Source organism: Pelmatolapia mariae, linkage group LG17, assembly GCF_036321145.2.
Source record: "Pelmatolapia mariae isolate MD_Pm_ZW linkage group LG17, Pm_UMD_F_2, whole genome shotgun sequence".
Classification (NCBI taxonomy): domain Eukaryota; kingdom Metazoa; phylum Chordata; class Actinopteri; order Cichliformes; family Cichlidae; genus Pelmatolapia; species Pelmatolapia mariae.
Genome location: NC_086242.1, coordinates 8199834 through 8271922, shown reverse-complemented (window position 1 = coordinate 8271922; position 72089 = coordinate 8199834). Strand labels below are relative to the sequence as shown.

Sequence of the window (72089 nt, the reverse complement as noted above, 5' to 3'; positions counted from 1 at the left end):
TGTGGATGCTGATTTTATTAAAGCAAACAGGAATGGTGGATAACATTATATTGGAATTAGTGAAGCAAGAGTGATAGACAGAGTTATATGTGAGCCCTACTTGCCCCCTCCCTTGCATACCACCTCAGGAGTGAATTGGTAAGTAAAGTGAAACCACACCCATAGTGCCAGCTAACATGGCAATAAATCCACTCAAAACTTTAAACAAAGAAACAAACTAATAGTATTCAAAAGTATATATTTTCACCCCCACAGACAGTATGAATGAATGGGAAATCTCTGATACCCAGTGTGATACTGTAATATCACAGGACATATGAAGATAGGATAAAAACATTTTTTTGTATAAACATACCATTTGATCAAGTAAAAAGCAAGCTCATACTAAACAGCTTTTTATTGCCTTTATGCAAATTCACTCTGTTCAATGGAGACTCATATAATGTAGCTTTAAAACAGGCTTTAACCAAAATCCAGCATAGCCCCCGCCCACCCTGTGGTTTAACTAGAACATCACAGGGAAGTTTCTCATAAACGCAGATCAATTACTTTGAGTGGGACTTGTCTCATTTCCTGTGTTCATTTTCCACAGCTTCACAGGGACTGTTGAACAAGAGGGCACCATCTGTGCACCTTTGCCCAAACAAAAAAAAAGAAAAAGATGAAGAAGAAAAACATGTTCTCTTCGTGTTTGAGATAATCTCATGGAGGCTCTTGTTCTATTGGAAATCCTCTTGCCACGGAAATCAATTTACTTTCATCAGGTTTAATGACACTTGGTTAGGACCCCCATTTTCACATAGGCTGTTCAGGGAGCTATTTGTCCAGAATGAAGTAACTTGGAAAAACACTTCAGTAGCTCATCCAGTGATGCATATGGTCAATAGACTTAGCTGAAAGGATCAAAAGAAGTTCACACACCAGTTATTATTGGGCTTGACAGAGAAGGACATTAATGGGCATGCTCCCATTAGGCCAAATTTGTAGAACATCTGGGTATCTCATTGTCTAAGCCTGCAAAAGCTTTTTGGCATACACTCCAGTTTCATTCTAATAAATGAGTTGCCAACTTTTTCAGCTCTCTTACTATTTCTATTAACTCTACAACCTAGCAAAACAGCTAGATAAATGTAACCAGCTAGTAAAACACAAGAACATAATGCTAACACTGTTATACAATTTACATCATGTTATTTATTGCAGGTTGGTAGCTAAGAGGCTTACATTGCTTATTACACAAAATTGTAAAATAACTTGAAATACTGAGTGATGTAACTATAGGTTAATGTTGGACTTTGGTTGTGTATATATACATTGACTGGACAGTTCGTTAGGTGTACCTGCCGCTCGTTAATGCAAATATCTAATCGGTGAATCACACGGCAGCAACTCAGTGCATTTAGGCCCACAGACATGGTCAAGACGAATTGATGAAGTTCACACTAAACATCAGAATGGGGAAGAAAGGTGAGTTAAGTGACTTTGAACATGGTTGTTGGTGCCAGACAGACTGATCTGAATATTTTAGAAACTGCTGGAAAAAATAAAAACAAATATCCAGCGTGTGGCAGTTTTCTGGTCAAAACTGGACTTGATGTCAGAGAAAGTTGGTTAAAATGCTTTGAGCTGATAGAAAGGCAACAGTAACAAATAGCCAGCAAGTGTGCTGCATCAGCAGAAAATCGCATAAGGTGCTACTTCTGACAGGTATGAAGCAAAAGCTATAATTTGCACGGGTTCACCAAAATTGAACAACCAACGACTGGAAAAACTTGGTTGCGTGGTTGGATTTATGACTATTGGTGGTTTAAATGCTGTGGGAAATATTTTTTTGGCACACTTCAAGCCCCTTAGTACAAACTGAGCATCATTTAAATGCCACAGCCTACCTGAATTTTGCTGCTGACCATGTCCCTCTGTGACCACAGTGTACCCATCTTCTGATGGCTGCCTCCAGCAGGATAACATGTAATGTCACAAAGCCCAAATCATGTCATTCTTGAACATGACAATGGTTTCATTGCACTCAAATGGCATCCTTAGTCAACAGACCTAAATCCAGTAGAGCCCCTTTGGGATGTGGTTAAACAAAATATTCACATCATGGATGTGCAGCTGACAAACCTGCTGCATGCACATAGTGCTATCATGGCAATATGGCCAAAACCTCTGAGGAATGTTTTCACCACCTTGTTGAATCTATGTTACAAAGAATTTTGAAGATAAAAGGGGGTCCAAGCCAGTACTAGCATGGTGTACCTGGAAAAAATTATCAGGTGAGTTTATACTGTAATAATTAGTGAAAGACATATATAGTGAGTCATATAACATATAGTCATATATCATTAAACAGTCTGGAGAAATCGTTGTTATACCTGAAGTCATCATTTGAAAACAGGGTGTTTCATATATGAAGTGCCTTGAATGCTCGCATATCCCCTTGATCGATAGGCTGGATGGATAAGCAATGTGGTGTTTGGGAGAGTAAGAGTTCAATTTGTATGCCTTCAAACGACAGGTCCGTTTTATTTAAAAGTAATTTAATATACTTTTAATATATGTTTTAATTAATGTGTTACATGTGTATTTTTGTTGTTATTAATTGTTTAGGCTTGAAAATGCTTATTTTACCGCAAAAATAATTAAAATTAAAAAAATTAAAATACTACTAATAAAAAAATATAGGCTGCAAAAACTTGCAGTATAATGAACTTCCTGTGATATAAATGTACAGATAAATCTGCCATGTAGTGAGTCCAGGAAAGGTGGCCACACAGTTAATGGCTTGTGTTTATGCGTACTTCTCGTGTATATATTTAGGATACATTTCAAACAATATAATTATTTAAGTTTAAAAGCATAAAAACTGTTGCTACAGAAGCTCATCCAAGATCTTGGATTGCCAGCAATGACTGGTCTGATGTTTGTGGAAGTAATTGTGTCCCTTACTACAGTTGACAATGTAATTGGCTGGCTGGCTCTGTGTAAAGCTCAGCATGTTGCAGTGTTGCTCCACAGGATAAAGCAGCTACACTTTAAGTAGCCAGCTCTGCAGGCACAGAGACCATATATCCATTATAATTAAAGGGAATGTGAAGCATCAAATCAGCTGGCAGTCCAAAACAGAAAGTCCCACTTCACATATGAATAGCTGTGGTCAAGTGACCCAAAGATGATGAATATTTCTGACCTTCGTGTAAAGATGAAGGTTCAGTTTCCAACAGTGTATTTGTATTTTGTCTTATGAAAAGATGAGATTTATGAATTAGTATGGTTAATTAGCACAAGAGTAATTCTATGTATAGTTTATTACACCATTTAAAAAGTTTTTGGTAAAAAAGGTGTTTCTTTTTATGCATGTCCTCTCTCTACTCAAGGGAGCATTAAACCCCCCAAGCGGAGCACAGCTGGTATTCCCAGCACAGCACTCTGAACCACTAAGCCCATCAAGATGCCTGCAGTAAACCAGTAATAACTGAGCAAGATAAGGAGCAGTCAGGCAGATCAATAGCTGAGCACATCACTGTCTAATCAAAGCCTTCACCCCACAGGAGAGACTGAAACAGAATACCTTAGTCTCTCAGGATAAACCAGGATTTAGAATTGCTGGGTTATGAAACCAGCTGCAACCACCTGCCATTGTCATTGCTAAGACAGAAAAGTCCTTGAATGAGACTTTTTCAAATAATTATGCTCATATTACAGATTTGTTTACACTATTATGAGGACATTTGAATAAAACTAAAAAGACAAGAAATTAGGTGGTAGGTATTCATAGTTTTGCTTATGTTTTTGGAGCAAATCGCTCTGTAAAATGCAGATTGCATTTTCGCCCAAGAGTCAGGATTTGATAAAAAGCAGCTTGTCTTGAGCGTACAATATTTTTTAATGTCTCACTCAGAGAGGCTGGTCTCAGAAAAATATATGAAATGTTTTCTTACCACAGCATTATGTAGCCGTGGAGGTAATATTGAGCACATAAACATCTCATTTCAGTTTGAAAATGAGATGTTTTTCTCATTGTATTTTATTAAAACACTGTATTTCTAAATCACAGTGTTTTAATAAACTGAATCAAATGAAAAATTTGAAACTACTAATAAATAAACAAACAGTCCAAAATTTCAAAGTCTCCTGTGCAAAAGCCAATGAATCCATTTTCTACCTACTATATCTGGGTATGGGTCGCAGAGTGCTGCCATCGCTCTCTCCCAAGCCACACGAGAGGCGTAATCTCTCAAGTGTGAACTGGCTCTGCTCTGGGTTAGACCAATCCATTAATTGTCACCTTTTTGTTGTTGACAGGTTTGCATGAGTGTGATCCCAGGAGCTATGTTGTCTTGCCTCTGGTAAACTAGTCCTGTGTAATACCAACTGAAATTCAGGTGATCCTCTATTCAGCCAGCAACTTTGTACCAAGCCCCATCTTGGAGCCAGCCTTTGGGGAGTTTTGCAGGGAAGTTTGTGGCTACTCTTATCTTTCACCACAGGACAAAGGTAGTAGTCCAAAACCTTATGAGTTGGATGACAGCCGAATGCAGTAATAGTGTTAGATAATGAAAGAAATCATATATATTAAATAAATTACTAATAACATATAAGAGTAGTATCTGCCTCTTGCCCAGTGACAATTGGGATAGTCTCCAGCCCCCCACTAAATTCAATAAGCAGAAGTGAATGGATGGATGGATGGATGGACTAAAACAGGAGACTCAAGACTCCAGGATTAAAGTCTGCTACACCATCATAGCCTTTTCCTCCTAAAGAGGAACATATCTGTCCTTTATGTCTACTTCATATGAAGCAGGGCTTTTATGTGGGTTTCTCGAAAGAATTGCTAAGTGATTTTTTTCCCATAGTTCCAGCAGATTACTTGAATATGAAATGTGCAACCACCAAATAGAGAATGGCATGAACCCAGGTGGGGTTCAGAGGAAGAACGTGGGATTCTTTACGTGAAGTGCTTTATGGGAATGATGAACCAGAAGGGAATCGTGTAATGCAGCATTCTCCAAAACACACAAACCTGCTGTGCCACACCTAGCAAACCCAAGAAATCCCTGTGAGGCTTTTATTTATGCATCATCTGCTTCTTTGTCCACCATCCCGCAGAAAAGAAGTTACACACTTTCTGTTTCCTGCCACCCTGCCTTCGGTTCCAATTACCTCAAGTGTTAAATCTGCACTGGGGCTGGGCCTTTGAATATTTTATGCCACTCATTAAGCACAAGTTGAGCCATTTTTCCTGTGAGTCTTCCAGCTGGGTGTGAGTTTTCTTTCAAAAGTAACAGCTCTGTGGCTGCAAAGTCTTTGAATGTAGAGGCTTTTAAAAGACTGCGGTGACAAAGTAAAGCAAAAGCCAATCTGATGAAACTGTACATTGGGATACTGTTGTACTACTGATACTAATGTAAGGCAACTTAAAAGAACAGGTCTAACACTGTGTGAGAAAAACAAGCCTGTCTGATATTGATCTCAGTGTTTTTTTACTACCTAGTGAACTTTATTTATGCTGCATTCAAGCCTAAAAATGTACAAAAAAGTGAATGCAGCAAAAACAACTGCTTTCTCCAAACAATCCCACAATGCAGTGAAGTTCATACAAAAACTTTGTAGTGTCAGGATTAAAGAAATCTCAATTTATTCTTCACTACTGAGTGTTTGTTGCCTTGGAGCACTGTATTTAATATAGATGTGAAGGCTTCCATGTCTTGAAACCCACCTCAGTAATAACACACCGATTCCTGTTTGAGTAAATGTATCAGGCAGACCTTGAAAGCATCAAGACCTGGGCCTGTAAATATTTGAAAGGATTCTGATGATTGCGATTTGTGTTCGTTACAGAAGTTGCAGAAGAATACAGTCAGCTGTCCTTCTTCATGGGGAAAAGACGGCGAAAAATATCCATTTGTTAATTAGAAGTCTGAATGAGCCATTAGCGCATAACTGGGGCCATGAATACAAGTTTAATGAATGGAAAATTATCAGTCATTACCCCACTCTAATCAGTCATTTATTCCATGATAAGACACAACTCTTGATTGTGCCGCGTATTATAATGTATGGTAGACTTTTTTTGATTTTGTTGGCATGACAAACAAAGCTGATTGATCAAACCGTCATCTGTAGGTCACGCATACCACACCGCGCAAAGATTTAAACTGAGTTCACGTTGTTAATTGTTTTTCTCTGTTATGTGCTTGGCATACTAATATAGTGAGATATTAATGTGACCGTAAACTACAGTCTTGTACTGTTTGCCCTATAGCGATTTCACTGGAACAACTGGGTGCTAACTGCTGAAATTACCACACAGCAGCACAATTAATCAACCTTTCGGCTACAAACACCTTAATTACTTGAAACAGCATGTGTAAATGAAACACATGTGTCCAACTGTCCTATTATTGTTGTAGTGATAATTACTTTAACTATGGATGTATTATTATCTCTTCTCTTAACACTCTCTTATCAGGGACCAGCAAAAAGCTACAGCTTATTATCCATGACAATGGATGAAAGTAGAGACAATTCACAGTAAAACAAAATCAGAAATTATTTAATTTCACATTTTTAATAGATGTTTTTATTAGTGGTAGTATATAGATATTATTAAAGGTACTAGTTGTGCTAGCAATTGCAAAAACAGAGTAGCGTAACTGTTTGCTTCATTCTTTCTCACCCACATTTTCCCATTGTTCCCCACCTTCTCTCTGCCCTCCACCTTATGCACCTGTTTCCTGCTCAAGAATAGAGTGGATCACTACTAATAGGAAGGTCATTGGTTCAATCTCCAGCTCTTTCAGTTTACTAGTATTAGTATTAAAGAGACCTTAGGCAATCTTAAAGTGCCCCCAATACGTGTATATGTGGATACGAAAGAAAAACACATTATAAACACTGTGTAAATGTGTAAAAAAACAGAAAATGACCTAGTAATTTTCTGCCAGTACATTATCCACTTTTTTAAAGAAAGCTTATGGGCATCTCAGTGAATGGTAAATGATATCGCTCAACAAGTGATTCAAAATATGGAAAAACATCTTTAAAAATTGCTTGATTTTAAAAATGGTACATTAATTTAGAGTGTATACAACAACAACTCACAAAAATGTTTATTTTTATAACAGTTTTTTGATTATTTTATTTTGTGCATGATATCCGGTTAATGTTGTGTCTTGAAGTATGCTTTCACTCCCAAGATAATCTTTTTCTTTATTATAATAGAGCATCAACTGGGAATTTTCTGTTTTATTCCTGTTATTGTTACACTATAATCACACACAAGGACCCACACACAGTGAGCATCCAAACACATGCATAATGTGCCACCCATCTCCTGTCACAGTGTCTAAACCAGCATCACAGCAAAGAACACCTGACTTTGTTCTAGTTTCTCTCACTCGCTGCTCCTTCAAAGGCATCGTTAGATTAAAGAGAGGCAGGATGCTGCGCTTTTTCATGAGCTACGCTGCAGCAGCAGGCCCACTCTGCTCACTTCACCCGCTGGAATTTGAATGAGACAGATGAGAAGACTGAAGGAAGACGAATCAGGATGGAATACATGTGGGTGTGTTTGTGTTCAGGGCGCAACTTATTACTGCTACCCCAGCGTCTCGAACAAACAATACTCTAACTTCAGCAATGTTCCAACAATATTCAGGTTTTCCTATAGCACCTTTGGACAGTGAAGCCCACGTTTAATCAGGCAAAACAATAGATGAAACCTTTTGTTTAAACCCTTTTATGTACATGTTTCTATTTGAATTATTGAAAATTAATGAATATCATATCATATCTGTTAATTAAGAAATTAACAGATATGATATGATATACATTAAAAAACAAAAACAAATAAAAAGCATGATTTAAAATGGAAAAAAAAGGAACAGTTGATAAAATCAGTAGTTAAAATTTAAGTTTTGAAATTTAAGCTTAAAAGCAAAACAGTGTGGATTTGGTGCTTTATTCAAATGCAGCTGAGAACAGGTGAGTCTTCAACCTGGATTTAAATAAACTGAGTGTTTCAGCTGATCTGAGGCTTTCTGGGAGTTTGTTCCAGATATATGGAGCATAAAAGCTGAATGCAGCTTCTCCATGTCTGGTTCTGACTCTGGGAATTGATAAAAAACAGGATCCAGATGACCTGAGGGATCTGGAAGGTTCACTGGTCAGGAGGTCACTGATGACCAGCATCAGAACTTTAAAGTCTATCCTCTGACGGACAGGCAACCAGTATAAAGACCTCAGAGCTGGACTGATGTGGTCCACTTTTTTGGTCTTAGTGAGGACTCGAGCAGCAGAGTTCTGAATGAGCTGTAGTTGTCTGACTGATTTTTTAGGTAGACCTGTAAAGATGCTGTTACAGTAATCAAGCCTACTAAAGATGAATGCATGGACTAGTTTTTCCAGGTCCTGTTGAGACATCAGATCTCCTTGAAATATTCTTGAGGTGATAGTAAGCTGACTTTGTTATTGTCTTAATGTGTTTTTCTAAGTTTAGGTCTGCATCCATCACTACACCCAAACTTCTCGCCTGGTTGGTGGTTTTTAGGTGTATAGATTGAAGTTCTCTGGTGACCTGTAATCGTTTTTCTTTGGCTCCAAAGACTATTACTTCAGTTTTGGTTTTGTTTAGCTGGAGAAAATTGTGGCACAACCAGTCATTAATTTCCTCAATGCATTTACCAAGAGCCTGTACAGGGCCTTGGTCTCCTGGTGAATTTGTGATATATATTTGTGTGTCATCTGCATAGCTGTGATAGTTTATTTTGTTGTTCTTTATAATCTGTGCCAGTGGGAGCATGTAGATGTTAAACAGAAGAGGTCCCAAGATGGAACCTTGGGGAACTCCACATGTGATACTTGTCTGCTCAGATGTGAAGTTACCTATTGATACAAAGTATTTCCTGTTTTCTAAGTATGTTTTGAACCAGTTTAGTACAGTTCCTGAAAGACCTGCCCAGTTCTCCAGTCTTTTGAGTAATATGTTGTGATCAACTGTATCAAATGCTGCACTGAGATCCAGTAAAACTAAGATTGACATTTTTACACTGTCTGTATTCAGACATATGTCATTAAACACTTTGGTCAGAGCAGTTTCAGTGCTGTGGTTCTGTGTAAAACCTGACTGGAAAGCATCATAGCAGTTATTCTGTGTAAAGAAGTAATTGAGCTGTTGAGAAACTGCTTTTTCAATGATCTTACTTAAAAATGGGAGATTTGAGATTGGCCTGTAGTTGTTCATTTGTCTTGTCAAGATTGTCCTTTTTTAGTATAGGTTTAATTACAGCAGTTTTTAGTAGTTCTGGAAACACACCTGACATTAAAGAAAAGTTGACGATCTGTAACAGGTCTGACTCCAAAGTCTTTGAGACCTTTTGAAAAAACTTGTTGGCAGGACATCTAAACAGCAAGAGGAGGAGTTCAGTTGACCTAAGATGTCCTCCAGGTCTGTGAGGGACCAAGCAGCCAAGGCAAAGAGGACACAGGCAAAAAAAATATCTTCAAAAAGGGGTTTCTTTATTTTAACCCTCAAAAAGTTAAAAAATGACAGAATTCAAAAACATAATTAGCAGGCCCATAAAAGAGGTCAACTGAATATAACTCTACAAAAAGTAATTTCCAGAAACTTAAACAAACAAAGTGGACACAACTTAACTCACAAATTGACTTAATTACAAAGCCACATGAGGGTAGCTTTTATAGTGGTTTGGCCAAACCATTTACACACAATAGGGGGGAAAACAAAAACACACTAATATTAACTAAGCACAGAATAACCTAAGTAAACCTAAAACACCCCTGTTCCTGATAAGCACATGGTCTGTCCTGCTGAGCAGGCATTTTATTCTCAGAGTCCTCAGCCACGTCTTTTGCCCAGACCAGGAAACAGCCACCGCCCAAAACCAGGTAACTCAAAGAAAGAGAAACATAATTAATATAACAAAACATTTTTAGAAAAACCACACAATGCTACTATGTGCGTGTCTCATAATGTCAGTGTTAGGTTTAACCAAATGATTAATGAATTATATTAATGAAGAAAACTGCAAAACAAACTAATAAAGTGAACAAATGGACTGATTTACCCATGTGTGGCTGATGCCATCACAAGGTCTTTGCTGTTAATAGGGTGAAACTGTTTCATGGTGTTTAAACTGTTTTTCGGTGGACACAGTACATATCCTGAATCTGCTGTTGATGTACCAATTGCTTGTCTAATCTTTTGGATTTTGTCTGTGAAGAGTTTGGCAAAGTCATTGCAGGCCATAGTTGAATGAAGTTCAGCTGCTACTGACACAGGAGGGTTTGTTAGCCTGTCAACTGTAGCAAATAAGACCCGAGCATTACCTGGAGGTTTGTTTTTCTCCATCTGCGCTCAGCTTTCCAACACTCGCTTTTTTCATTTTTCACCAGTGTGGAGTTTCTCCATGGAGACTTCTTCCTTCCAGAGATAATCTTCACCTTAATGGGAGCAATAGTGTCCATAACATTTAACATTTTAGCATTGAAGCTTCAATGCTAAAATGTAAAGGCTAGAGAGAGAAAACTATTCTGACACTGTCTTGGTTGGTTTTTATGTCATAACCTGTTCTGACCAGCCACCCACATGGTGATATGACCCTTTGAAAGTTACCCAACATTTTGTTGTTGAAGCTTTTTCCTGTGAACTGTCAGAATACACAAAAGATCCTGGATACCAGGTTATTCTGTTACTCTGTTATAGGCATTTAATCAGTGCAGTTTTGCTGTTAAAACTAAGGTGTATTTAATGATCTTCATGCTCAGAAAGCTGGTGAAAGAAAAAATGTGTTGAAGAAAAACAAGATATGAGATTTAGATTGTGACCCTTGCAATCAAACTGCAATCAAACATTTGTGATAATTGGCAATGAGTGTTTCACATGACTGAGGAATTTTGGCTCATTCTTTTTTGCAGAATTGTTTTAATTCAGGCACATTGGAGGGTTTTCAGCTATGTCAGTTTAAAGTTATGCCAAAGCATCTCAATCAGACTTCAGTCTGGATTTTGACTAGGCCACTCCAAAATTGTGTTCTTTTTTGAGCCATTCGGTTCAGAGGTGTACTTGCTGGTGTGTTTCGGATTGTCCTGCTGCATAAGGGACTTCAAGCTTCGGGGCACGAACTAATGCTCCGATGTTTCTGGTAGAGAGCAGAATTCATCGTTCCATAAATTAAGAGAATTTCGAAGCAGGCCCAAACCATCACACTACTTTTTGTGTGATGTTCTTTTTATGAAATGCTGTTTTAGTTTTACGCCTGATATAGCAGGACTCAAACCTTCCAAAAAAGTCCAACTTTTATCTTCAGTCAGTGCACAGAATATTTCCCCAAAAGTCTTGGAGATCATAAAAATGTTTCTTTTGCAATTTTCTTTGTCTTTTCCCATGGATGCGATTTTTGCCCAGTCTATTACTTATTGTTGAATCATGAACTCTGACCTTAACTGAGGTAAGTGAGGCCTGCAGTTCCTTAGATGTTATTCTGGGTTCTTTTATTGACCTCCTGAATGAGTCGTCGATGCATTCTTGGAGTAATTTTGGCCACTACTAGGAAGGTTCACCACTGTTCCACGTTTTCTCCATTTGTGGATAATGGCTCTCAGCGTGGCTCACTGGAGTCCTAAAACCTTAGAAATGACTTTGTAACCCTTTCCATACTGGTATATGTCAGTGACTGTGTTTCTCATTGTGCTTGAGTTTCTGCATAGAGCCAGGTAAGATTGCATAAATGGATAATTTGGATAATAATAAATGAAATACTCGGGTTATGTTTGTCTGTATATTTGGACTGGTATTAAAGCAGTGCTGACATTCAAATCTAATTGTAGCAAGAAAGTTGTTTAAGGCATAAGTTGAAATTCTTGGAGATATGCTTAAATGCTAAGGGCTGAATGTGGGATTTACCCTCATTATCCGAATCTGTATATGATCTGACTTTGTGCCGATTGTGTTGGACAGCCAGATATTGATCAGCAGTGACCTGAATGTGATTCATCCAGCTTTCCTCAGTGTCTGCATGCCTGTGCATTTAAAATAAAGTCTTCAAACTTTAGAAGTGTTTACTTCTGAAGAGGGGATTTTCTGTGATAACAGCTTGTTTATGAAACACTGAAGAAAAGGCAAAGCTTGTTATTCTCTTATCTCTAGAGCCTGAAGCTTGTGTGCAACTTTAGTTTCAAGGCTTAGTATTAAGCTATGTATTTTTGGTCATGCTATTGTGCTTCATACATGTATGGAAATCCAAGCCTGTTCATGCCTAGCCCACCAAACACCACTGGTGTGTAATAGATCAACATTCAAATACATTGTATTATCTTTGCTTTGCACACTGGGATTAATCATTTATAATACTAGGCTGACTGCAGCGAATTATTCCTCAGTTCCTGTGCCACTTCTGTCACACAGATAAAACTGGCTGGATATTATATGAGGAGATGGGGAGCTGTGAGAAAAGTAGGTGCAGTGCTTACCTGATTTAATGTTATGCATAAAGGCCCTGGTGATGGGGATGTCACTCGGATGTCTCTCATTAATTCCTCAGTTCAGTGGGCTGTGGACACACACAGTAGACTGACAGGGAATGAGGAGACTTCACCGGTGTCTCTTTAATGCTTTGAAATGGGAGTATAGTTTAGCTTTGATGCCTCCTATCACTAAATGGACATGCACCCCCATCACACACACACCCATCCCTTGCACCAATATCCCACCCCCCACAATGTGAGTCAGTCATCCTGGTATGAATACATGAATACTGTAAACTGTAGCGACAGGCTAAATTACTATGCATGCAATGAAGACACCAAAGGAAAAAAAAAAATCAAAATGCTTTATGAATTTCTGTGAACATGGAGATCATGAGTCTTGGTAAAGCCTTGAGGCAGGTGTGGTGTTTTTCCATGTGCTGCATTTATTCACCTTGTATGAATTCACTGAGCAATCATTTCTTTATGATCTTTCACAAAGATTTGAGCATGTAGCCGATTGCACAGTATCGATCAGTCGCTTCACTTTCCACCAGCTACAGCGCATTCCTTTATTATGAGTCTCAGATAAACAGCACGCCCGCCTCCTCTCATGCTTCCTGATGCACATCCGTGCACATCAAATGTGTTGTCTCTCTGCAGGAGACAATGCAGTCTGCAAAGAGTACACTTTTATAAGAATCTCTCTCAAATCCAAACATGTAAACTTCTGTCCTCGGCATGCATAATGCATGGTTTGTTTGAAGAAGACATTCAAAGCGAATCACTAAAAATGGTGTTCTGGGTTCTTTGACACGTAGGAGATAGTAGAAACACCCTATGATTGATATGAGTTTTGTCGAGTATTCTGATTTTAGGAACTAATATTTATGTTACATAGGGCCACTCTTGAGCATGCCACTGAATAGGTTTAGTGGAAGGATATGTAAGGATATATTCTGACTGAAAAAGTGCTTATTACCTGTCAGCTCGTTGAGGCTCAGTGGTGGGATGAGCTCAGAGCTTATGAGCTATGTTTACTATCTGAATATAGAACAACTGGTATCCTCAGAGCTATAGTCATGTTTCATTATGAACAATTATGTTAGAAAAACATAGGCTTTAAAGGCTGTGTGATATAATTTACTTAATGCAAATTCGCTCCAGTATACACTCACCAGAAAACTTTTACCTTCAGAACTCCTTAATTCACAGCAGCATAACACACTTGCGAGATATTTGCTGGCTGCAGATCCATGATATGAATCAACGTATTCTACCACATCCTAAAGGGACTCAATGACATGGACAAGAAACCAGTTTGAGACAATTTGAGCTGACGTGGTGTGTTATCCTGCTGGAAGCAACCATCAGAATATGGTCATAAAGGGATCGATATGGTCAGCAAAAACACTCAGGTTGGGTGTGACATTTAAACAATATTCAGTAAGTACAAAATGGAATTTAAAAGTGCCGAGATCATATTTCCCACACCATTACACCACCACTGTGAGCTGTAAATACAAGGGAGGATGGATCCATGCTTTCATGTTTATATCACATTCTCGTCCTACTATCTGAATGAGTCTGTATAAATTGTAGCCTCAGTTTACTTTTCTTAGCTGACAGGAGTAGCATGTGGTATTAGGAAGAATCTCAACGATCAGAAAACCCGCTGTAAGCAAGCACTTGGCAACAGTGGGAAAGAATAACTTTTAACAAGAAAAAACTTCTGGCAGAAACAGGATCAGGAAGTGGCAGTCATCCATCACCACCAGGTGGATGTGAGGGGAAAGAGAAGAGAGCAGGAAAAGAGAATAGGACAAATAACAATATATAGTAGAGAGAGCGAGTTTTTAATAAGTGCTAATGATAAGTGAAGAAGAAATGCTCAATTCATCATGGGAAGTCTCCAGCAGATTGAGCCTATTGCAGGATAACTAAGAATGTGACTGGCTTATTAGATATTTGGGTAGATATGCAGTTGAACAGGAGGTGATTACTGACTGAAAAAATATCTTTCTACAGATTTTTTTTTTCTTATTGTTCTTTTATTACAAATATCACCATCAACAAATACTGAACTCAAGGCCTCGTCAATTAACTTTACAGTGAAAACAGCAGACTGAGTTGAAAGGCCGCAAATATTATACATTTTCATTGACAGTGCCTTGAAAAGTGTTGCTTTTTCAAGGCTAGCTGCTCCAAAACATTTTAGACAGACTATAAAAATGAATTTACAATAAATACAAACAACAGTAAACAATATAAATAAGAGTCTGTTTAACATGTTTAACACAATTCACGCGATTATGTTTCGAAGGGAGGGTTAAAGGTCAGCGATTCCTTTTGCCCCAAAATTCAAATACTTGACAGGTCAGTTTGTTCTGTAAGTTGAGGTAAAGCTGTATCAAAAAAGCCCTCCCAGCTCATGAACAAAATGAGCTTTTGAGATGGCAAAATTGAGTCTTTCAGTGCCTTAAATTCAGTGCTGCTTATCAGACAAGTCTGACTCAAGTGACTTTATCAACACAATAAAAGCAGTGGTTTTAGATGTGGAGTCGTAGTCCTTTAGCAATGTAATGAGGTCTCTCTCACGGCGGGCTACAATACAATCAATTAGTGTCACTTCTGACATCAACGATTTGGTGGTAATAAACATAATTAAGAAATTAGAATAAAATGCTTACAGTACTTTGACATTCAGTGTAAAAATTTCTTTACAAAAAGCTGTGTGAAAAATATCGTATTTCCCCCATTATAAAAAAAACAACCAAACACCTCAATCGAGGCAAGTGAAGTCGCTTCATGTGCAATGAAACAAAAGAAACGAGAGTAATGGAGACACACAGTACATGGTATACACAAGGTTAATGTGTTGGTCCCTCAGTCTGTTACGTGAATCTGTTTGAACCAACGCGCTACCAGAAGCAGGGAGCATTACCAAAATGCCAGCGTAAAAAACAGTTTGTATGGCCGAGGTCTTGCAATTGATTGTTGAACTATTCAAACATTCTTAAAGTGTTAGTTCCAGAGTTGCTTTGGGAATGCTACAGACGTCTTCGGCGTTAACGTATTTGATTTAATCTCAGAAATGTACACTTAAAAAAAGAAAAAAAGAAAAAACAAGCAGTAGTTCCTCGATTGCTGTCTACCTGACTTAATATCTTGTGTTAAACAGTTGTGACAGAAAGAAAGGCATTATGGACTTTGGAGCCCTCTGGGACTCTGGCCCCATGGCTCATCAGCTCCTGAATAGTCATCCAGTTATCCAGGATCTTTTTATTTCGTTTTTTCATCATCTTTTTGTGACTGAGCTCCAAGATATTGATCTCCTTCCTGCCTTCAGCTCCACTCACTGGTCCCTCCTTTAAACACTCCAGGCGGCTCTTTTGCATAAACTCCCTCCTCTTTCTTTGCTCCCTGGCTCGTGCCAGGTGCTGCTTCCTCTCCTCTTTGCTCCAGTAGCGGCCCATCTTCATCTCACTCATGGCGTCATCATCTGTGGTCATGCCTCCACTCCTCTCCTCTCTGATCCTTAGCGCCCTCTCCCTCAGTATGCGATCACGAGCAGGCCTCCGGGCAACGTATCGCGTCCCGTCAGCTCGAACTTTGACCTTCCACTCTAGTCGTGGTTCCCCAGGGCGTCCGTTACGGTGCACGGGATCTCGGCAGACACTGAGGAGACTCAGCTGGCTCTGAGAATACTCCATGGATGAATGCTGCTGTAGCAGCTGCATGTAACTCTGCAACAAAGAAAAGAGGGTTAACAACAAGGTGTTCTTCAAAATGCGCTTTACTCAAAGCCACAGCAGCATCAGGTTCACATGCATTATACCTGAAGTTGCTTAGATCCTCCCTGGCCATGATAAGGGGTCGTGTGATATGAAGAAGCGTAAGGAAGCCCTCTCCTTGACTCTCTGGTCCTCCCTTTCTTCTCACACCTCTCATCATCTGCAGGCAGAGCAGGGTCTGACTCAGACCTGGAAGGGTTGCTCTGATCAGGGCTGCTTGAGATTACAGGACCTGGATCTGCTTGTCTGCTACGACTAGATGTGCCCTGGGGCTTGGGGATAGGAATAGGGCTTGAGGGTGTGGAAGAAGCCAGTCTGAGGTTTTTCTGGTTGGTAATGCTGATGTGTCTCTGCAGAGAGTGGTCAGGAGATCTCTCCATACCCAGTGGTGTTGAGCGTGCACTTTCTGCTGTGTTGTAGGCACTGGAGCTATCCTTCTCGCGCATCTTATCGGCTTCCAACCTCTCTGGGTGTTCGTGAATGTCAGCCAGCCTGCCGTGCCGCTTGTGTCCATCTTTGGTGCTCCTTCCTGGTGAACAGGGCGACGGCTGTGAGTGCTCCTGCTGATGGGACTGGCGAAGCTGATGGGCCTGCATAATGCTCTGGCATTCGAGCTCAATGCTGCGCAGTTCCTCGTTTAGCATCCTCAACTCCTGCTCCACTCCTCCCCTTCCCCGTATGTCATCTACGCAATCGCCATCCTCTCCCCCTTGTTCAGTAAGGCTACACTCTATACTGTGTCGAATTGAGTACACCCCACACTCACCCCCGTTTCGAATCTGACACTTGAGCTCCAAGAGTTGCTGGAAGCGATTCTCCAAACCTAAGATCCCACCTCCGCTATTGCGAACACTCCCTACCCCTTCGTGGCCTTGGCCTGTGGACAGTGTTCTCGTGCTCTGGTTTTCCCGTGGGACAACAGCTCCTCGCTTGGTGTGGGGATGCTCTGCCCGCCACCGCTCCCTTAGGCAATGAGCTGGGCTCCTTCTTTGGAGTTTAGCCAGCAGTGGTTGGTGCTCCGGACTGTCCGTACTGCGTCCAAACCCACTGTCTTGATTGTTGGAAGAACATGTAGCTGTATCTGTTGTCATCCCTTCTTCAGCTTGATGCTGGAGTATTAAAAGAGAAACAGTTGTATTACTTAATGAATGTTTCAATCATTTGTAAGACCATAAATTCTTTGTTGTCAATGATTTACGGTGGTCCCTCTCTATAACGCGGTTGACTTTTCGCGGCCTTGCAGATTTTTTTGGTGCAATTTTGCATGCTTTTATTTTTTGTTTGTTTCCTTACAGCGCATTGTGTTCTGCGTCCTGATTGGCTATAGACCATTGTCAATCAATCTTGTGTCGTGTCTCCTGTACAGTACAGAATGTGTTCAGCTTGTCAAATTTACATAAATCTTCGATCGCTAGCAGTGTGACTGAAGTGCTATACTGTATGTTTGTAAGTTTTCTCCCCAACAAACACAACACTGTCGATGAAACGTTTTGGACCATCAAAGGCAACCGCGGGTGCTTTTGGTTTCTACAATACTGGACTTATTTTTCTACAAAGGTTTGAACTGTGAGAGTGTTTAAACAAGAGAGAAAAGTGTGAAAATGTTCATGCCTGTCTGAGAAAAGTGTATAAACTGTGTAGTGAGGGGTTTTACAGCCTTAAAACATCTGTAATAATTGTAAAAAATAAAGTTGGCTACTTCGCGGATTTCACCTATCGCAGGTTATTTTTAGAATGTAACTACTGCGATAAACGAGGGACCACTGTAGTTTCACAAAGTATTAATAAGTAAAAATTCAGTATAGGCTTCTACTAAGTACAGGAGAAAAGGTATTAAAAGGTAAGGTATTTCTAAAAAAATAAAACATGTACTTGGCTGCTTTATCTTTGGACATAAACAAAGATTAAAAAACTAACACCATTAAGGTTTCAAAGAACTACATGAAGTTAAGCTAGGTGGTGCATAAGGATTTAAAAGCCTGGAGATAGCTAAACTGCTGTTTTAGGATAGTATAGGCACAGCAGCAAGGGCAATGTCTGAATTGCTTTCAAAAATACATGTTGAGGGTCAGTCAGGTCAAGTACAGCAGGTGGTGAAAATAACTAGTCAAGAACGTCCATACCTCACTTTCTCGGTCAAACAGGTCCTCGTGCTTTAGTTCATGTCATGATGCTATAAAACTTTAGCTTAACCCTCATCTACCTAAATATGTAACATACATTAATTTACAGTGAGAAGCAAAATCATAATAATATTAATAATGATGATGATAGCAAAACATATTTCATCTTAAAGCATCATTAGTTATGTAATTAATATAGAGAAAACATTTTATTATTATCATTTGTTCAAAATTACAATTAATTTGCATATTTTCTAAAAAATATTTTATTAATACTTCATACAACTTGCTGCTTTTTCAAGTAAAATCTGTATTATTACTTAATAGTTTATTTACCATCCATTTGCCCTGGTATTTCTTCGTTTTTGATATTTTTCAGTAAACATTTTTTGTGTGTTGTCTGGTTCATTTTGACCCCAATATAAAATCACTGAAATAGACGCACAACACAGCCCAGACATCTGATCTCTCCAGCATTTCCTGGGTCTGTCTTGGGGCCTTCGCGCCTCCTCCCCTCCTTAGCCTAGAACAACGCCAAAACAGTCTCTCTTCACCACTGCACTTTTGATGGACACTTTGTCCGTTGGTTGCTTCACTTAGCGTACCCTCTTACCTCATCTCCCTTGTCAAAGCCATGTTCCTTCTGCTTCCTCCTCTCCTTGAGGATCTCCTCTATGAGCTCCTGTTGCTCATCGTCCAGCCATCCAGCCTCCTCATCCAACTGAAATCACAACATCTTGTCAGAAACCTCCCTCTTTCTCTTTGGCTTTGAATGAAAGTGTTTGTGTGTCAGCAGGAACTCCAATCACACTGACAGGAATGGAACGGGAGGCAGGTGCTTTTATTTGACATGACACAGCCTGTCAAGATAGGGCAGGAAGGCTGCGTAGGTGTGTATGTGTGTTTACCTGGATTTCTGGCCTTGTCACCAGTAGTGTGATGCTCCTTGCTTCTTCACTTGACAACAGGGCAACAGCCTTCTCTCTGTCTTGTACTTCACAGCCATTTATCTGTACATCAAGATGAGAATAGATGGTTCTGTCAGTGAGAAAGAACTGATACACAAAAGTCTGCTTATCTTACAAAAGAAATTAAATGCTTTTTCTCCATATACCTACAACAAATAAAATGAATTCAAATGTTTTAGCAAGCCACCTTGACCACACTGTCTTTTAATCTTTATCCCCCTTTATACCCTTTTCTTCCTCCATTCCTCTCCACGTCTTCGCTGCTGCACTCTTAGCAAAGAGACTCACTCGAGAGTGCATAGTCCGACCTCACAAGAGTCTGCTCTCACCAAACCATCCAGACATACAATTAACTGTTCTTTGACAGGTGGCGTTCATCTTTTCCTCACTAGAGTAATGGGCCTGTCAGAAGAAGATAATAGGGCCAGGAGTACAGCAGGCCTTGCTCCCCACAATCATTCATAGTACTGTGAAACAGAAACAGTGTAGAGAGAATGGAGTGCTGAATGCAATAAATATGGAGGAGGAGTAATGTTGGTATACTGTTGTTCAGACTAGAAGCAAGTTGAGATGTTGCTTACCGAGGTCATCAATAATAAGACGACTTATCTGATTTATGCAATATGAATAAATAACTCCTTTGTGTGAATGTCATAGGCTACACATTCAGGGTGTCCACCAGAAAAATGAGATCCAGGCTGCTGTGGTGGGATCTAACACTGCACTTGCTGGCTGTAACACGATCCACCTGTCATTTTCCACTTGTTATTAAAAAAAAAAAGGAACAGTGTGGGTCACTTTATTTTGTGGTGCAAACCACAACCACTCTTTAGGACTGTTTAAGCCACTGCCAAAGAAAAGACAAAAACTGCCATCAGAGAGTTTGGTATAGTGATAGAGGCAAGGTATGTCGTAAGGTTGCGGTGAGATACTGTCCCAATAAAAGTCCAGAAGTACGGGGGCCCAGAGAGGTCAAATACAACTGCAACTTATGAAAACAGTAGCAAATAGAAAATGACTGTAAAAGCTCACAAAACACAAAGAACGACATAAAGAAACAAGAAATAGAAGAAACAACAATTATAGAAGGTAAATACAACACATGGAATTAAAAACAAAAATCAAAGGAAATTCATACAAAAAACATGTTGGTGTTTTTGGGGAGACAACAACAGAAACCGAAATGTGAAGGATTACACTGAGACACGCTTAAAAGAAGCAGACGATGGGATGTTGGGAAGGAGAAAAAGGTGCAGGTAAAAACACATTAAAAAACAACAAAATTGTGATTCTTAGATTGAAATGATCTGATTTTGCGTCAGAAAGAGATCAGTTCTGTAACATGCTAAAAAAAATAATATTGAGTCTGCGTTAAGTGTTTAAGATAAATCCCTTGAGAACTCAGGCAGTTTTTATCCCTCTGAATCACTGTGTGTTCCTGAGACACAGTAAAATCTAAAGATAAGTGATTGCTTTGAAGCCTCATTTTTTAATTGTCTTCTAAAGAACTTAAAGACCAGAGGCAAACAGTTCTATAAGCCAGCAGTACACCTCACAGACAGTGTGTCTCTAGAGGCTTAAATAGCCCAGCAACATATTGGTGCAAGCCAATGAAGCGGAAAGCATTTACGTTTACAGTGAATTAGTTGCATGAGTACTATGAGAGTATTTAAATAAATGTAGAAATACATGCACTTACTGATACGCACTGACATATTAATTCATATTTTATCTGAACATGTGTATGAATATAAGAAAATACAAAATAACAGGCTGTAGATCAAAAAATAAAACATAAAATCCATCAGGCAGCTCAGCGTAAGACCCAACAAGAGACCATTCACCTTAGTCACACACACCTGCAAGCCCTTTCACTGTTTATCCTGCATACCAGTAGGAAAATTATTTAAGACATTTAAATGTAATATCAAATAGTAATTAGTTATTATTCATATCTGGCTCTCTTCCACAGCATGTCCTGTCTTGTCCTGTTTTCATCTGATCATTCCCAATTGGTCGTGGCAGATGGCCACACCTCCCTGAGCCTGGTTCTGCTGGAGTTTTCTTCTTGTTAAAAAAGAGTTTTTCCTTCCCACTGTCGCCAAAGCACTTGGTCATAGAAGGTCACATGATTGTAGGGTTTTCTCAGCTTTTTATTTTTATTTTGTACAGTCAATATAAAGTACCTTAACTCAATCTGATGTTGTGATATGGCGCTATATATATAACATTGAATTGAATGTAAAGAACTGCACATATTTTGTTGTTTAAAATCCCTAAGGCCTCTCAACAATTTATTGAAAATACTGACATTTCTCACCGTTAATAAAGTGCTGACAGCCCGTCTCGTCTATACACAGCTAATTGTGCCATCTTTACACTGTAGGCACTGTGACCCCATGGCTGTTTCTGCATAACGAGGAACAGTGAGAAATTGCCAGAGAAAGACAGCGATCCTAGAATTCTTGTAATGCCTGGTGTAACTGCAACTAAGGACTTTAATTTCCCTGGTAAAACGAGGTGATTAAAAATACATAAGCTTTCCAAGACTGGAGACACCAGCCGCTTGGATATTCTCTAAAAAGGACCGCCTTGAAAACAAGCTGGCGGATGTCCAGATTAAACATAGAAAAACAAAGCATTGCTGTTTTCTTTTTCTTTTTTTTTTTGTTTGTCTTGTTCGGTCGTACGGCTGATATTAAGATCACATGCTGCCAGTGATGTGACTGTGAAGAATACTTGCGCACAGACACAGAGTCAGTTCATAACATAACCTGCTGTTCATGTACTTCGGGCACTGACATGAAAATACCCACCTGCAGAATACGATCTCCTTCCTTTATGCGCCCGTCTTTTGCCGCTATGCTGTTCGGCTCAACCTGCAAAAAAGAAGTTGAAAATCAATGCTGACAGCCAATCACCACACAGCTCTGTATCTCTAAAAGACAGCAGCGATGCACCACACTTGCACCGCTGCTCTTTCATGTCATGTTAGGAGAAAAGTCTGGTTTTTGATATAGAAATGACACTCATTTTTCTTGCCTCCTATTTTTGATATGATTCGGGTTGATTTTCTCAGGTACTTGTGTCGTGTAAAGGAAATGGAGCTACATACGAAGCAGTGAATAAAAGCAATGAGAGAAAGAAGGGAAAGAAGAAACTAAGAAATAAAAAAATCACACGTGTTTGTGGCATAAACATGGTTGTGTTTTAGCAGAATGAAACAGCAGTGCATATTTTTCAAAATGCATCTCAGTGGATATGCATATACGCCACGGCACCACCCAAAGCCCTCAACAACCACTTCATAAACTTTGTTGTTCTTGCATTGAAGATCAAGAGATTTAGCGATATGCAGAAAAAGCTAAACTTGGTGGAGTGGGGTTGAAGAAAAAAAAAAAGCATGCCTTTCTGGAAGTTACACCAATACTGCATGCATTATAATACTGGGAATTAGCATTTCTATCCTTCTATCAAACGTATAAAAATAGATCTGTTATGTCGGTTGGAGCCGTCACAATCTGCTGAGGTTCAGCAGGTGCCTGTGCTTTTTTTCTTTCCCTTTTTTTTCTCCTTTTCATGCTTTTCGAAAACTAACAGGTGAAAAACCGGAGGAATAAGTGGCAGCTCGCAGATTTACAGTGTGTATGAAATTATTTCTGAAAAGACTAATAATGAGCTAACCACGCTGCATGTCTTTGTGTTTCTGCCATTTATGTCCTTATGTTGCTGAGCTAATCCTCACTGTAGCTCTTACTTTTCCCAGCCTTGCCTTTTGTGTTCATAATGGGATTGAAATTGCACCTGCAGTCAAACTTAACATTTATTGAATTCATTTCACAGCCCCTATAATTCTATCATTCATTCAGCTCTGTCATGGAAAAATGCAATAATTTGTTTTCATTTTGTGTTATTTAACTTTTTTTTTTTTCAACAGGAAGCAGCGCAAATCATTTGAATAAAAAAAAAAAAGAACATCCGTAATGCATTTCTTCTTTGATTTGTGCGTTTGGCATTCAGATGGTGGATTCCACTAAATGTGCCATTTAATATATTGTGTGTTGGGGGTTGTCGCTCAGAGCTTATTAAAACCTCCAATTCAAACTTGTTTAAGAGGAGGGAATGAGAAAGTCAGGAAGGGAATCACATTTCAAAGCTGACTTCCTTTTTGTTCATGCATGTCTTATTCTGAGTTTATATTTGACTAGCAAACATGTGCTCTGCTTTCGTATGTAAAAACAAGAATTCTTTTGGGATTTCATCCTTTCTTTGACTTTTTATCACTCCAAACAAAGCTGATCATGGGGCCCCCAGTTTATTACGTGATCAGGCAGCTTTGTCTCTTATTGAATTTAATCATTTTTTATTTTTAAGGGCTTCACTGCAGGACAGTTTTCTATCAAAACTTCAAAGGAAAAGTGTTGTTTCTGTCCCCACCTGGCTCACATAGATCCCAGTGTCCTCCTCATCATCAGTCCTGTAGCACAGTGTCAGGCCCAGCTTTTCTTGGCTGTTCTGCCTGCATAGCTCCACTTCCTGTTGCAGAAACACGCACACACATAAAAGGAAAAACAGTAAGGACTCTTTGATCGGGACCATTTTACTCAAAAGTAAGGTATTGTTTTGCAGCCGCGGGATCTGGACACAGACTGCAGTCATTGAGTCAGCTACAAACTCCTCTGTATACCAGAGTATTCTAGAGTGAGGTCCTCTGTCTGACAGCTAATACTTGGCCCAAACTGGGTCATGCAACAGGACAATGATTACCACTACAACACCTGCAAATCTTCAACAGAATGGCTTAAAAACAGAAGAGAAACAAGACCTTCAAGTTATTGCAGGTAAAGGTGATTCTACAAGGCAGTTTTTCACAAGACTGCACATTCTTCAGAGTCCGTTGAAAACTTTCTTTCATACTTGACTTTATAAGGCATTACTTTCTGAGTAATGCCTTATAGTGCAGTCAGTCATTTTGTTATCGTGTACATAAACCTATCAGTCTTTGCAACTTGTTGCCAGATTAGCAGGGTGCTAGTCAGTCATACTGATACCAGAATTTTTAATCAGCAGAAGATTTGTAAGGAAGCCTTTTGAATTTGGGTATTTTCAGCATCGAGAAGCTACAGGCCAAGCAGGTTTTTCAGTTCCACGTTGTTTTACCAGGTATTGCTTCAAAGAGACATATAACTGCAGTGATCACCAAACACGATAAGCAAGCAGAAACACATACAGCACAATAATTTATATAGTCCAAGTATCGCATGACATCATATATATAGATATAGGCTCAAATGGAGCTCTGTCAAGCGATCTGTCAATCAATAACATGAAAGTCTGTCAAACTTAAACTGAACATGTAGCAGCATACTGTGCAGATCTTTGATGGCTGTTTTGATGCCATTTCATTCACTGATACCCTCCCACAGGAAATTTCTCTCAATTTAGCCTGACTCACAACTAGTTCCTTTTGATCTCAGCTGTGTCTAAATGTAATGCATAAAGATAACTCCAATGGTAATCTTTATTAACCCCTCAGTGCCAAATTCATTTCACTGCTGTGATATGAAAGGCGGGGTGTGGGATGGATTGTGTGGGATAGATTGTGGGGTATAAAGACGCTGAGGGTGGGTGTGGTGTTCATAGGGGGCAAGAATTAAAAATCCCCAGCCCCCTTTTTTTCTGTCATGGGAAACCACGATAGCAAAGATTGACAGGGGGAAGAAATTAATTTCTTTGGCATTTTATCCCCCCTGTGGAAGCAGCCCTGACCTTCAGAGATTGGGTGGGGCGTGCAAAGGAGTTTACAATATTGCAACACCATGTGCTGGTTTTGACAAGCCACACTTCTCAGCAGTTTAGTACACTGGTTGATTTGTACAGCCCCTGACAGTGAAATAACAACTGCATGCAGTGAGATCAGGCAGGACTAATGCCTAGCGTCAGTGCACATTGGGCGGTTCGCCAGGTTTCAGTGGATTACTGGATGCCTGGATCCACAGGTGCTAAAGCTATGAAGTGATTTGATTAGTGATGATTGGATCATAATCTGTGCTGCTGAGTTTGGAGCATGGCACAGCAATGACTTAAAAAGTCATTTCATCCGGCTTGCAATGCATATGACAATTGATGTGGTTTCCCAGCCTAAATAGGGAGGATCACATTTACCACATGTTACAAATGTATGGGAGAAATAACGACACATTGACAATGGGTGGCATTTTATTACCACATTAAACATCTGGTAGTAACATTTCACTTTTATATGCACTTAACTGTTACTTCATGTTTCATTTTAAAAGAAATAGCTGCCAAGTGTAATGTTCACTGCCTCATTGTGTCCTCATTGTGGCTGATGATGATGCTGATGATATCCTTTCAGCTTTAGCTGTTTCGAAGTGGCGGTCTTTGAATCATAGTGATCATAATTCAGTCAATCCGAAAAAGATTGTGGATGATTTTAAATGACAGGCTTCCCACTGATTGCCATTTATTGCGGTAAATAGGTAAAAGTGGAGCCCCGCAGTTTGTGAGACATTATATCTTTTCTCTTATCACGTGCTTGTTTCTGGCCCAGTACCTTTGTTCATTCTGTATTTTACTTGTTTTTCAGGCTTACTGTTCACATTTTGCTTCAGCTTCACTGAGCTTTTCAGCTTTTAACTGTTAGTTATGTTAGAGATATTTCAGCTTAATTGAATTCAACTGATTAAGCATTAGGGAATTAAACGGATGTAGTAGTAGTCTTTACCAGCTTTATAAGGAAACACTGTTTGTTAGGGACAGAGTGTCCAAAAACCAAGCTATAAATTGGGGCTGTGGGTTTTGAAACACAGAAATGTACCTGGTGCAGAGAGTTTAATTACAGCTGGAAATAACTACAGAAATATTGCAGTTTCATGGTACGTTTGTTTTTTCTTAGTTCTTTCAAATTTGTTGCCTTTTGATCCAGAGAAAGTGGTACTAGGCCTTTTTGCATTTTTTTCATTTTGCTTTATACTTCCACAACCCAGCGCTCAATAGGACCCTTTGTTCTTGCACATCTGTTTGCATACCAGTATTTGCTTCAATCTTGGTTTGGAAGATTAAAAATTCAGCATTTGAAGTTTGGCACCTGTTGACAGTCCATAATTACGACATTAGAACAGGATTAATTTGGCAAACAGATAACTGAATGCTGTCTGGCAGGCAGCTGCCACTTTATTAACCACACTATGCAACCTGGTGATCACACTGAGTCTTCATTAAAATCCGTTGTTCCTCAATATTACTTTGCCTGGTAGGTGGATATAAAAGATCAAAATGTGTCTGAAGAAAATACCCATTTCCATACCTACATGGTACTGGGTACCCTAACTGCAATGGCTTACTATTCAACTGTGAACTTTATCTTTTAGAATAGCAATCAAAGCATCCACATAAAAACTACTTTGAAAGTCTGTTGCTACTTGACGATATTGTGGTATGGTACATTTGGCAGGGTATTATGACTGCAGGGATACCCATGTGTACGATCAAACTGAAGTGAAGCTAAACCTGTCAGTCAGAAGTAATGTTCCTGGGAATTGCAGCCCTATTCTGTTTCATCCAACAGGAAAGCAATTCATGTTTCAGTTAGATACACATGAATGGACAGAGGAAAGTGTAGACAGTTGATTTGATGTGTGTGCTTGTGCATAGATGTGTGTGCTGACCTTGTTCTGATACTACTGCTATTACCACACACAAGCCCTCCGCCCCTCAACCTTCCCCCGACCCACACAGGAGAATCTTTTATCCAGACGACTGTAAAGGTAAGACCACAGCTGGCAGCAGACAATACCCTAATGACCCACAATGCAGTTCACTGAACCAGGAAGTGCCTATTAAACCAGCGAAGGCACCTCGGGAGTAGCAAATATCACCCATCACTGTCACCTGGCATGATATTGAGGTCTACTGGCTGATTGGTATGGTTCATCTGTCACAATGGAGACACTTGCAAGTGCACGTGGTAAATGTGCTCTTTTAATCACAAGATTTTAGTAAGAAGGAAAAAGAAACTTAGAGATTAGCAAATTTAAGAACAATAAGCATAAATCATCCACTCAACCAAACGCTATACACTCAATGGGCACTTTATTAGGCACACCAAGTATCAGGTTGGACATTTTTTGCCTTGAGAACTTTTTTAATTCTTCTTCAGGTACTTGGTCCATACTGGCACGATGGTATATATATGCAAACAACTGCTGCAGATTAGTCAGCTGAACATCCATAATGTGAATCTCCTGCTCCACCACATCCCAGAGGTGCTCTATTGGATTTAAATGTGGTGAATGTGGAGGCCAATTGAGTACATTGTTATGTTCAAGAAACCAGTCTGAGATTATTTAATCTTTGTGACATGGCACACTACCTTGCTGCAAGAAGCCAACAGAAGATACTGCCAGGAAACTGTAAATGGACAGAGTCAGTAGCAATACTTAGATAGGCTGTGGCTTTAAACAATGTATAGTTAGGGCCAAAACAAGGCAGAATGGATTCATGACAAATCTGATGCCAAATTCCGATCCTGTTGAATTTTCATAGAAGAAATTGAATTTTGGCGAACCCATGTGAATTATAGCTTCAGTTTCCTGTTGTCAGCTGACAGGAATGGCACCCAGTTTTGGTTTTTGCTGCTGTAGCCCATCTACTTCAAGGGTAAATGTGTTGTGCATTCAGAGATACTGAATGTGTGGCTTTAATTATGGTTATTTCAGTTCCTACTGCCTTCCTATCAGCTATAAGCAGTCTGGTCATTCTCCTCTACCACAGAGAACTGCCGCTGAATTGATTTTTTCTTTTTCAGAACATTCTTTATAAATCCAGAGATGATTGTGCAGAAAAAACTCAGTAGATCAGCAGTTTCATACTCAGTCCAGCCTGTCTGGTATCACCAACCATGCCATGTTCAAAGTCACTTAAATCATCTTTCTTCCCCATTCTGATGCTCGGTTTGAACTTTAGCTACAGTAGTCATCTTGGCCTTGTCTTCATGCCTAAATGCATCAAGTTGCTGTCATTTGATGAGCTATTTAGATATTAGCATTAACAAGCAGTAGAACAGGTGTACATACCTTGGTGGGTTGTGATAAATTCTTTCAGCAGTTTGCTGAATACTCATTTGGTCCTGATCTAGGACGCATTGCCTTGGAATTTGCACAGCTGTGGTTTGTCATTATTGGTGCCCAGAGAACACATCTTAATGATGATCCCATCACGTTTACAATATCACCTATAAGGCAGCACCACATTTGTGCTTGTTTCTTAAATGCCTTGTCAGCTAAACGTGATGAATGATCAGTGTATTTTAAGTGACACCTAACTTTAACAAGTTAATTACTGGTCTACAACAATGACCTCACAATTGAAATTCCCTTCAGCTTCAGCTGTACATTGCTAATAGCTAATTAGGCAGTCGTGAAAAGCTAGGATTATAATTGACATGCTAAATATTGCATAGCTGTGTATATACTGTGAACATGTTAGCATTCTGGCATTAGTAAAGAACTTGCCTTGAATTCCACGGCTAAAGACTCATAGGCTTGTTATGATATGCAGCAGATGCTGTTTGAAATGATTAGCCACTTTAATTAAAATGCCACAGATTTCATCTACAAGTTTTTTCTCCTCTCACTGAAACAATGAGTGCTTGCTCTTCATCCACAGCATATTCACAATTTCTATTCAGCTTGAAGTGGCTGACTGAAAAGGCGCACAAATATTTCTGACAGACAGTTCGTGATAAAAGGGAAACTAACTGCCTGTGAATAAAACATACAGGTAATTCAACAGGGAGGCTTTTCAGAGAGGGATTTTCTTTTTGTACAATTATATGAAGAATGGCCTTCCGCACTAAATCCAGGGACTTTGCTATGCTATACAAAACAATCTAAAGAGCAGATGCTGCTTTGACAAGGGGTGGCCAATTTTCTTCTATTATTGCAGTCTGCAATTTTTCTAGTATTGTTAGATTTGTGAGCATCGTACATCTTGGCCAACCTTGTATTATCTTCTTAGATTGTGTATAACTGACACATGGTGTCCTCTGTTCTCCTACATCAATGGAAAATAAGTTTGATCTGTTCTTATTAAAATAACATCATTAGCTAAATGAGGTTTATATTCCACAGGTATTGTGCAATGTCTGTCTTTAGGTCCAGATAACAAATTGCAGAGTTTTGATGCGTACTGAAGGACTTTTATTGGAAAGTCAGTTGCAGAAACAAGAGAGAAATAGCAGAAAGCAAAGGATGTAAACTGGAAATGCCATTGGTCGTGGTCAAATATCAGATTTTGGTATTTTAATTTATGAATTTTAAACTGCTGGTGCCAGGAGAAAACTTTAAGAATGCAGAAATATGTGCAGTTATGTGAAAAGGTTTCACAGGACTCTCTGCATTACTGTAAAAAACTAAGGACAACCCAATTATCCAAGAGCTTGTAGAACCAGAAATATCTTGAAGTGATCATTTTCTGTGTGATTTTATAAGTCTTTCACTTTGTTGTGGAGGAATTCTGGCTCACTATTCTTTACAGCACTGCTTCGGCTCATTAAGGTTTGCAGACATGTGTTTATGCACTGTTCTGTAAGGTCCATACACAGTATTTCAGTCAGGTTGATCTCTGGACGGAGCCATTTCAACACCTTGATTCATTTCTTTTTCAGCTATTCTCTCGTAGGTCTGCTGTTGGGATTATTGCCCTGTTGCAGGACCAAGTTTTAGACAGCCTCACATTTGATTCCAGAATAAGAATATTTTGGCATACAGTGTAGTTCATGGTCAACTCAATGACAGCAAAGTGCCCATGTCCTGTGACTGCAAAGCAAACCCAAATCATTACCACTTTGATATCATATGTTTAAAGTGCATTGTTTCAGAGGTCTGTAGTAGTAAAGAACCTGGCTTACTTACCCACCTAATTCCTATGGAAGAATTATATGTGTACTTGTATAGCAGGATTGGCCACTTGTGTAAATAAATCTACATGTCTGAGTTCACAGCAGTTTTTGTTTTTAGCTGATTTTGTCTACTTTGCTACAGTTTTTGCTATTAAGTTAAACAATTACTTTATTGCACTGCAAGGCGGCAACTGCTTTCATTTTGTTATAACTGAATTCAGTGTTGTACACAAACACTCATAATGGAAATTTGATCTTGTAAAAGTAAATGTTAGGGCTGTGTTATTGCTAGTGCTATGGACTCCTAGAATTGTAGCGTAAAATTAAAACCTAACCTAAACAGTCTAGCCTAGCTAGCTGCCAGATTATCTCATTATAGGTTGTCCATCCGGATCATTTCATAGCATATATTATCCCCATGTTTGTTCGTCTAAAGGATGCAAGGTTTCCTTTATCTTATTGTTCCACTAAGTCCTTTTCATTTGTAAATTTGGTGTAGGTTCAACCAAAAAGGTGATTTTGTTTTCTTTTAGCAAAGAAGTTAGTGTATGTGAGGTGCGAGGAAGAAATCCCTAACAGTGGCTGGTTCGAAAAAATGTAACACATACTCACTCTTAAGAGTGATCACTGAAAAGATGATGCAAGACTGTACCTCATACTCATACTCTACGATCCTCTCCACATCTGCTGTGGTGTTAGACAGGTACTCTGGACATTCATAAAACTCATGTTCCATGGTGTGGATTGAGTGACAGCTAGAAAAAAAAGAAGAAAAAGTAGATTTTGAAAGATCATTAAAATATGTGCTGGTTATCTCTTTGCTTCATGGCAGTCAGTTTATTTCGGTTTAGTCAGATCATTAAATAGAGTCAAAGGAGTTTGCAAAGAAAAGTGACTGGACTTCTTTAAGTTGCTTGAAGACGTTTCACCTCTCATCCGAGAAGCTTCTTCAGTTCTAAGGTCAAATGGCCGAGAGTCCCAGATTTAAACCCAGTGGGAGTGTCCCCCCAAAGAGGGACAAAGGACCCCCTGGTGATCCTCTAATCAAACAAAGGTTTTCACACCTTGGCTCATGTGATTAGAGGATCACCAGGGGGTCCTTTGTGGTTCTCATTTCACCACAAAACTCCAAACAAGCAATTTGGTAATCAACTATTGCCCTCATAAAGCCATGACCTCTGCAAAATTGTCACAATGTAACAGCCTCTCTGTAATCACTGACCACGACTAGCATATTCGTAGTTTTATGGGACAAAGTGATTTCATTTGTTGCCAAGCCAAGCCCTGTAAACAGCCACAGAATGGATGTAGCATCAAAATGCCTGCTCTATCAGCCCATTGGCTTTTAATTGCCCAGCAAAAGGTCCCATTACAGAAAATGGATGTAGCACACCGAAGCAATTATTACATGCGGGTTTGGCTCTGCATAATGATATCAGAGTACTTAGCGTTCCAGGGGGTTTCCAAACCATGATACGGCTGCTTAATAGCTACTAGGAAATGAAAGAAAAGGTGTTGAAACCTCCGGTAAGCTTCAGATTCATTTGGGCCAGGAAGAATATAATTCCTTAGTTGTGGTTAAAAACATTTAGAGGAAGGATCTCCATCCTGTGTAACATTAACACTCATTTACCTTTACCTAAATGCTTGCTCTCACCTGTCAGACAGCAGGAAGGGACAAATGTCAGGGACTGGTGGGGTAGCAGGCCGAAGCTTGGCCAGTGCCATAATATGTTCAAAGGTGATGTCTGTTTGCGTGCACACATCGACCACACACACATCCTGCGGCGAGCTGGTGCTGTTTTGTACGACAGCCGCCGCGGCTCTGGTGGGGGTACGTCGGAGAACCTGGACAACGATAGGGTCTCGCCTGATGGCCTCCACCACTGCCTCATCATGTTCAACCTTGGCCAAACCATTCACCTGGGGGAAAACAGAAAGCAAATAGTTTCAGTAAGTGAGTCTTGCAATATGTCACTGTGAGAAAGCAAAGAAAACAAGCCTTGTATTTAAGATCCCAGTGTTTTTTTGTTAATCCAGGATGCATCTGACAGCCATCCACGCTCTTTTCAGTTGCAACTGGTTCCACATTCACACCTGGAAATCCCAGTACATCTATAACTCTCCACAGTTAAGCACTAAGAGCTTACAATGAAGCAACTACCACATGAGTTAAGTGCTTTTATAAAGGGCACTTTGCTTGTAATTCTTGATGCCGAGAGCACCTTACATACAGCACTCTCCTGTTTTTTCCCAGCAGGTTCAAACATTTTAACTGTTGACCAGTTATTCAAAAATGTGCTAACCTTTCAGCTGGTAGTAAATCCACAGAGACTGTACTAGAAAATACAGAGAATGCTTTTGAGAATACTCCCTAAGCATGCTTTAATGGGTAGTTTTGCCTCATGTTCTTCTGCAAATCAGTCTAACTCAGATGCATTATTTACTCTGAATCCCTACCATTAGGCCCATTAGATGCAGAATAATAATAATGATTTAGGGAAATGAGCAAAGTGGAGTGAGTAGACTTCACCCCACTGGGAGCACCAGTTTTAGCAAGTAGCACTTTCTTAAATCGCAAGATCAGAAAATGTTGAGCCACAGGAGAGGCAACTGAGAACAGATATGCTGGTAAAAATTCATTACCAAAGTGTCGTGATTCCTACCCTATGGGTGGAAATTTGTTGTTTTTCTTTTCAATGATTTATAATGTAGAGGTTTAGGCATGCTGGCTGAACAAGGAACTGTCTCACTGTGAGTGCTGAGACTTTTTTGTTTACATCTTTAATTTAAATTTGAATGAATATATAACAACTTATTTCTTTTTAGTTGCCATAGTTGCAGATCTGCCGAAACCATGTTTGTGCTTTAACTTGGAGTGTAAACAGTGTAAAGATCTCCTTTAAAGATAAACCAAAGCAATCTGTGGGTCTGGAGAATTGTTATAACCCTAAATAAATGAAACACAGAAACAACGTATGGTCCTCCAGTTGATCCAGTCAAGTTGCTACAGTTTCTGTATATTCTTATGTACCTATTTCTTTAATGAGCTCAATGTCACCTTAACACTTTTACTGAATTGACCTACAGAATTTTGACCTGTGCTGACATTTAGCATTGGTCAAGCAACCGACTCTCTGGGAAGTGCTCACTAGCAGCAAAATCTGTGTTTTGTACAACTGGTTTTTGCTATTATGTTGCACTCATATGTGACATTTGTTGCCGTTTTTAGGACTAACACAAGTTCATCATTACACACCAAATCCTGGCAACTACACCTTTGAAATCAAAACCTGTAACTGAAATGTCCCGGTTTACTCTGTTTATGCTCATCCTAAAGAACGTGTCGAGAAAGTTTCATCACATATTTAAGTTGTAATGAGGTCCAGATGGGCACATTAATCTCCAATCAGTGGGAATGCTCTGTAAGGCCGAAACTGTTTGTTCGGGTACACCTGCCGGCGTGTTTACCTGCTGTTGTTCCTCTATTCAATCTGACTATTGAGGAGGTAAATGGGCGCAGATTAATAGCCAGCAGATGTGACAAAGACCGGGGATAATGACTCAGAACGTGTAGGTTTTACGTGCGTGTGTGTTTGTCTGCAAGTGTTTGTGAATCGCACATTTTGAAGATCATATGCATTAAATCTATGGCTTTTGGGATAATTAAGCCACAAATGAGGAGATAAAGAGACGCAGACAAGTTCGAAAAATGTTTTAAAGCTTTGAGACAATTAAGATGTGGGCTGTGGAGACATTTTCTGAGTCACAAAGTAAATTTATGTATTTCTTTTTCTTGCGTATTTGCAGCTCCCTGCTGTTGATGCGTTTTTAACTTGTGAATTTAATTAAGTCACAGCATCTACCTTTCTATCTGTATGTGTGTGGGGGCGTGAATAAGCATATATGGGAGCAGTGCATCCATAAGCACTAGGTGTATTAAGACATATATAGGCGTGCAGATTCCATCAATATGAAGCAGTAATTCCATTTTGATGACAAGATCCCTTTCTCATTACTGAAGCATGCTCCTGTGACCAAGGTGACAAAGAGACAATATTACAGCATTGCATCATCTATATGACCCGCAGAAGCTCCAAGATGGTGTTAAAAATAGCATCAGTTCAAGGAGGCCCATGGGGACAGCTGTAATGAACCAACAATCTAAGCAGAGCCTTCATATACTTCTGAAGTTAAAGGTTATCATTGCCAATAAAAAGAGTTCCCAGTAGACTTCAACTAAAGCTTCTTTTCTGTCCAAACATTCTTCCCGAAAGGTCGAGGTCCAAAGTGGTCTGCTACACCTGGAGTGGAATGAATTTTGTATACTGTAGTTCATGTGTGTGTTTCTTTAGGTGTTCAGCGAGCGCAGTGTGGGCAATAAGTTGATCAGTAAGTCGAATAAGTATCAAAAGCCTACTATTTGACCGTTTTATAGTTGTACTTAAGGTTTACCATTTTCCAAACTTCATTTTATGAATAGAAAAAAAAAGTTTCAAAACTTAAAATTGAATGAAAATAAAATATCAAGATATCTGTATATCTAATTTCTAATATAATATCTAAATGATTTATTTCAAGGTAGCTTAACAGTGCCAAACAAATTCTATAGAGTAGCAGATGCTGCTACTGTTGCTAATTCTGCAATAGTTAGGTAATTAGTAAGATATCTTTAATATGTACTTTTTATATAAAGTATGCTTGAAATTATCTGCTGTCTGTTGCTATAACAAACTGATGTCTTAACAAATTACAGCATCAATACAGATTTTTGAGTAATTGTAATTAGTAAAGAAAATGTAGCTTAGCTTATCTTTAGCTAGTGCTGTCTTCTCAGATGGCTTGGACCAGCAGATACGTCTCGCTATCAATGGGTCCCCTTTTGTCTCCAGAACTGTCTTAATTCTTGATGACATAGATTCAGCAAAGTGCAAGAAACCAATTGAGCTCTGTGACATGGCATATGGTCCTGCTAAAAGCAGTCATCAGGAGAGCTACACTTTGACCTCAAAGGAATGGACCTGGTCAGCAACAATACTAAGGTAGGGTGTGGTGCCTAAAAATATGTCCAATTGGTACTAAGGGGTCTAAAGTGTACCAAGAAAATATCCGCCACATCATTACACCACCAGTAGCAGCCTGAAACGCCCATAAAAGGCAAGATGAATCCATGCTTTAATGCTATTTACACTAAATTCTGATGCTAACATCCAAATCAAGAATAATCAGAACAGGCAACATTTTTCTATTTTTCTGTTTTTGTCCAAGTTTCCTGTTTTCAGCTGATAAGGGTGGCACCCAGTGTGGAGTTCTGCTGGTTAAAGCACAGGCATGATGATATTCTGCATGGTTATTTAAATAACTGTTACTTCCCATCAGCTGAAAGTAGTCTGGCCATTCTTCTCTAACACCAACAAGGCATTTTCTCCCTTCCTGTCTTCCTTCCCTCACCCCCAATCAGTCACGGCACATGGCCCGAGCCTGGTTTTGCTGTAGGTTTCTTCTTTTTAAAAGGAAGTTTTTCCTTCCCGCTGTCACCAAGTGCTTGCTCATTTAGGGTTTTTCTCTAATGTTATTGTAGTTTTTACCTGACATTATAAAGTGCCTTTTCAGGCACCAGTTGTTATGATTTGATGCTATATAACAAAAACTGAATTGAATTGAATATCAGTGTTATCCTAGACTTACTTTAGTCCAAGTAAGCTGTCCCTTTTCTTTGTCAAGTCTGAATTGTTAAAATTTGCTTTGATATTTTACTTTAATGACTAGAAAGAATTTGGTACTATCAAGCCTCACCTCCAAGCTATCTGTAATATTTTGCTGCCTTTGATGCAGGCATTTCACACACCGTTGCCTATAAAGGGTTGCTAGTGGACCATGATGAAGAAATGATTGTTATATGTCTTGAGAGCGGGCTGAAAGTAGCACAGCATCTGGCCTAAAGCATTTAATATTCTCTATATGTCTGGTAACCCTTTAAATGTGTCAAAGGGTTTTATCAGTTAGCCACTAAGATGGTTAAATGTTGTTTCCTCTTTTGAAATCCAATAGGAGAGATAAGAAAAGCCAAGCGATACCAGCAAGTGTTTCTATGGGTGAGCTTGCGTCTAGCTGTACTTTTGAATGGTTGTATTTGCTGCACAGAGATAAGATGGAAAGCACTCAGCCTCATAGCTAAATCTGACAGATATGGTGTCATTGTCAGCAAATGGAAGCCAACACACAGAGAAGACATGCACACACACACAATTCCAGCATTACATTAGCTCCAGACAGACTTTAAACAGCACTACGATATGGCTGCTGCAACCACGTTTGACTGAATAATACCAGCATCTTCTACTGAATAAGTTCACAATGGGCCACGAAACAATAAGCTGCTGAAAAGAACCCCCCCTCCATTTATTCAACCCTGACCTCATCTGCCCCCGAAGAGATGCAAGCTCAACACCAGCAGTATTTTCTTTTTCTTTCTTTTGTTTTCTTTTTTTTGATCAGATCATGATCGCAATTTTTGTGAACTTAAGCTGAATGCATGCAAGACTGCTTTTACATTCATGGAAATTGCCATATTGTGATGAATAAGGAAACGCAGGTGGTGTGCCCTGGTAATCTGCCAAATCTCATTTCTCTTTCTTCTTTTGTTGCATTGAGATGATTCAAGAGGGCCCACTGTCAAATGTCTCATTTCAATAATAAAAGTCAATAATAAAACACATGCAATATCTCCTAGTGCTGCAGAAGCAAAGAAGCTCCTGGTTTCATACATTTGAGTGACAGGCTGTTCAACTGGTGAGCTATATGCTCAGCCAACTGAATAAGATGTGATGCATGTATGACAAGCAACCAGGGAAAACTAGGAGAACAAATCTGTGTGGGATTAAATAAAGCTTTATTTGAATCTGCCTTTCTAAAGCCTTGAGTTATATTATCATCTAAGGGTTTACATTATATAGACTCATTTCGCGAAGGCTCAGATACATAGACTGTATATAAAAAATGGATGTAGCCAACTTTAGACCACTTACTGGTTTTTCTATTTTAATCTGTTGAAATCAGATGTTACAAGTGCTTTTTACTGAGAAACTAAGCATCCTTGCACGCTCGTACAGCTTTTCAGTCAAGTCCACTGCTTATGCACCCTAACCCTTTCAATCCAATTTTATTTATATAGGGCCAAATCACAACGACAGTAACCTCAAAGCACTTTATATTTTAAAGACCATACAATAATACAGAGAAAACCCCAAGACTCTGACGAGCCCATGTCACTTGTGGGAAAGCAGGATGAAAAACCCCCTTTAAACAGGAAGAAACGTCTGTCAGAACCAGGCTCGGAAGGGGCAGCCATCTGCTGCAACTGGTTGGGGTTGAATAGTTAATGAATCGAAAAAGAAATTCCATGTTGTATTAAATAAGACTTGAAAATCTCGTTCAAGAAGAGTTTACTAAGCACATGGAGCTTTTTCCAGTCAAGCCACATCCATCTTTTATATACAGTCTATGGTTAGTTAACCCCGTAAAGCCTGAACCATGAAATAATTGCCTGTAAATTCAAATTTTGGGAAGCTGGTATGTTTATCAAATCATCAGATAAATAAATTTAAAAAATTGCATAAGTTTTAATTTGCATTAAAACTGCAATCATAATTAATCATAGTAGCAATGCATGTGTCTGTATGCATACATCGGATTTTTCAGGAATAGAAAAATTCACATAAATAATGTAGAGGACTCAAAAATTAATGTATGAGATATGATACACTTGGAAGTTTAGCCTGGAAGTGAACCTGTTAACAGTTAACTGTATTTAGCTGTAGAATTTGTAAACTACTTCAGGTTTTACTTTGGTTAAACTAGAACACAATTCTTACAATGATTAATATCAGTTTAAAAATGGAGATTATGATTTGCTGTTCACGATACTCCTTGACAGACATGGTGAATACAACACTGCTTTCTTGCCTTACTATTTGTTCTCTCAAATTCAAAACCAATCGCAAGTGATCATTTGTTGATCGAGTGATCTTCAGTTTTTTCAGAGCGTGAGTGCCTTTTTATGTGAAATGAAAAACCAAGCAGTTGAGTTTTAAATGGTCAAGTTTAGTTTCCTTAAAACTTTTAAAGTGCCCTGAAGTAAGAAAAGAAAAAACACAGCATGCAAAAGCTGCCACTTTAAAGCCATTAGAGAATCTGTAGAGCTTTTAGACGTGACAGAGCGCCTTAAGTTCAAATGCAGCCCGGTCACAGCCAACTTCAAGCCGAGTGCGATGACTCTCTGAAGTAGACGAGTTTTGCTGCGATTATTTTTAACCTATTTTTAATTAGAGAATATGTGCTGAGCACGTAGCTCCTTTGTTAGCAAAATAAATGTAAGAGAGGAAGTCCCTGTGCGTTTGTGTGTCTGTCCTTCACCATGCACTGTTCATACAATCTACTTCACACTTGGTAAGTGTGCTGGCGAGGGTGAAGGCGTTTGGATGAGTGGTCCTCATATTTTGGCTCCAAGGTATTTTCTGTTTCTCTGTCACAGCAGGAATTTTTTCAGTGATCTTAGCCTTTGTCGTCAGGTAATGAAAGCACACTCACACTTTCTCACTGAGTGACTGCAGAGTGTGTTAAAGTCAAACTTATCACCCAACTATTAACTGTTCCACCATCTTTATTATCATTAATTCAGTCTAAGCAACTAACAAAAGGCAACTTTATGTTTGATTATTTAGAAATGGCAAGCACGTTTTTAATGGCTTACTCCTACCAACTCAGGCCAATTGTTTTGGCTTGTGACCAACTGTAGCAGCTGGGGATGCGCTCAAGGGCACCTTAACATGCTTATAGTCACCTTAATAGCTGTCCATGGAGAGATGAATGTGTATTGTTGCACTGATCCAAACCAGAAACAATTCAGGTTTGAAACATTTAGAGCACGGCCTTCTTTCAGAAGGAGAAGCTCAGGATAAATCTGATTCTTTAAAAAAACTTTATTTACTTTGTTTATTGTCCCTGTGCTTTTTTTTGCTTTTTTTTTAGATGGGCTTGTTCGTCTTTTCCAATCAGAAACTGTTCACTATGCATTGTACCGCTCTGCTGTTTTACATTTCTGTATCACACCAATTAATCAAAGTGACAAGGTATTTAATGAGAGGCAATTAGAGTGTTAACCAAAATGCAAATCAGACGGGGAGGCAGACCGGGAAGGGGGCGGGGGGGCATTTTGTGTGTGTGTGTGTGATAAGCTAAGAGTTCAAGGAGATTTCACTTCATGCTTTTATTAGGACCCTTACTTGTCAAACTGAGTCGAGCAATTCCCGCTTGGACTTGTCTGCACCTGCGATCGCATCCGTGTCCGTGCCTGTGAGTGTGCATACAAGTTGTTACAAGTGTCCTTCAGTGATTTTTTTTTTCTATGTTGGCTCCTGCATAACAGGCGAAAACAACCAATTAGTTCTGCTCGAGGAAGATGGCATGACAACATGAAAAACAGATTAAAAAGCTGCTGTCGGGACGGATGTTAAGTAGCCCGCTCAGGTCACTCCCTTCCACATCACAGTGCCTGTGCACTGAAGATTAGACTGTGTTTCCTCAAGGAAACACTCTTCACAACGCTGGCTTGTTGCTGCTGGAGCTTAGCCTCACAGGGAGCAAATGGTGGAAATGGTGTTACAGCGGAGTGTCCTTTAAATGGTCTCGCAGAAACTACAGAAGCTGGCGTTTTCCGTGTGTCTCTGTTTAATGATAATCGCTGAAAGTAACAGGCTGGTTTTTTTGTCCTTCAACTACTTATCCTGCACTGAAAACCCTTCAACGTGGGTCATGGTCACCTCTCAAGTGTGCTTAAACAAGATGGAGTTTTTCTGCTCTGAAGATATGCTGTTATGTTTGTTTGGACAGTTAAAAGACAGTTATTATTTTTCCTTTTCCCTTATGATTGTTTTTTTTAAGTGCATTGATTAGCATTTTTAAACATTAAGAAGTCAGTAAGGATCAAAACTCAGCAGGTATCTGAGTTTGTAGACTTCACAAACTTGTAATATTTATTTTGTGAAAAACTGTACAATCTAGGAGTCCTTCAACCATATCTTGATGACTTAACCCTTGGTTACAATCTGTTGTGGACACTGGCAAGGACAGCTGGAGACATGAAGGATTGTAGTTAATCCTGGTGTATATCTGCTGCCTGGGGCACTTGCACAGTTGTAAGGGTATAATGTAAAGTCTCCGCAGACAAGTCTGCACACTCAGAAAAACTGATGGGCACAGGGATGTCTGCACAGACCTTCCCTCTCACAAATTTACATCACTTGGATCCATGTGGATCTTAGTGCGCTTGGAAAGTGTTGGTAATGGTTTTCAGGTGTAGCCTGGCTAGCTCAGTCGGTAGGGCATGAGACTCTTAATCTCAGGGTCGTGGGTTCAAGCCCCACGCTGGGCGAAGCTGTTTTAAGTACAGAAGATAGAGTTTGGTCCATCTTTCCCTTGTAATCTCAAAAAAACCCTCCGACATTCAAGATGGGCAGTTTGTCGATGAAGAGCTGAAGCGACATCAAGTCTTAAAAACAATATAAATGGTTGACTGCTGCGAATTCTTTACATAATTTCCTCCTTTTCCGATGGTTTTGTTTTTGCATTTCCACCCTCACTTGACAGGAACTGTTTGTTGCACTAAAATCTGCTCTGATAAAATTGGTTAATTCAGCTCAGTTGACAAACAGAAACCAAGAATCTTAAGCTACATCCAAACTGGAAGCATTTCACAGTGATGTGGTGACCAGAGACCATAGGAAGTGAATGACATTCTGCGAAGCGTAATTTAAGGTTCCGTAAATGTGTCCGCTCGCGTATACATTTTCATTCGGCCATTGAGCAAAGTGGGGTTTTCACCAAGTACACCTCCCATATGCATCTGCTGAATGCTGATTGGTTGACAAATGGGCCAGTATAGGAAAGGGAGCAAGAGTGGAGTTCACTGGTAACGGGGAGAATCATCAAAACAAACAGTAAATAAATATGACACGAAAAGCAGAGACATGCGCTGCAGTCTACACTTTTCTTTGTTTTTTTCTGTAGCAAAAATTCTGTCTCCCTCCTTTCACCCCCAGGTGATCATGGCTGCCACTCCCTGAGCCTGGTTCTGCCGGAGGTTTCTTCCTGTTAAAAGGGAGTTTTTCCTTCCCACTGTCGCCAAGTGCTTGCTCATAGGGGGTCATAAGATTGGAGTTTTCTCTGTAGGTAGAGCGCTCTTCCTGCTGAACAGACAAATTAGGCTTTAAGGCAACTACAGGTAAAAAAGCACAGGCAACAGGAAGTGGGCAGGACTTAAGATAAACTTTTCTCTACTTCCAGGTGATCAACTGACGTGACTACCAATGATTGTGAAGAATAGCATATGACCTTGTAGTAAACACATTAGAAGGTTACCTTGGCAACTGAAACATAGACTGTCCGCAAGCGACAAGCCGTCAACTTCAAAGCGAAGAGGAAATCGCTTCCAGTGTTAGTAGCTTTATCCTCGCATACAGATTTTGCATATACAGATACATTTTGAAGGATAAGGTGTTACCTTTTTCAAATATGCATCTCATCAGTGCACGCTAAATTAGTTTTTAAGGGTGTTGAATACCTTTGTGATTTACTGTCATTTAGAGAGGATTTCAAGTTTAATGCTGCTCACAAAAAAAACAAAACAAAAAAATAACAGAGTCACGAATCTGTCAACATGAGCATCAGCGCACATCTTTTTGCAGCCCCACTGTCACGAATAGCATTTGAGCACTGACGAGCAGCTATGGAGGATGAATATAAAGAAATAGTTCAGAAAATCCACTTACAAAAGGATTGTGTTTATATCATATTCAGCTTTAAGAAAAAATCCTACAAACTTTTGCCATCAGTCGTCTCGTACAAATTTGTATGGTACTCTATATTCTTTTGATTGTACTTGTTGATGGTTTCACACACAATTTCTCCCTACTGTTAATACAATACTGACAGCAGTTGTTTGCTTCTGTTTTATTTATAATGGCTGATATGATATAATCAGTACTTTTATTTGTTAGATTCTTTTCAGCGGACTGATTTTCTTTATCTTGTAGTCTAGGTGTTTTTCTCGTCTTTTTGTCTACATATAACCCATTTCAATTTGATTTAAAAGGTTAAAAATAGATTCTATATAGCCGAAGTTGCTATAAACAGATGCCGCATATCTCTGTGTTTCTGTCTTTGTTCTTTTTTCGAGTATTTCAAGGGTTTTCTCCTCTCTCGCTCCTCACGTCTATCTTTTCCTACCCCGGTGTACCAACACCAGCAGTAAAACATGCACGCAGACATCAGAGAGTGTTGACTTGTGACTGTCATCCCAAGCAGCCGTTTTCTGATGTAAGTGGGGGGAAATCAGAGGTTATCATCTGTCAGGGAATGCATTAAGAACCATCTCATTTCCTGCTCTTTGTACCACTTCTATATGCAAGACGGGCTTCCTTTCAATTAGGCTTCATGAATACAGATCCTTCTTACTGGTTCAGCCTCAGAATGAAACATGATTTGCCTTATTTTGTGCGTTTTGGGGGAAAAAATATTTTATTCATAAGACAGAGTGTGAGCTACAGTTTCAAAAAAACAGCCTCCTACTGTATCATCCCTGAGACAATCCAAGCTATTTCAGCTTCAATTAAAAGATACTTTCATTCAGTTTCTACCTGATGATTAAAAAAAGCTAGTGGCAAGAGTCAAGAGGTTTGCTTCTTATTCAGCACCTACTCTAACCTGGCAGTTTGCTTCATTTTCTCTCATAAAATGACTAATGCCTTCTAGATGGTGGGCTCATACATCATGGCAGGGCCAATGTGTCTGTGTTTAACTAATAGGCTCTGTGTCCTCAAGCAGCCAGGGATGGCACGGGTTATGACAAACTGCATCAACAAGACATTCATTACCCTCAACATCCTAGCAACCAAATCACAATTACCACGATCCAAGAGTGAGCATCCAACCCCACTGCCACGCTCCTATTCCCCGCACACCATGTCGCCAATGCATAAATTAGCCTCCTTTTGTCACACTGGGGGGTTGCCGGGTTGAGAATTAGCTCTGTTTGTTTTGCTCGTGATGAGATGGGATGCACTGATGATGGATGACTGCAAAACTTCTTTACTGACAAATCAATAAATGCGGTGTGAATCATTTTAACTCGTGCATCTGTACATATGAATGTGTCTGGGTGCCTGGAGGATAAGTGAATATTTTCATGTGTGTATTTCACGCGTGTGTGTTTATAGCAGATAGCTGTTCTGACTGGCTAATGTACTTGGGTCTGCACTGTAGCAGGACTCTATTGTTGCTCTGAGTCCTCCCCACAGCCATTAGATCGCCATTAATCTCTCATCTGCCATTAAAACAACAGCCAGCGAGCCGAGCTTAACAATAGAGCGCCCCTTCCTCCAGCCCCTTGATACGTACTAGCAATGAGTTTGAATTAGGCTCTCGGGGTCACCGATTAGACCCTAATAATTCATCCAGACGGTTGAGTTCACAAAGAGGTTACATGTAACACTTCTGTATGAGAAAATGTAACAACACTCCTGTATGTGCATAATTTTGAAATTTAGAAAAGGTTGAGTCTGGATTTCACTTAGTTACTAAATACTATGCAAACCCAGTCACATTTTGAAGATTTTGAAGGAAACGAGGAAGATCACAGAAAAGGTTTGTGGTTGTAGTGAAGGAGGACAAGCAGAGGGGTTGGTGAGACAAAACAAGATGCAGGGGCTAGGGTGAGATGCTGGCAGATGATCTGCTGGAGCAACCCATGAAAGAAGCAGCTGGAAAGAAGCGGCCTCATTTTCTTTCACAATTTTATCCTTGAAAGCCCTTTTCAAATAGCAAAACAAGTCATCAGATTACAGCATTTCTACTTTAATATTTATGGCATTAATCATAAACCAGGCCAATCTTTTCTCCAAACCAATGTCGACTCATTTCTCCTATAAACTGAACAATAACCACTGTTTTTGTTATGATTCTCACTTTTAGGGAAACTAGTTACTATTAAGTCTTCTAAGTATTATGAGTGTTATTATTATTTTTTTAAGGATTAAAGGATGTAATGTATAGTAAATGACACTTCAAAAAATGATGTGGGATAAGAAATAAATAGAACTTGTCCAGCCTCATACCTTTAAGTGTGGCCATGTTCCGTTCGAGGACCCTTTTGTTTTTATTGTCGTGTGTGTACTCAACCCCATAGCTATGGGTTAGCCATACAGAAACATTGTCAGGGTTTTAACAGGTTCAAGGAACTGACACCATATTCATTATCAGCTAAGAGACAGAGAAATCCAAGGCTGACTGTGACATCTGTTGGAAATTAGCCTCTTGTTGCTTGAAGCACTGAAGCAAGTAGCGACAAACATCTACCCTACTAACGTAGATTTTTAAGCAGGATTTTGCAGAAGAAAATATCAACATCATTTGTTAACTGATTGGCGATTAACAACAAGATATTTAATATTTTTTTTGCCATGACGTTTGTGATGTATGTATGTTTAAATAAAATATGAGATTTTCAGGAAGTAGGCATCATTACTGAAGCAGACTTGCTGTGAGTCTTAGTTATTCACATGGGCAAAAATTTGGTTGAAGGCAAAAAAAAAAAAAAAAAAAAAAAAACCCAAAAAGAAGGAAGCTGGATGCAGAGGGCATAATTAGCAAAAGTGTTAAAGCTTGGGAAGTAAAAACATTTTACTGGGGAGCAGTAAAAATCAAAGATTTATGTGCTGCTTTTTGCATAAAATTAAGTCTTTTTCTTTCCTCTAAAGAAGCCTAGAGTGTGAACTTAACATTTTCCCTCCTCCTACCGAATTTAGCCTATTGCATTTTAAAGTGATGCATGTTTATGCACACTGGAAGCACCTAACATATTAGCATTATTCATCACATGAAGCTCACTCGGTCCGCCCTTTGGTGGGGAAGAAAAACGACTTCACACTTCACTAGCTGTGAGCGGGCGAGAAGAGCTCCTTCCAGCAATGAAAAATACTTCCATCCAAAAGCATGGCTGGTTAGTTAAGTGAGAGACGCACTGTGGTGCAATTTACCCCTCATTCGACCCAGCTTAATCAAGGCTTAAACTGTATTCACCATTTCAGGCAGTAGAGTGTACGTCTGCAATATGACTGAGTGAATATCTAATCACGTTTGCCACCAACATAATATAAGGCGGATGATGATTAGTGGCTGGGGCTGTGCCGAATTTCAAACTGACTCGCTAAATCAGACCATTGTTTCTCAAAATGTGTTGCATATCTGATTCATATGAGTTTCTAAATAACAAGGCAGTGAAGCATGTTGTAACAATGATGGCTCACTGAGTAAGAACACATTCACTCATCTTTTTGCTCCATGTTGTTTATCTCTCCTCACAAGAACGACTACAGCACAGGTCATGCCTTAAATGATCTATGACCTGGCCTGAAAAGGGCTCGCTGTAGCTGTGTGAAATATTATATTTGTTTCAAAGGTACAAAAGCAGTTGTTTGAACAATGCAGCTCTTGGCAAAAACTGGGTTGCTTTGTTATTTTTCCTACAGAGAGTGAAAAATGTTTTTTAAGGCCGCTCTCCCCAACAAGGGGTCTGTTGTGAAAGCTGTTATTACTTATAGGGTTGCTTTCTAGTATCCTGCATGAAGAAGTACATCCACAACATGAGCCTTGATCATCAGCTTTAGAGGAGCTGAACTAAACACACTGGAAACACAGTTCCTTTAACCTAATGCTAAAACAAGAAATTCATGCATATGTTGTCTCTAAGTGGTTAAACGGTGGCTTGGCCTGTGAAACGGTCTTTGTAGCATGGCTGTATGACTGTTCATGAGTCAGACCTAATGCTCGGATGAAATTAAGCACTAGGACAGCCTCTGTCATGATGAGCGTCCTGGTGTAAAAATCCAAAACTGATGCCTTCCTTCTCCGGCATGCTGGATTTGAACTTTTGGTGGCCAAATTCCGGCCTGTGGCCCATACGTTTGACACCCCTGGTTTAGTTTGTGGACCTATACAGTACTGTGAAAAAAGCTTGACTCACCCTTCACTTTCTTGTATTTATTCCTGTCAAAAAGAACAATTTTATTGGAATTTTTAAACTGGTCTTTCATTGACTTCAGCTTTTTCACTGATTTTCAGTCCAGTCCTTGTACTTGACCATTTTCAAAAGGATTTTTGTTTGTTAAGCCACTTAATGCTGATCTATGAATAAGGGGTGAATTAGTGTTGTGTCTATAATGAACAACTTAACCAAAAAAACCAAAACAGTTTTCTGTGTATCTTTAGATCTTTAGACACCTTGTCATTAGAAGCCTGCTGCAAAAACACACCAGTTGTTCACATTTCTTTCGTTAAATCTATAAAAAATGCCAACGCTAACACAGTTTGACAGCGTAAAATAATATTTCTGTACCAGCAAGGTGCCAAAGAGCTATTAGCCAAAAAGCATGCATATCTCGACATGCTGTGTACTTAAAAAAATTGTAAAACACTGTGATGCTACATTTCTCCAAGGGGTAGTGGGGAACTTGTCAATATTGATGGAATTATGAAGATAAGTACCATCAGACTACAATTCACCATGTCATACCACCTGGAAAGCATCTGATTCATGAAGGCTTCAGTTTTCAGCATGACAGTGATCTCAATGCAATAAAAGCATCATGGATAGAAAAGCACACAATGGAACTCACTTTCAGGGTGGTTGTAGTAAGGAGGTAGAACAGATCATCTGCAATTTGCAAGGCTGGTGGTTCAATCCCTGGCTGCTCCAGTTTGCATGCCAAATATACTCGGGTGGTGAACACTAACCCCAAGTTTCTCCTCAATGCATCCATTGGAGTGTAAACATATGAAGCACTGAATAAAATGATTGTGTAAAAGAGGCATTTTGTATAAAGCATTTTGAGGGCTCAGGAAGAGTAGAAAGGTGCTATATATAAAAACCAGCGTTTATCATTTACCATTTATCAGTCATGGATTGGCCTCCCCAGAGTCTGGCCTTCAATATTATTGAAGCAGTGTGGGATCATCTTGACAAAGAACAGAATAAAAGGCAGTCAACATCCAAAGAAGAGCTTTAAATGTCCTTTAGGAATCCCAGATAATTATTCCTGAAGACCATTTGAAGAAGACAGCTGCCTAAGAGAACTCGGGCTGTGTTGAAGAAACGAGGTGGTCATACCAAATATTGACTTTCAAATTTATTAGAACTGTTTAAATTTTGTTTTGGCCTTATATAATGTATCTTCATTTTTGCTGGTGTATTTCCTACGTACAACTATATCCCACTTTTCAAGTACAATATGAAGAAATGAGGGGTGGCTCAAGACTTTTCCACAGTACTGTATTTTTCCAAAAATGATTAACATCTTTTCAAAGATCTTGGTAACATCCTTTTACAAGACAGTCTCTACTTAAGTTTATTTACTCTCAATGACAATAAAAACAAGCTTTCAACTGATTAAGACCAAGTGATACGACTGAAAGATCTGGAGTTAACAGTCAAGTGGGCTTTGGGTGCCTAGTCATGCCTAGCTATCATAGTTTCTACAGGTACCAGTTTCTGTTTCATATCACTGGACGTCTTGGGAAAAAACAAAGGTCATGTTTTCCCACTGATTTGGTGTTAGGGTTAAGCTTGGAATAAGGTTAGGGTTAGGGTTAGACACAGCTGGGGTTGTTGAGGTTAAGCTAAGACGCTAGGGAATACATTACATTGATCAGTGCCCTCACAAAGATAGACACACACCAGTGTGGCAGTTTTATCAAATAGGGATTCCTGTCTCTTCACAAATTTTCCAAAAGAAGGATTTCTAGTCTTACGCTTATCAAAGTCCAGACCATAAGCGCGGGCGGGTGTGTAAACATACGTATAAGTCTTTTTTTACTTTGGGCATTTGTTAATTTTTCATGAAGGCACTTGCATGCACAGAGAAGCGTCAGATCGTAACATCCTCAGGTTTTTATCTGTTATTGCAATAACAGCAGATGTAGTGAACTCTGTTTTTCACTTTTTTCACAAGCCTTTAACTGTACAGAGAGTTGGTTTGTATTACAGCACAAAAGCTGGTGGGACTGGTTGACACACATTCCCTAATCACAACAAGCACCTCTTAATATATATTCACACAAACAAACAACAACAACAACAACAGCAGAGCTTCAGCCACTCTGCCATCCAGAGGGCATTTCCCATCTCAGCATAAGGCTTATGGTTACACCCCCCCACTATGCAGATGGTTTAGTGTTATTCTATCTGTAACTGGACTCGATGCCAGGCTCTGAGTGGGCCTAATGACTCCTAAACCCGAGTTGGTTAAGTGGGAATTCAACACCATCTCCCAGCTGTAACCTAATCTCCCTCTAGACCACCTGGACCTTGGATACACCCCGTGGGTTCAAAACGCACTTGACTGTGAAACAATAACAGTCCATTTGCATTTTTAAGCACACCGCTAACAGCGTCTTCGAGACACATGCAGACACCATGCTGCCAAGCAGACGACACGGAGGCCGTGAAAAAAAAACATCACAGTGGATATTATGATCCCGCAAGCTTGAGAAATTCCCGGCAATGAAATTAAAGGGAAAAAAAGGAGATGGGGCTGTTAAAAAGAGGATGTTTGACTATTAAAAGTATGACTTAAATTTGGTCTCAGATGAGAATCACACCTTCTCTGCCAATGAACTTCTCCAAAGACCGAGAGAAATTTTACACTAACATGAAGGTTGTGAGGTTTTTATGTCTCAGAAGTTGCGTTTCAGTGCCCCCCCCCCCTTGCTGTGACAGCCGAGTGTCTGGAGGAGTATTTTCTGCATATTTCATGCGTATGTGTGCATTTTTCGCAGCAGTGTGTAGGAGCAAACGCCTGCAACATATCCATAACAGCTCCAGATGGTTCGTCATAACATCTGTCTAACCTGACAAAACATAGCCTGCAGCGTGTGGCCATAAGGTGTATTATTGGGTTATTCTGGCACAAGGTTGACTTCAGACTGTATAACAGTCATTGGCTGACAGCACACACACACACACACACACACACACACACTGAGACTAGACAAAATTACTGGCTCTCTGTGCCACACGTGAATGACAGGCTGCCTCTGTGTCTTCCACTGCTATCTTCTTCCTTCCAGGGTCTACAGAAAATCCATGCCACCTCCGACGGTGGGGTTATGCCAGAGTGTATTAATGAGTCGGATAGACAGACAGCGACAAACCGGCAAAAAGACAGACAGGGGCAGCCAAACGGAACGGACTTGAAACAGTGTCTGGTGACTGATAAGTGATGGAGGGAGGAGGAGGGTGACACTTTGTGTTTTGGAGAGGGCGAGGTTAACAAGGGAAAAAATCAGGAGAATTTGGAGACTTATTGATGGACAACTCACATTTCCTTGCTTTCAATTGCCTCATTCTCTCTCATGCTGGCTTTCCCCTTCCAATTTTACCTCCACCTCACCCTTTTTTTCCCTCTATCTTGTCCAGGCCACTTGGCTGATCAGTGAGTATGGTAATCAGGGAAAGGCAGATAACAACTGATAAGTCCTCTTGTCAGATGCTGAGGGCTTGAATGACATTTTTACACAGTCGTGAAAACGGAGGGGAACAAACACAGTAAAGCTGGTGAATGGATGGCCTCTGCGATTCTGCTTGTGTGATACGCAAATGGGCATATCTACCTCCGTGCTGTGTAGTTGGGTGTACGCGCATCATGTGTGCGTTCTTTGCCTCGTCTGGAGGGGCTGCAGGGGGAGGGAGGCGAGGAGTGTCACTCTGCCCACAGAAAGGGCTTTCATCCTGGGCTTATCAGAGCCAACACAGGGGGAGATTGTTGGCCGGTGGTGCGAAACGACAACTCTTACTGCCCCCGCAACCTCCCCCACCACACACACTGGACCTGTCTTCCCCTGACTTTGTGACTCCCCCTCAGACACAAGCACAGGGACAAAAGCGTGTGTTTGCTCACAGATGCACAAAGAAAGAAAAAGGAACATTAAATGCGCTTATGCTTCAGTCCACCACACTCTGCTAAGCTCAGAGTCACACAGAGACACACATACTTGTATTTATTATCAAAGATATCCCACATATTTCATTTGTTTCTTGTGCGACACAAGGACGCTGTTTACTGTATTAAACTGGCACTGAATGATCGCCCGTTTCCTGTTTCCACTTTTGGCCGGCGACCAGAAGACGTGCTACCCACAGCGCCAGCGACGAGGCCATATGCACCTCTAAATCATGTGGTATTATCACCATGCTGTGCACCAATGAGCAACTATAACCATGATGGAAGACACCAGATGACCTGTCTTTAGCAGCAGAGTTCATTTCCATAATGCTAGATTAACATGGTTTTTTGTTTGGGTTTTTTTGGAAATACAAGTCTTGCTAATTAATTTGACAGATCATAAAAGCAGTCAATCCTGCAGGTACACATTGATTCAGCACAGAGACCTCTCTTTTTCTGACTACACACAGCAAGTGCACGTAACTGTGCATGTGTGTGTGTTTGAGAGAGAGAAAGACTTGTCAAGTGGAATTACAGTCACAGGTGGAAAGGTCAAACTCAGTGACCCACACAGTCAGACAGACAACTTGTTGGGCCCAAAAAATGCAAGAAAAAAATGGAAAGGTCAGTTCAGCCGATACTTTCCTGCGAAAGCTCGAAATCCCATCAAGGAGACAGATATAGACAAAAGAAGCATGTGTGTTGTGCTCCTCTGATAAGGAAACTGTTTTCTTCCTCTGTGACTCATTTATTGGCCCAAACTCATCAATAAAAGTTGAGGCCTGGCAGCAGAAGATTACATTCATCACCGATGCCACCTTTTAGTAAATCCCAGACCTCTATGTTATGTGTATTCCACCTAGTACAACTTCATTGATCATGTTCACCTATGAACATCTCTACACTGGTTGAGAAGAAGCTCCGACCTCGCAGGCAACACCGGCGGGATGAAGTCACGGTTGAGGTCGGATTTAGCCATATGGAGGTGACGGCTGTGTGGGTCTGACCACACCCTCACTTGCTCTGTGGCACTCGCTGGATACCATAGGTGGTGGCAGGATGAAAGGGGTGAATTTGTAGCCCCCTTCATGCTGTCTAACAGGCTGGACATGAGGCACAGCATCTGTCTCTGGAGGGCGTGCCTGCAAAAAAGGCTGGCCTAGTTAAAAAGGAGGGGAAAATGGACAAATGTAACTTCAAGGTGCTATAACCGAGACGATGAAGTGTGATAACAAGGGTGTAAACGGTATGGAAGTCTCATGTACTGTACTGCTTCTCTCTGTTGTTAAAAGGCTTTTCTGAATGACTATTTACTGCTCAGTGGTATCATCTGTTTTTCTAGCTTATTTATTATACCAGTGCTCAGCAAACATTTAGGCTCCCAAAAGAAAAAAAGTGCCAATATCTGTGATTCTACATCACTGCCTGACTGGACTTTCTAGTATTATTTTTAGTAGTAGTTCTTTTTATCAGTTCAGACAAAAGAAAACAAAGAAAACATCTTGCTCACTGTGTACTGGACTTGTGCTTGTGACCTTTAATATTCAGAATTTTATCCTATATCCTACTAACCTAAGGCCCCTTTCACATAAGCCCACTGGACCAACTGGTACCAGTTACCAACTTGTAATTACTGGTTACTGGAAAAAATGAGTATTCCCCGACTGGGTGGGTGTCTGATTACAACCATCTCATGACCTCATGAGTTGTCAGTCAGAGATGTGTTGTATGAGAAAATACATTTTGCTTTGTTTATTACAATAATATGAACAATATTTCTTGCTTTGTAAGAGTGGGCTTTTCTGGATCACTCTTTGGATCAAAGTGGCCTTCTGACCACGTTTGTTGCAGGCTTGCTGTTGCACCACAGAACCTGCAGTTCAGGGGTGTTTGCTGGGTGTGATTATTTTAAATGAAGGCACTCATGCAGAGTAACTGCCCCATGTAATTTTACAGGTTCAAGAGTGCAGTATCAATAAAGGAAAAACAATGGCATGCACAGTTCACAAAATAGCACCTAATCTACAAGACTGTTTTTTTCTTTGTTTTTAACTAATCTAAACCACTGCTATATACTTAGCTGTTATAACTGTAATTTTAATTAACCTTTACTATTTTCTTGCTATCATGCACTCTTATAGATTTTCTTGTTTTGTGGCAAGTGGAAATACAAGTGTATCAGCCATTAGAAGTTAAGTGTCTCATTACACTGGACTGAAATAAAAAAATGGGCTGAATGTTCTTCATTGAATGAAATCACAGGTGACTTTTTTCAGTTTTGTATCCTGCTCATGTATATACTTCATCTCTGTGTGCAAATACAATTGAAAACAATGTGCTTGGTATGTGCTTTACAAAATGTAAACACGCAGACAGGCATGTTGAGAAAATAAAAAGGAGTCTTTAGTAGGGCCTGATCAAGAATCCAGGAAAACACAAAAGCTGGGACAAGGTACGGCAAAATCCAAAATGAAAACAAAAAGTAAGCACAAAGAACAGTGACAAACAGTGGGATCAACAAAGCCAGGCAAGGAAAAAGGCAGGAACACCAGGCAAACTGACAAAGGACGGAGGAAGACGTGAGACTATAAATACACACAAGGAAGACTGAGTGATAAAAATACAGGTGGAAATTAGGGTGGAATACACAATCACAGGGTGGGACAAAGAAAGCAAAACAAAAAAAGGCAGGTTAGCTAAATCTGCAGGACTATCTACAATATGTACATCTATTTAGACGAGGGTTTACACAGCAGGAGTTTATCTGCAAACACTCTTGGATTATGTAGATGAGGGAATAATGCACCGGCTTGCAAATGGCTGTTGCATCATTAAAAAATAAGTTAATTCATTAAAAAAACAAAAATATGTATGTGTGTGTGTGTGTGTGTGTGTGTGTGTGTGTATGTGTATGTATGTGTGTGTGTGTGTGTGTGTATATGTATGTATGTATGTATGTATATATACGTACATACATGCACACAGTCAGTATTGTCTGGTAAAATAATGCTGACTTTGCTACAACTAAAAGCACAAAGCACACAGGCCCTATGAGAGTCTGAAGGCCAGAGGCTTTAGAACGATTTAACACAGCCACAAGCAAAATCCGCAGAATGGCATTTGCAACATAGTGAATGGAGTCCTGTGGCGGGAGAGTGCAGACACACTCACGCACAAAATTACAAATGAAACACTGAATTGTAAATTGTCTGACGAAAGTCATAAATCTCCCAGCGGCCGCTGGGCAGCTGGGGTCGAGCAGCCAGCAGTCCTGTCAGAAAAGTGCAGCTGTCTGAACACAGATAGCCACTGGTGTAGCACACAGCAGCAAAGCCTGCAGGCTGAAATCTGGAATTGGCCTTTAAAATGCTCTATTATGTCTTTTTTTTTTTTTTTTTAAATGAAATGTTCTGAAGTCCTCTGTTCCCATGTATTATACAATATGACCATTTTCAGGGGCAAGCCATTACCATAACTTCAAAATAGCTACAATCTATTTTGTAAGTGTTTCATCCGCATAGTCCCTAAAGGCTCTGTCACACCAGGAGATTGTGGTTGTATGGGCTTGGTGTTGTAGTGACAGACATAATTGGTGACCTAGCTGGCAATCTAACTCCTTCTTATAAGAAAGGAAGTTATTATTAGACCTTTAACTCTTTCCCCCATAAAGATGAAATTTCACAGTCTCCCCTGTACTCTTAATGGAGAATTTTTACACATCAGTGTATATCAGTAAAGATGTGGTTTGACAACCTTAGAATAGTTTCTGGGGCTTTTTTGTAGTGTAGTTGTGTAGCCAGAGGCCACCCTCACTAACTTCTGATGCACAGGCGTGAAATACAACAGAAATACTACTAGTAGACTTTCAAGGAGTAGAGAGAGTTAAAACTAGCATAACCAGTTCTTTATAACTGATCATACTTATCTCCCTAAGGTTGAAGTCATAGCATCAAATACCATGTTTTTTGAGCTGGTCCACTAACATTTGTAAGCTTCTTTCTGGATCTGAATTAAGAGAAAGTTAATGAACAAAACTAATAGTTACTCACACATCCTACGACAAAATTTGAAAAGAAATTAGTTGGAGCTGGATCGGGTGACCCTAAAATCCTCTCTTAATTATACGGCAGTAGGAGTAATGTTACCTTTTTTTCAATGACTATGTGTTTATACAGCACTAATCCATAATAAAAATTAGCTATAATTGATCTCTGGCTCTCTTCCACAGTGTTTTGTTTGTCCTGTCTTCCTCCCCACACTCCCTGCCCCTCCCCAAGCCTGTTTCTGCCAGAGGTTTCTTCCTCTTAAAATGGTGTTTTTCCTTCCCACTGTTGCCAAGTGCTAGCTCATAGGGCTTCGCTTCATTTGGGGGAGTTTTGCACCCTTAGTGTTTTTACCTTACAAAATAAAACACCTAGAGATGACTGTTTTTGTGATTTGGAGCATATATGTAAAAACACCGAGTTGAATTAAATAATAAAATCAAAAGCCACCTAGATGGCCACTAAATATGAAAAGTGCAACACACACAGCACCGCAGCATCTTCAAAAATACTCATGCAAAACACGAGTCCAGTAACACTATGCACCTGTTCCAAGCCCCGCTTTAGCTATCTTATAAGCATCCTTCAGTTTTTCACTTGTTTAATGAGCAGGTGGTGTCCTGTTGGGTAGCACTGTTGGAAGTAAAACAGAACAGAAACACATTTAAAGTCTGCAGCGCTGTGCATGTGCCAAAGTAAAATGAGAGAGGGGAGAAACAGATTGCTGAGAGGGAGCCAGTCAGAGGGAGAGCGGGACTAATGAAGGTTACAGAAGAGGAGAAGTATGAAATAGGAAGGAGAAGAAATGAGTCTGGAATGATAAAAGGAGGAGAGACAGTGGGATTGTTGAGGAGTCTCTCTGGATTTGCAGAATCCCCTCAGCCTCAAGTTTTGGTACAAAGTCATACTGACACACTTACTGCCTGGTGAGCCCTCTATCTTTCTCTTCCTCCACTTTCTTTCACACTGGTAATGAGGACTGTAGGTGTCCGCCGACTGCCACATGCACACCACCGAGCGTTTAACAGTAAGGGGGAGGGGGGCTTATATTACTCTTGGACATCTGCCATGGTGCCAGGACCCAGGCAATAGTGTGATGCTGAAATAGGAGGGAAGCATAGGGGTTTCTTTTTGTGTTAGTTCCAGCCAATCTCCATGCAAATTGTGTGATTTATATTACATTTGCTCTAAATTTAAAAAATGCCTTATTTATCTGTTCTGTGGGCTTATTCTCTTTTATTTTCCTTTTGGTGCCATTTGAAAGCTAATTCATAGCAATGCCAAACTTTTGAAAAGTGAAAGTGGTGCAGTCCTAGACTGCAAATCGAAAAAAAAAAAGTGTTGGGAGACATGCATTTTTGTTCTCTTGCTGACATTTGGATGAGTGCATATAAAACAGTAATAATCAGTGAATTGCATTTGCTCTTATGATGTCATGTCTATAATGTAGACGTATAAAGATGGATATAGCTTTTGGGCCTAAAAGTGAAGGAAAGGTGGTCTAAACCAGGCTTGGTTGAGTCATCTGCGTATGGTCACCATAGCCCTTCACCATTTATGTTGGTACTTGATGGCACACCAGACTTACTGCAGTCATCTTATGAACAATAGGTGTCGCCACTCAGAAAAAAGCCCTCCATATCAGGATTAATACTGCAGGAGAAGAATTTGAAACAGGAATAAAAGAAATTGTGGAGTTTTCCTTTTTGAAATTTCTTCTGAAAAGAAATTTAAAGATCGTGAGGTGTACAACAAGACTAAATCGGGCTTTAAACCTGATAGTTTTTTAATGGCCAGACGTGGTTACTCCTCTGACTGCAAAGAGGAGTAACATTCTGTACCTTATACTAAACTTCAACTTCAAGGCTTTTTGTGGCTTCAAGGATTTTTGGTTTTTAAAACTTCTATATCATCAGTGTGATTTTTTTTTTTCCCCTTCAACCCCCCCATCCCTAAAAAATACAGCACAATATGTTTTTAAGCAATAAACTGCAAAAAATAGAAAAAAGAAAATATGCTAAAAATTAAATTTTTTATTTTTATGTCAGAAATTTTTTGGCAATTATTTCATCATTCGGGCATTAAAGGGTTAAATGGTTCTCCATAAACCAGTTGGTGATGTCACAATGTTGATGTCCATCTTTTTTTGGCAATCTACTCTTCTTACAGGTTTTTAAGACCGCAGCTATTTTGCTAGTAGCAAAGAGCAGTGGAAGCACAGAGAAACAAATAATATTGCTCTTATTTGTTGTGTACATAAATTTAGAGTTTTAGAGATGATGGTGTTATCTGTGCATGGAATCAGACTCCAGCTAGATTTTTTTATGCAAGCATTATGCTACGTCCACGCTCATCCTGCGCTGCTTTGAAAGGAGTTGCTTGTGGACATTTCAGTATCTGGTTGCCTAAGTATCCATCCATCCATCCATCCAGGTCTGTTGCAGGGCTAACCTGGGTAACTCTGTAACATATGTACTATCAGGTCACATGTCAATCAGCGGTATCCTGCACTCTCATTGGTAGTTGCTTTAGTCCCGCCCATTGCAATTTAATCCCTAGTCATTTACTTTATATCAGGGGTCCCCAAACTTTTTTGCGCCATGGACCGGTTTATGTCCGACAATATTTTCACAGACCGGCCTTTAAGGTGTCACGGATAAATATAACAAAATAAAACCAGTACCGGTATCAAAAAAAAGAAGATTTATTCATAACACACAGGAAAAGACCCAGGGTTAACCAAGTTAACGCTAAAAATTATTTAAAAAATAATGCTAAAAACCATGAATTTCACACCTGAGCCTCAACTCTCATGGCCCAGTACCAAACGACTCACAGACCGGTACCGGTCCGTGGCCCGGGGCTTGGGGACCGCTGCTTTATATGGGTTCTGCTCACCACATTGCTTGGACACAACTTTAGAGTGATATCAATCCTCTAATCTAAAATAATAAACACATTTAAGACAGCAACTGGGTATGATTTAAATGCTTGTATACTCATAATCTTATAATTTTGCTGACTACATCCATTTAACACCTCTTTGACTGCACTGACTGCATTCAGTGTTCCAACATATCACAGCTACGCCTTTTGTTTTGGCAAGCATGTGCAAGTCCATTAACAGTTTCCTACAAAAGCAGCCGCAACCTCCTAGAGTTTCTCTTAAATTGACGTGACCAATTTTCTTGCACTCCGCCCAGGCAGACAACACAAACATCCACTGCCTCATTAAAAGCATGGGGGCATTTAGTTTGAAAGCATAACGAGCTTGAGATTGCAGCGCTGTGAATAAGGCTCATAAAAGCAGCATCATGCGGTGGTGGAAAGTTACATTAATGACAGTATATTTGTTCCATTTTAGAGAGGTCATAACAAAGACGCCTACGGCTACCTTGTCGTCATTAAACATCATTAACATCAACTAAGTGACAACAAGCTGACATTTAAAGTATGAACCCCACATGTATATGTATATTTATATATATATATAAATATTTTCAGACTGACATTCTGGATGATAGTATATGATTACAGTATATTTTACATAGCAAAAGGAACTGGCGTGCAACAACACTGCTCAGTCTCATCATGCTGTATCTAGTTTCGCTGCTGTCTGTAACAGTGTAAGATACTAAATGATGAATGAATTTTGGCCCGATGTTTGCCAGCACTGTTCCCGACAACAGAGATGATCCAGAACACGTGTTTCCTCCCAGTGATGTAAAGTGTGCAACTGAAAATTACAAGGTTATCCAACCTTTACTTGCTGTTTAAAGTTGTCTTAAACACCTGAAACCTGCTGAAATGCTGCCCAACAGTTTCCAGAAAGGAGTCAAAGAAAATATTTATTTTTGGCTATATGTTTTTCCTCAGCAGATTCACCCCACCTAACAATCCCTGTCTAACAGCCAAGCACTGTACAATATAACAAGTTACTCATTCACCACATTTTACAGTAATGCAGGGTTTCCAAAGAGTCGCTGACATCATTAGTATCTAAAATGACAAAATGATCATTTTTTTTCTTAATCATGTGTTTATTTCTCACTCTATATTTTAGGACTTTCACTTGAGCATTAAATTGGAACAATTCCTTTTTTTTTTAACATGACAGCAGACAGGAAAAAATCCCATCATATGTTAGGTCACAGAAGTCCATTTCTGACAAACAACACAAAGGAAAACAGCAGAACACATTTGCTGGCTGTGCTTTGAACTGTATTGCTTCTAGACAGTCACAGTCAGAGGAGATGTGATGAATTCCCCCGGAGCCAGCTCGGGAAGAAGAGCTGAACTTGTTCTCACATCTCCTGCTACTGAGGAGAAATAACTAGCTTCACTCACTTTGATGGAGTAAAGAAATACACACACAGACACACACACACACACACACACACCCACTGGCTCTTTGCCTGTTTGCTTGGAAGAAACTCATTTTTGTGCATCTCTCTCATGCACCCTGTCTTTTTTTTCTTCTCCGGGTTTCCCACTCAACCCGGCTGCTTTCCTATACCTCCCTTCTTAGATTTGCTCTCAATTTTCTGAGTTTATCCTCGTTGTTGAGATTTTTTTTCTTTCACCCTGACCCCGATCCCTTTAAAACACCGTCATTAACAATGTCACCTTTGCTTGTCATTAACTTTATGGCAATGATTATTCCGCCGCCGCCAGCGCACTCTCCTTCAAGTCTTACTTACCTGTGCGATCTCGTAGAGCAGTTTGTAGTGTTCCTCCCGTTTCTGCAAGGTGCACAAATTGCAGCCCATTCTAGTTGTCAGGGAAACAGTGCCGAGTGCCCGCTGGAGTGTGTGTGCTGTCTGCGGTGTGTATGAACTCCCCCTTGGGCGATACACACTCGGGCTCCTCTTCCTTGGCTCCCCCACACCTCTTTCTCATCCGTGTATCCTCAGAGATCCCCTCTGTCGCTCTGAGCGCACCACACACGTGTTTCAATTCACTGTTTCAACGCAGGCTCTGGAGGTACTACCTTCAGTTTGTGAAGTGAGTGTGTGTTTGTAAGTGTTTTTGTGTTGTGTGAATCAGTAATTAGATGAGTAAAACGCACCTGGCTTTCTTCCCCTCTTTGCCTGTCACTCCTTCCCTGGAGTCTCACTTGCATGCCTACATACACTCTCTCCCTCCACTCTCTATACTCCACCACCTCCTCTCTCAGTGTGAGCACACTCTTGTGCATACACACACTTTTGGCTCATGGAGTCACACCTCCTCCTGTGGCAGGCTGCCTACACATGGCTGCTCCTACTCCACCTCATGAATAGATGGCATCCTCATTGGCTGTTTAAGGAGAAGGGGGCTGGGAGAAAAAGAGAGGAGGGGACTGCTCTTATCTTGGGAAGAGTCAGATTCTGAACATCAGTGCTGTTGCGTGTAAGCAAAGGGAAGGACAGGCTGCATGCATGCGTGCGTGTGTGTGTAGTAAAGGTGGGCAGACAGATCCCAATATCCATAGTATTGATACTTGCATGATTGGATGGATTATCTATGCTCTAAGTTAGATATGTAGTCCAGTGAATTGGGTTAAATTACTTTAAATAACAGAAGGTGACCCAAACTGCTTTAGAGACATACACATTTACAACTCCCCTCCCTCTTATTTACATGTTAAAAAGTATCAGTATCAGTATTGGTATCAGTAATATTGGCCCTGCATTTATTTGGTATCGGACCAATATCAAAATTTGCAGTATTGCACAGCGCTAGTGTGCAGACTGCACTAGCGTCTGTGTTTGTATGCCGTAAAGTACATTTGTTAGTTTTCTGTGTGTACATACTCAACCAAACATTCAATCTATAATTAAAAAAACCCCTCAGACATCAGTTAAAATGCCATGAAGGCAGTTAATCAAGTTCCTAAGAGGGCTTTTTGTCAGTCCACACATTTAACAACTGGATTTGGCATTGAAATCAATCTAATTTGGATTCAATCAGATAGTCTTTTGCACTTAGCACAATGGCTGGAGGAGTGGTGTTTAGCGGCTGCCATAGATTTACAGTCAGAGGGCGTTAGTCACGAAACAGATGCTCCCCTCCTCTCTCCCTCTCTCTGCCGGCAGTTAGACAAGGGCACTGGACTGGGCTGATACACAGGAAGAAACACAGACTAGTATTGATTGGCTTCAAATTAGCTTCCAGCCCAACTGGTCCATCTCTACAGGGGTGAGGAAACAAAAAGGAGAGAGAATGGATGAGAGGAAAGAGGAAGAAAAAAGGAGGATGGAAAACTCAGAGATGCTGCTAAGATAAATTGAGAGTTCAGCAATGGTATTACAAGCCTCTACTAGCAATTTTGTTTATACAGTAGCAAGTATGCCCTAAAATATCCTTCTATCAGCATAATGATAAAAGGTTATTGCTCAACTCATCCAGCAAATTGTAAACTGTTGATAATGCTCATATCTATGAAATTCACTCATACAATGCATATCAGCTTGTAGCAGCTACAGCATGAGAGTTATCTTTTGGTAGCCCCAGCATTATTAAAGGAAAGGATTATTTCATTCCAAGGTAGCTACAAAAAAAGAAGAAAGTTGTATTTCTAACCAAAAAACAGAATCAAATATCATCAATTGTGGCTACATCCTTATGAAAGCATGCAGCAAGTAGCTCCTCCCATTGCAGGAAGTGAAAATTAACAAATGACAGAACTTAATCTCCGTATCAAAAGACAATTTTAATAAGCTAATAGTGGGAAGACCCATATATATATATATCAGAGCATCTTGCAAATATCAGCCAAATTTCCCCCTCCATGCTACACTTGGCACATTCCCTTGGGACGTTGACCATAAAACAGGTAAAAAGTAAAGGGAGGGCCTGAAATGGTTTGGCAGTTCCTGGGTCCAAACCAGATGGGATGCCAAGTGCAGGTTGGATTGCTATGAGCTATCACACTCACAGTGCCATTACCAACATGCTGGTGTTTAGCAGATAAAATACTCACTGTGGTCACCCTTTTATTTTAGTGTAATGTGATGTGCGATATTTTAAAACGCAGTGAACGCAGAAAAGTATAGTGAACACTGAGTGAACAGCAGGACTTGTCCTCTGAGGATGTTTCATGTCTATATCATATTTAGCAGCTAAGTGACTTAGTAAGATATTTACAGGTCTGTGCAAATGTCTTGAGGTTCTTTATATTTATAAAAGACTGAGTTTAAATAATTCTAACAAGTTTGAAAGTCAGTATTTGGAATGGCTACCTTTATTCTGCAAAAGCCTGAATTCTCTTAGTCAAGCTTTCATGTAACTTCTTCAAGTAGTCTTCAGAAACAGTTCTCCAGCCTTCTTGAAAGACAATGAATGTCTTTGGATGTTGGATTCTTTGGATGTTGGCTGCCTTTTGTCCCCTTCTCTGTCAAGATGATCCCACACTGCTTCAGTAATGTTGAGCACCGAGCTCTGGGGAAGCCAATCCATGACTGACTTGTTTTTCTATCGAGGTTTGGTTTTACTGTGTTGGGAGTGTGTGGGGTGATTGTCATGCTGAAAACTGAAGCCATTCCCAATCATGACTTTTTCCAGATAGTCCTGCAGATAGAAATCTGGTGGTACTGTTCTGTTCTTAATCTCAACACCACTGGCTAAAATGCAGCCCACAACCATGGCACAGCCTACAGTGTTTTACAGATGGCTATAGGCTCACTGTTGTACCTTTCTCCTGACCTTCTCCAGACATATTACAATATTTGACCAAAAAGTTTCAATCTGGATTCATCACTGTATAAGAGTTATTGCCACTGCAATTTTTTCTCCTTGCTTCACTACCTTAAGGAAGACAACCGCACTTCTTCTGAGACCATATCTGATGAGGCTTCAGTGAACGGTAGATGGCTCAAATAGAGGGGTAGATAGATTGCTTGGGTCCTGTGTCAGGTCTTTGCCGGATCTATTCCTATTTCTTAAAGATATGGCTTTAGGTCTGCTGCTTCTTTTGTCCTCCGTTTGCTTAGTTCCTTGAATTCTTAAGAACACAATACATGCCCTGCTCAGAGTTTTGGGCTAAAATCTCTTTGAAAATCACCTTGTTTGTGAAAAAACACCACTTTATGCCTGCCAATCTGTGTTATATTTTAATATAGATTGATCACAACATTTGTTTATCCTTTGCAGAACAACTTTTTTATTTTTGAATGATTCATAGGTCAGAGTTAAGTGGCTTAAAAAATCCTCTGAAAAATGATTAAACTCAAGGACTGGACTGCAAATAAGGGAAAAAGAAGCTAATGTTTAAAGAAAAGCTTTGAAAGGCATTCAGAAAGCTTCAAACTTCTGGTCCAGACCAATTTAAAAAAGACAAGAAAGTCTGGCTTCTTACAAACTGAATATTTTTGTGACTTCCGTGCAGTACTGTAAGTCAGGACCAAAATATGGACAGAACAGTCAACAAGAGGATGCTCAATGTGAGCCTAAGCTACTAGCATAATAAAAAAAATGTAATTTCTTTGTGAATAAATACATGTATAGACACATTTCTTTCACGTAAGCTCAACACAAATTTAAAAAATAACATTTTTTCAAGTAAACTGGAACACTATAACATATTCTTTGTTGATCATTTGTAAGGATTTGCAAGAAAACCCTTTGTCTCTAAGCAAACATGGTATGCAGTTTATTTCCTCTGCAACAGACAGTTTATACTGCCACATAATCTACTGCAGCGGCTGTGTCATGGAAAAACAAGAACTTCTAGTCAAGAAGCAGATATAGCATGCCTGCATGACGAATAGCTGTCACCGCTAAGACTATGAGCAGAGAGCGCAGATGTGTCATAGTCCTTATCACTAGTCATGCAGGTACAGGGACCATACTTGTTCAGTCAAGGGTGTCAGAGCAAATCCAGATACATCCCCCCAGATAACACTTAACCCTTTCCCTCTGACCACTTTTGTCCCATTCTGATGAGGTCATTGTGTTTCCTGTTCTCTGAAGGTGACTTTTCAAGATGATATCACCAAATAATGAACTTTCAGATTTTCTTTTAGCTTTTTTACTTTTTTCAAGTGCCTCGAAATCTCTTTTAGTGCTGATGTTTGCAGTCTAACCAAAGGATTACCAATATTACCAGACTCTGGTTAAACTGCCACTGTGGTTCATCCATAATCCGAGATTTGCTGACAAACACATAAATGACTAGGGAGCTAAATGTACCTCCAGCATTGAAGGCCTCTAATGGCACTCTAAAACGTTTCCCAGAAACTACATCAGTTGTATCTAAAGCGCGATCAGGCAGACCGAAAGTGACCACACCATCAGACGATCAATACATCAGGCTTGGGTCACATGAGAAAAGCTACTTCATTACAGATTTTTCTAAATAAAGACTGTAACACGCCATTACTGTCTTAGGCTGTCTAGTAGTGGTCTCAGGGGACAAGTTGTTGGAGTGGACTGGACATATCAGTATTCTGACTTTATATAAGGAGACGAACGAGCAGATGAGATTGTAATGTATCAAGCCAGCAGTAGAGCAAGTCATTGCCACTATGGAGTTGGACACTCGTGGTAAATCAGCATCGGTGTCCAAGGAGAAATACAACTCTACAGAAACATGCTGTCTCCTGGTTTGTATCTTTCCAGAGAAGGATTCATACTGCAGCATGATAATACAACTTGAAAAGCTGAAAAACGAGCCAACACAGCAGTGCCAAAAACCTAATTTCCTCAAGTTGGTCTGCAAGCAAGTCAGTCCCAACAGACTTTTATGTTAAAATGCCCCAAATGAGCTATGATATCAATGTGATCACAGCATGGAAAAGAAAAGAAAAGTTTTTTAAAAAAACCCACCCTTTTGCATTTTGTTATAACATCACTGCCTTGATTTGCACTGTAAACACCACCAGCTGTAGCTATCCCCTTGCTAGGCCTTACCTCTGCTACGCTAAATCAAACCACTAACCTGGACCTTTTGTCGTCCAGTTTTGGTTAGTGAACTTTTAGTGTTTTACCTGTCAGCATTAGTAAGGACAGGCAGCAGCTAATATGTTAATTTTGTGAATAAAAATCCAGAGTGGGCTCCGACATCATGGTTGCTACATCCATCCCATCTGTTATTTACAATCTATAGAGAAAAAACCCAAACACGCCCAAAAGCTTTACAAGAATTATTAAACAACCAAAGAAGATCAGGCAGTGCTAAATTTATCTGACTTGGCAAATAGTCGCCTGAACCCGACCACACTGGACAAAGCTCACAAAAAAACTCCTTGGAACAACATGGATTAGAAGACTGTAGACTCCAAGTTATCTCCAGCTCATACTTACACATTTTAAATGCTACGATATCCTGATACTCATGTATATTTCTCAGCATTAACATTGTCAGCCCAAACTGTTGAGCTGGGATTATCATTTGAAATAAGAAACTTTGCAATAAATTCAAAATAGAAAGTGCTTCATTTTTTTGATCTTAGACTTTTCAGTTTTTATCTTTGGATTGATATTAAGGTAAATCTGAGATGCAAGGCATCATTCGTCTCATTCACCTGTTCTTTTTATAGTTCATATTAACCACTTTAAATCAGCTCAGAAGTTTCATCATTCTGAATTATAGCTTTTTTGTAGATGAGGTGTATGACAAACTTGTAGCTCATGTGCTCATTTAAAGTTGCAAAGACTTGTATAACTTTAAGAACCATGGGATTTATAATCAAATATTAAGAAATTATGTATAGAATAATATAGCTATCCACAAACAAAAGATTCCACTATCTGAGAATTGGACTTCCAATAAAGTAGTAAAGTTGTGTTGTACCCTTCAGTTTGTATGACCAGTAAAGTATTTGACCAGCAGCTCACTTTAAGGTTAGAAGGGCTGAGGTGGCTTTGAGCAACTTTATATTCATTAGTAAAGTCGGTCAGTGAGATCTGTCCGCCAGTCAAAGGTTAACCAAAAATAGCTCTCTGGCACAGGGAAAGTGTTGCACTTCAAAGAAAGCCTAACACCACATTAACATAATGTCCTGTGCAGCTATGATTAGAAGAAAATGGAGCACTTTGCACATCTCCATCTGAAAATAGTAACTACTTCTTAGTTAAGCTCTTAACAGCTTTAAATTTATGATCTACATCTACATATTCAGTTCTATTAGGAAAGTTTGGAGTTCTTAGATATAGCAGGACAGCTACCTGGGTCCGTTACTGAGATGTTCAAATCACAACAACATTAATTTGGCACTATACATTGAGAAAAAAACATGAATTGAATTGAATTGAACAACAGACAGAGTAGTGCAGTAGTGGGGCATTAGAACTGAACTAGTCAAAAATAATAATCACACAGTCATTTTGTGCAGCAGAATACCAAGAAACTGTTAAATAACTTACCAGTGCAAGCGTTCCTTTTTTTTCCCATACAGCTGATTGGAGCAAATCAACAGTAAGACAAGGCAAAGGCACATCTTTAAAACTAGGCAGGCAGGTAACACCTCCAGGACTTGTAAATCATTTTATAACCTGGGAGAGTGTCCTTCATGAAGTGTCATTTATTAATCCTTAGAATGACAGCCGTGATCGGTGTTCTCCAGCAGTGATATTTGCACCATGTTTCTTATGACCAAAGTGGAAAGTATGCTAATAGGTTCTAATGTCAGTTAACCTGGCCATTTTTTAAATTCAGTAATGGCCACCTGTAGTGATAAAGCTTTTAAATGCCACAGCATGTATGGAAAGACTAAAAGACTAAACAGTGGCATTTTTGCCAGTACAGACAACTGGGCGTCTCAAAGCCAACGGCGTGAGAAAAGCCTGGGGGCGACCCACACATAGCTCTCAATAGCCATAACCCATACATTATTCAACACTGTGAACCATTCATCTAGGTAAAAATATGATTAGCTTGCTACTCATAGCATGGAACTAAAAGATGAGAGCAAATAATGGTGCACTATAGTAATTGAAAAGTGGCTTTCTTTTCTTCTTTTTTTTGTTCTTGTAATTGCATTGTAACTATTCATTATTATCAAATTAGCTTGCAAGAGGCCAGCGCTCAGATCCAATCCTCATAATGACTGTCTCTTTTCTGCTCATTGTCTCCCGATCCTGATTGTTAAAGCAAAATTACTGACTCTGTAAAAAAAGGTGATTCTAGTGATTTAATTATCAAATTATGATCGTAGTTATAATAGAAACAAAAGGCAGTCAATCGACAAAAGTGAGAAAAAGACTAAATAGCTTAACTGGGATGTATTCAGCAAAACACAGAGGAGCCGTTTGTTCATAATTTGCAGACTGCCAGTGGGGCAAAAATCATTCATTAATGAGTTGTTGTAGAAACTGTGTCCCTTTTGAGCAGCCAGGCAAAACGAGGCCAGCGCGTACACAGAAATTCAGAAAATACAGAAAAGCAATGGAACCATATGAAGAAGTTAAATCATTGCTAAATCAGTCACTGACTTCTTTTTCAGTGCTCCATTAAACAAAGCTATTTAGAAAAGCTTCTTCTTCTTCTTGACCAGACACCCCGATACTGTTTTACTCTCTGCTTGGCTAATTTCATTATTTAGTATATATAACAGTTTACGGTCTCATATTCCTCCCAGTCTGCTCTTGTGATGGTGACAGCATCCTTTACTCTATAAGCCAGCAGCCAAACTGGCGTCTGACCTGCTGACCTCACACCAAGTAGGTTCAAGTAGCCCATAAGGGTGGAGTTCTCCTCAGGCACTGGGACACAGGTTCAGGTTTCCTTCAGCAGCCTTTTTTCTAACAACTGAGCAGCATGGACGGATAAACAGGGCTCTGAAACAACCTACAACACGTAGAAGGTACTTGCTCTGACAAAATGATAGATCATGTATGATTTTATAAACTCAGCCATGCTGGTTTGCACACTGGTTTCTACTGATCACTGGTGTGTCAGTCTACCTTTGTACATCATACCTTGAGATTGAATCCTGTTAACCTTCCATATTCATTGTCTTGCAGACCTGCAGAATTATATGGTTGAACATTTTTAAACTGAATACTATGCCTTGAAATTTGCCAAGACATTCATATTTGCCTTTAGAAGAATTTTGATGATCCTTTTCTCTTTGACATAAAATATTTTGGCCATGAGCAGGTTTGAAAAAATGAAGTGGAAACCTCCCAAGCTGAAAAATGAAGACAAGACAGAAGGAGCAAAAACATGGGAGTTCTTGAAATGATTTCTTGACCATGCATTCCAAAAATAAACTCAACTCCCTTGTTAAAAGGCCCAAATTCACAGCAGATGTAATCAGTTGTTGTTATTTTGTTCTTTAAGGGCCACGGACCGGTACTGGTCCGTGAGTTGTTTAGTACCGGGCCGCGAGAGTTGAGGCTCGGGTGTGAAATTTATGGTTTTCAGGGTTTTTATCGTTTTTTAGCGGGGTTTTTAATCGTTTTTATCGTTAACTCTGTTTCCCTGGGTCTTTTCCCATGTGTTATGAATAAATCTTCTTTTTTTTGGTACCAGTACTGGTTTTATTTTGTTGTATTTATCCGCGACACCTTAAAGGCCAGTCCGTGAAAATATTGTCGGACATTAACCGGTCCATGGAGCAAAAAAGGTTGGGGACTGCTGCTTTAAGGGCCATGGGTACTTTGAGTGCTGCTGACTAGCTGTTTGTTAAGTGCCCTATGCAGCTATGATTGGAAGAACACAAAGCATCATCTGAAAACAATAACTACTTCTTAGTTAAGCTCTGAATTATTTCTTTTTTTTTTTTTTTTTACATTAAAGTTCTATGACCAAAGTTTGGTATAGAAGGACAGCTACCTGGATCCTTCAGAAATGTTCAAAGGCTACAGTGTTTAACATAAGCGACTGTTGTTATTTAGCGCTGCATAAACAAAATTTAATTAAATTGAATTGATTTGAACAACAGACAAAATACTTAAGCTGAGATTCAAAATAAAGTTAAATGACAGTACAATATTTTGGGTTATGGTAAGATACTGCAATAGGTGTGTACCACTCAGCAAAATTTAAACAGTATGAAAGGAGATTTCTTTTCAAATTTAAATTTTAGCAGTTCAGTTCAGTTGAAGTGGTAGTAAAATGACAACAAAGAAAATATGCCGTTTTAAAAGTTAGTCGTCACTCAACTAAATCTAAAACTAAATGGCTAGAAAAACAACTTTAACCCTAACCTGTGATTATTGAGATACCATAATGGTTATTGGCTTTGTGTTTTTTATGTATTTTTTTGAAAGATTTTTAAATGTTTTTTTTTATTCTCTTGTAAAATGATTGTGTAAAATAGGTTTAATCTTGTTAAGATGATATTAATATTACATTATTGCAAGTTAGCTAATGCACAAATCAGTCAGTTAAGCAAATCATGAACTGTCCATCTTTCACATACAGTCTATAACTAAACACTGTATGTGTTGAGCATGTTAACAGTAGCATGTGGGTGATCTGGTTAAGCATAGCTTCAAAGACCTCAACTTGCTCAACTTGCTGTGTTGCTGCCTTTTGTTATTTTTCATGCTACGATTATTTTAATTAATCATATTTTAATAATATACGTCCTGATTTCATGCAGTTATTTGATCACAGCATGTAAACCAAATGGAGCCCTTACACATCTGAATCTCACATTTCACTCTGACCTGTGTGTGTGTGTGTGTGTGTGTGTGTGTGTGTGTGTGTGTGTGAGAGAGAGAGAGAGAGAGAGAGAGAAAGAAAGAGAGCATAAAAGAGAATGGATAGGAAGGCATTACTATCTATGCTATTGCCTTAGGGTATAAACATACAAAGATTCCCCCTGTGTACACGCACACACACACATTTGCACTGGAGTGCTGCTGGGCCTGACCCTGTTGTGTTAACCCAATAGCATAGCTGCAATAAAACTGATTAGAGAAGTCTTCCCCTGCTGCTCCCAGACCCTGCTGCTGGACTAATGGCACAAGTGGGCCCCTTAAACTTTCCACAACATCTGTGCCAGTATTGAACCGTAAGGATGGATTGAGCACCAGGGCCATGAGGTATGAAGGGAGGAAGCCACATAAGACAAACTCAAATATAGAAAAATGGGTAGAGTTAAACATAGTTGATACAACAAAAATAGATGACTAGATATTCTTTATTAATGTCCTACTTTTCTCCATGCAATAGAGCACAGGAAGGCCAAGCCAGCTGTTCTCCTATTGTCCAGGTGCTTAAAAGGATTACAGAGGTCCACACGGCTAGGCACACACACACATACTCATACCCATCCAGGCACTCCCATGCACAGATTTTAGCTAAAACTTCAAAGGCAGACTGAGAAGCTCAAGGACACATCATCCCTCAGCTTTATGGATAAGGACTAGAGCCATGCTTGGCCAAGCATGCACATACTGTGTTACTGGGTTGTTCAATATTACCCAAAGGTGTAAACAACCAGCAGAAATATGCTACAGCAGAACAACCCCAGACAATCTACAGTTGTTGTGATATTTATTAAAACAAATTATAATAATCTAACACAAACTAACATTATTCATTTTTTTGTACTTTATTTTTGCTTCATGCTTCCTTAAAATAATAATAACATATAGATAAATATACTCACATCAACCATTTGAGATACTATGAGAAGCATAATTTGTCACTAATTAAACCTTTAATGAATTTGCTAAGGCTTTAGAGTTTTGCTCATCTTCTATAATCAGGTCTCTTGTGGTTCCATCTGACATGAATATATAAAACCCTTTACTTTCCCTTTTTTCTCATTTCTTTTTGTCAGTGTGGAATTTTTTTTTTACTTTTTTCTAGTCTGGAGCGCTTTTGATATGTAGCCTATTCTTGTTCAGTCTGGAATTGAAAAAAATATTTTATGTGACCTTTATACTGGACAATTACACAATATACTCGCAGAAGCATTAACAGATGGAGATGGTAATTTTCAAAATTAGAACATTTTGGTGATTCTGATTAAAACCCAACCTTTTCAAAGTATTTATTGTGCAAATAGAGTTCTGTCATTATGGCAACCATGACCTTGAGTAACTTGTTATATCAAAATAACTCTTAGTATAATCAGCAAATGCTATTAATCATGCTCCATTTCCTTTCTGAAGAATACTTTTTTAGCGTCTCACTCTCTTTTTTCTCTCACTCCTGTGTATTTTTAAAAGAATTACACATTAAATCTACTCATTTGAGCAGTGGACACCGATGGCACACAGATTGTTTGCTTTGGCAGTAGCGTATGTTAAATCAACACAAACTATTTATGATCAATCGTCAGAAACAATACCAAATTTTCCAAAGTTGATCCAATTCCATTAAATTAAACTTTGATCATTTTACTCCCAAACAATTTCAGCTGTTTGTCTAACAGTTACCTTTTCTTTCATCAGAGATTGAGCACTCAACCCTAGTTAGAAACAAAAATAAAGTTTTTATAGGACTCCATGCAGTCCTATGAAGAACTAAGTATACGTCCAATGCTTTGACAGGAATTACGAGGGTAAGTAACTAACCATCAGCATTGTGACCACTTCTGAAAAGCAGATGCTTTGGTACTTTTCTTTTCTGTGCGTGTCAACAGAATGTCGCAATCTTCCCTCAGTTAGCTTGCTTGATGTTAAAGTTTATGACAGTAAAATTAGAAAAAGTCTGAACAAGTTCAGGTATGTCCCGCTGCCCTGCCGGCAGACCCAGGACACAATGGAGACATTATATCTTTTATGTCTTATATATCTTTTATCTTGAGAACATCTCAGTATTCCCTCATAGGAGGAGGAGGTGGATGGGGAGAGGGAGGTCTCGGCTTCTCTGCTTAGGATGCTACTCCCGCGACCAAGCCCCAGATAAGTGGAAAAAAATGTATAGATGGAAGAAAATGTATAGATGGATGGATAGATGAACAACTATGGCTTGTTTGGAAGAGCTGTTCTTGAAAAATAGCACGGTAACACAACTTAGGTTTCCAAAGTTGTATCTGAACACCTAGACGTCTGGAATAAAGTTTTTTTTTGGACAGATGAGACCAAGGTGAAGATGTTTGGCCATAATGCAAAGAATCACATTTAGTAAAAACCAAACACAACACATATCAGCACAAACATCTTATACCAATACGGTGGTGGCGGGGTCATGATTTGGGCTTGTTTGGTAGCACACACCTCTCACCTTGCAGTCACTGAGCTGATGAGGAACTCTGTATGCCAAGGTATAATAGAGTCAGCTACGAGGCCTTATGTCCGACAACTAAAGCTGAAATTTGTCCATGCAGCTGAATAGTGATTTCACTCACAGCAGAAAATCTACAATAGAATGGCAGAAAAAGAAAAGAATCAAGATGCTGCAATGGCCTAGTTAACCTGACTCAAATGGTTTGGTGGGACCCGAAAAAAGCAGTCCATAAAAAAACTGCAAAGAATGAACTGAAGCAATGCTGTAAAGAGGAGCAGGCCAGAATTCCTCATCAATGATGTGAAATACTGATAGTAATGCAGAAAACGATTAATTCAATTCTTTGCTTACTTTGCTAGTTTATGTGATTGCATGCTTATAAGTAATCGAAATTCTAATTTTAAGATTTGCAATTTTAACAAGTTCCTTGCTCATTGCTTACGTTACCCACATGTCATTTTCCCTTGCTGAATACACTGAAATTTTAATTTTGAAACTTTTAGTTCAGAAACTTGCAGGTCCTCCCTTTTACTTTTACCTTTTATGCATGCACTTCCTCCCTTTGCCGAGCACAGCACTTT

At 39.6% G+C, this 72089-nt stretch overlaps 1 protein-coding gene and 1 non-coding gene across 2 annotated transcripts; one reads left to right on the top strand and one right to left on the bottom strand.

Moving 5' to 3' along the window:
- Window positions 1-15555: 15555 nt before the first annotated feature.
- On the bottom strand, window positions 15556-59164 carry pdzrn4 (PDZ domain containing ring finger 4). Its single transcript, XM_063460579.1, has 9 exons — window positions 59096-59164; window positions 31956-32221; window positions 30951-31053; window positions 23812-23910; window positions 22191-22253; window positions 19315-19416; window positions 19020-19127; window positions 16328-17392; window positions 15556-16235 (listed from the first exon to the last, which is right to left on the bottom strand). Exons 1-9 carry the CDS (start codon window positions 59162-59164, stop codon window positions 15663-15665), a joined length of 2448 nt encoding a protein of 815 aa, XP_063316649.1. The 3' UTR covers window positions 15556-15662.
- trnak-cuu (transfer RNA lysine (anticodon CUU)) lies at window positions 40658-40730 on the top strand. Its single transcript has one exon. It is a non-coding gene; the product is annotated as a tRNA-Lys (tRNA).
- Window positions 59165-72089: the final 12925 nt, after the last annotated feature.

Excerpts from the sequence above, each read along its gene's own strand:
- pdzrn4 (XM_063460579.1), bottom strand. The coding sequence starts at position 59,164 with ATGGGCTGCAATTTGTGCACCTTGCAGAAACGGGAGGAACACTACAAA. Across the intron at positions 19,128-19,314 it reads TGACAAGGCCAGAAATCCAG|TTGGATGAGGAGGCTGGATG; the intron begins GTAAACACACAT and ends TTGTGATTTCAG. Across the intron at positions 16,236-16,327 it reads GAGGATCTAAGCAACTTCAG|AGTTACATGCAGCTGCTACA; the intron begins GTATAATGCATG and ends TCTTTGTTGCAG.